At 40.1% G+C, this 50916-nt stretch overlaps 6 protein-coding genes and 1 pseudogene across 10 annotated transcripts; 5 read left to right on the top strand and 2 right to left on the bottom strand.

Moving 5' to 3' along the window:
* Positions 1 to 11088: 11088 nt before the first annotated feature.
* Positions 11089 to 14036, bottom strand: ATAB2 (RNA binding protein). Its single transcript, XM_008233041.2, has 5 exons — positions 13418 to 14036; positions 13237 to 13306; positions 12112 to 12283; positions 11835 to 11978; positions 11089 to 11479 (listed from the first exon to the last, which is right to left on the bottom strand). The coding sequence occupies exons 1-5, from the start codon at positions 13915 to 13917 to the stop codon at positions 11220 to 11222; spliced, it is 1146 nt and encodes a 381-aa protein (XP_008231263.1). The 5' UTR covers positions 13918 to 14036; the 3' UTR covers positions 11089 to 11219.
* A 501-nt stretch (positions 14037 to 14537) lies between these two features.
* Positions 14538 to 21564, top strand: LOC103330450 (uncharacterized). Of its 2 annotated transcripts, XM_008233037.2 has the most exons (13): positions 14538 to 14695; positions 14824 to 14966; positions 15114 to 15240; positions 16248 to 16375; positions 16477 to 16546; positions 16673 to 16775; positions 17379 to 17496; positions 17695 to 17776; positions 18235 to 18296; positions 18993 to 19065; positions 19157 to 19237; positions 19931 to 20011; positions 21129 to 21564. In XM_008233037.2, exons 2-13 carry the CDS (start codon positions 14911 to 14913, stop codon positions 21291 to 21293), a joined length of 1146 nt encoding a protein of 381 aa, XP_008231259.1. In that variant the 5' UTR covers positions 14538 to 14695; positions 14824 to 14910; the 3' UTR covers positions 21294 to 21564. The 2 variants fall into 2 exon arrangements, with proteins under 2 accessions (XP_008231259.1, XP_008231258.1); XM_008233036.2 differs by having other exon boundaries at positions 14576 to 14966.
* Positions 21565 to 22988: 1424 nt separating this feature from the next.
* On the top strand, positions 22989 to 27349 carry LOC103330449 (leucine--tRNA ligase, cytoplasmic pseudogene; annotated as a pseudogene). The gene is made up of 3 exons (XR_016126888.1): positions 22989 to 23303; positions 23390 to 23492; positions 24011 to 27349. The product of XR_016126888.1 is annotated as a leucine--tRNA ligase, cytoplasmic pseudogene (transcript).
* Positions 27320 to 30759, top strand: LOC148916641 (uncharacterized). The gene is made up of 5 exons (XM_089051969.1): positions 27320 to 27459; positions 27616 to 27738; positions 27838 to 27907; positions 28040 to 28142; positions 30587 to 30759. Exons 1-5 carry the CDS (start codon positions 27413 to 27415, stop codon positions 30589 to 30591), a joined length of 348 nt encoding a protein of 115 aa, XP_088908095.1. The 5' UTR covers positions 27320 to 27412; the 3' UTR covers positions 30592 to 30759.
* An 850-nt stretch (positions 30760 to 31609) lies between these two features.
* LOC103330448 (40S ribosomal protein S27) lies at positions 31610 to 36278 on the top strand. Its single transcript, XM_008233034.2, has 3 exons — positions 31610 to 31906; positions 33235 to 33578; positions 34116 to 36278. The coding sequence occupies exons 1-3, from the start codon at positions 31693 to 31695 to the stop codon at positions 36075 to 36077; spliced, it is 2520 nt and encodes an 839-aa protein (XP_008231256.2). The 5' UTR covers positions 31610 to 31692; the 3' UTR covers positions 36078 to 36278.
* A 1824-nt stretch (positions 36279 to 38102) lies between these two features.
* On the top strand, positions 38103 to 44129 carry ARP7 (actin-related protein 7). 3 transcript variants are annotated; one of them, XM_008233033.2, is made up of 8 exons: positions 38105 to 38353; positions 39308 to 39523; positions 40137 to 40278; positions 40861 to 41105; positions 41620 to 41803; positions 42197 to 42264; positions 42908 to 43079; positions 43625 to 44129. In XM_008233033.2, the coding sequence occupies exons 1-7, from the start codon at positions 38276 to 38278 to the stop codon at positions 43058 to 43060; spliced, it is 1086 nt and encodes a 361-aa protein (XP_008231255.2). In that variant the 5' UTR covers positions 38105 to 38275; the 3' UTR covers positions 43061 to 43079; positions 43625 to 44129. The 3 variants fall into 3 exon arrangements, with proteins under 3 accessions (XP_008231254.2, XP_008231255.2, XP_016650325.2); XM_016794839.2 differs by having other exon boundaries at positions 43634 to 44101; XM_008233032.2 differs by lacking the exon at positions 43625 to 44129 and having other exon boundaries at positions 38103 to 38353; positions 42908 to 43245.
* QRT2 (Pectin lyase-like superfamily protein) lies at positions 44026 to 47453 on the bottom strand. Its single transcript, XM_008233049.2, has 9 exons — positions 46835 to 47453; positions 46449 to 46577; positions 45723 to 45890; positions 45565 to 45585; positions 45215 to 45422; positions 45000 to 45081; positions 44790 to 44898; positions 44552 to 44668; positions 44026 to 44387 (listed from the first exon to the last, which is right to left on the bottom strand). The coding sequence occupies exons 1-9, from the start codon at positions 47168 to 47170 to the stop codon at positions 44160 to 44162; spliced, it is 1398 nt and encodes a 465-aa protein (XP_008231271.2). The 5' UTR covers positions 47171 to 47453; the 3' UTR covers positions 44026 to 44159.
* Between the last annotated feature and the right edge of the window lie 3463 nt (positions 47454 to 50916).

Genomic DNA, 50916 nt, shown 5'->3' with positions numbered 1-50916 from the left:
GAGTAACAAACCCCCACCCCAAAATTCTTAAAATTACTAACTTTTCCCGTTATCTTATCGATTCCTCACAGACCTCAAACCGTCTCTCTCCTTCACCACCTCGTCTAATTGCTTCGGAATCTCATCCCTCTACTACAAAGCCTCCGCGGAGATTTCATCTGGCGATGGAGCCTTAATCGTGACAGGCACTGGATTGTCGCCCTCGGTGTCACTGAGCACCGCATCGTTGTTGTTGACGCAGAAAAATGGTTTAGTACTTTCCCGCGTAACTTAGTGATTAGATCTCTTCGGTATCTGATGTCCTCGGTAGGGTGTGCGATCTGTAAGATAGCAAACACACGGTAATCCTAGGGCACCGGTGTGGTACCGGCCAAAGGCTCTCCGATGCTTAAGTAAGTACGGATTAAGTAAGTTTGAACTACAGATCAATAGGCAGTATGCCGTAAGTTCTGATTGATTACCTCCAAGCTGGGATGATTATCCTCCTTTATAGGCCTTGGGAGGCGTGCGACTTGTTTAGAATTTCGATGTGGGACTCTGGACATCAATCGTGGGACTGCCACGCTTCCAGAGGGGCGAGGTTGCCCTAATCTTGCGATCGGTAGGTCTTCTACCGAAGGTATGTGCCGAAGGCGCTAAATGGCCATGGTTTAGCCACGTGTCTGTCGTTCATTGGCTGTTCATTTTGGTATAAGCAGAGTCCCTAAGTCCCCTTGTGAGAGTCTTGGAAGGGATTTGAAGTCGTCTTCGGAAGAAACCACGGCCCTACCGTTCGGTAACCCCACCGGGAAGGGCCAAATTTTGTCCCTTCCGGCATGACCAGCTCGAGGTCGACGTTGGTGAAGTCGAAGGTCGCGTCGATCCGACGGCGAAGGGCGTCGGCGCCGACTCGCGCCTCGCGTCCGTCGCTCCCATAGGGTGAGCGACACGTGGCGAAGGTAATGATAGCGCGGCGCATTAATCGCCGTTTGGTTTCGAGTACCATTGCCAGCAAACCCCTATAAATAGAGACGACCGGAGGCGAACTCACTCTGCATCTAGAGAAGTGAGAGCTGCATGCGAGGCGATTTCCGACGAGTGTAAGCGGTAAAGAAGCGATTTCCGGCATTTCAAACGGTAGAGAAGGCGATTTTGGCAGTGTAAACGGTAACGAGCGATTTCCGGCATTTCGAGCGGTAGAAAGGCGATTTCGGCGAGTGTAAACGGTAACGAGCGATTCGGCATTTGAACGGTAGAAAGCGTTCGAGCCGATCGCCCTCGATTTCGAATCGCACTAAGGTACCGTTCGGCATTCTTCCCTTTTATCTCCCGCGTATTTTAAGATTTACGTCCTTCCTTGGTTCGGACTAGACTGACCATAGGGTTCCATTCGGTAGTCTAGTCGTCATAGGTAGCGATATAGGGATCGGTAGGGTAGCCTCCGGCATGGGCCTTAGTTTCCTTCTTTCCTGTTTTTGTAGATGTCTGATAGCAAGTCATTCTCCGAGCGCGAGCCCAATGCGTTCGATGAGGAGTCATCGGACGGTCTCTTTGACTCCGGCGAAGCGGCAGGGCCCGGTGCGGGGCGAGTGATACCGGCGTCGAGATACTCGGCGAAGGGCGATTCCATTCCAACACGGAGTCGGAAAGGGTTAATGACCACTCCGTCCGTTGTCCATCGTCTATAGTGGCGGCCGCCACGTGGGCCTCGGTATGCCGAGAGAGCGTCGGTAGCGTCAATCGAGACCTCCACCTCCGGTCGTGGAGAGTCGGCAACCACTCCACCGTCCGGTCGGGTATCGGTAGTGTACCCGGTAACCCTAGGGTGCCCATGGGGTGCCGAAGGAAAATTTGTTCGGCGTGGACTATCTCGGGCCGAACAAGATTACCGATCGGGAGATTGCCAAATTCGGTGAATCAGTATCCCGAATCGACGGATGAGGATCCCCACTCCGAATCCCTTTAGTACGCCGAAGGGCGGCGAGGTAGTCTTCTTTACCGACGCGTCCTTATGCGGGCGTTCGGTGTCGTTGCGGCGGCAGAGGATCCTAGCCAGTTAGCTACGCCGGGGCAATTCAACCCCAACCGGGTGGCCCTCATGGGAGTGATAATGGCCTTCGGCATGGCGGTGAAGGAGCCCTCTTATGAGCAGGTTCTCCTACCTCTCACGTCACCAAGTCCAAGTGTGCCGATCACGGCGGATGGGTGCAGCGAACCGCATCGGGGCTACCGATTGTAGCCACTTCGTCGGTACCGACCTCGCAGTCGTGGAGGAATCGGCGGTGCTCCTCTCGGCGATCGGAATCGCCGGGACAGCTGTCCGATTCCACATTCCCACGACCTTCCAAATAGCTGGTAGGACCACGTGCACTGTTCGGTACCCTCTGCAGGTTCCCGTTGACCGTAAGTAACCCTTTCGCTCGTTCTTTCTGCAGGTAAGTTGAAGCGGCCGATCGCGACGCGCCGAGATCCAGCAGGTGGAAAGAGTGAGGAGGAAAGTCACCGCCGAGGAGAGGGTGTATCATGATTCCTCTTCACCGCCAACCCGATTCAGCCCGGTGGTCGATCCCGCCGAGAGTAAGTACACGTATCTTGTAAATCGTTTCTTTTCTTACTTTGTGGGTCTTACCGAACCCTTTTCTCGTAGTGACGGAAGACAGGAGAGCTGCCGAGGCTAAGAGGATGAGAACGAGTCCTCCAAGCGCCGTCTCATGATGGGCTTCGGGAAGAAGAAGAAGGCCCACCGCGAGGTTCGGCATCGGTAGACCCCGAGGACCGACGTTGGGTGACCGTCTCCGTGAGCTCACGCCGAATCGGCCAGCCGGCGGCGGCCCTTCTCCCGCCGAGGCGCCACTACCAAGGGACTTCCTCCGAGCCGCCGCAAACGGCCCTTCACCGTCGACTGGATGCCGAGCCGGCCTCAAACGCGGACGGCGGCCGAGCCAACTCGGGCTATCTTCGGCTGCGATAATGACGAGGCACGCCGATCCGTCACCCCGGCTCGTCCGCGAAGGAGGTTGGTTTGCGAACCATATGATCATCGGCTCGCAAATGGAGCCGAACGAGATCGAGGAGTTGCCGAAGCTCCTTCGAGAGGAGGCGGTCGCACCTTCCGTCTTGCGTCGGTAAGTCGAGCGTTTCAGGCCCGGTTACAGACCATTCTTTATACCTTTGCCGACATGCTCGTTATTGCGAGCTTCGATGGACATGTGGCTTTGCATGAAGAGGGCCATCAATGCCGCCGAGGCGAAGAAGGCCTATGAAGACGGTAGGGCGAGGGTTGCCGAGGTGGCAAGGCTATCCAGGGACCATGCGAACCGGTGAAGGATTTGCGGTGCCGAACGGCAGTCAAGGTATACTGAGTCCAAGTTTGCGGACACCGTCCGACCCGAGTCAGCGCATCTATCGGCAAAAAGGCTATGGAGGCGAAGGATGCCGTTTAGGTGGCTCTGGAGGAGTCGGAGCGGGCCAAAGCGTCGGAGATTGAGGCTGCCGTCCAGAGGCCATTCGAAGTATCGCCACTCCACCGATTTCGCTACCTTGCTCGACAAGGAGGTGGGCTCGGAGATGGTGGATCTCATCTACCGATTCAAGCGGTACAATCCTGGGACGAAGCTCAACTTGAACTTCATCGCCGATCCTCCTCCTCTCCCGGGCGTTCACGGAAGAAATGATCGAAGAGTACGAGGGAGAAGACGCTCCGAGGAGGGCCGCTCGGTGCCGAAGGCGAATGCCGAGGGCCCTTCATCCTGATCACCTGCCTTTATTAATGTAATTTTGATGCCGAGGATATTCTTGTAATTTCATTATAACTCTGATGCCGTTGGCATCGTTTGTTTGGATAATTAATGCCGTGGGCATGTTTTTATTAAAGTTATGTTTTCACTTTAAATTACTTGCATCTTGCTTCCGAATCGGTAGCGTACTTAGGAGATTTTTCATTTTTCTATTTAATGCCGAAGGCTATTAAACAAAGGTCACTGGCCGTTGGTCAATAACGTTTCCTTTCAAGCAAAGGTCCTTAGCGTTTAGGATTTGAAACCATTAGGCGTGCTTGCCGATGGCAAAGCAACAGCTCGTAATTACCGAAAGATAATAAAGGTCAATAAAGTCTTCCGTTGTCCCTTAATCGGTAGGATAATGGCGATGCGATGCCAAAGTGTGGAGTTTATTGCGACGAGTGGTCCCTACCGACTCCTTTTTGAACAAAAATGGAGAGATTGAAAGGTACAACAAAGGTTCTGAATGCATGAAAAACCCGCCGTTGTGTGCGCTTTACAATTTAAAATTTAAAAACCCGACGTTGGCTAGAAACGCTATCGCGAAGAAGGCTGTGCTTGTAGAGGTGCCGAAGGCTATTGTGACTCCTCGTGACACTGCCGTAGGCAGGGTGACTTCATTTGAAATAGTACTTCAAATGCTCTACGTTCCAGGGATGACCGAGGGTCTTTCCGTTGGAGTCTCTAAGTCGATAAGTCCTTGATCATGGATACCGATGATTTCATAGGGTCCCTCCCGGAAGGTCCGAGGGTTCCTTCCGTGGGATTCTTGGTTGCCGAGAGACTTTCCGCATGACCCAATCTCCGATTCGGAAAGAACGGGATCTGACCCTAGAGTCATAGTACGAGAGACGCGTTGCTTGTAAGCTTCGTTCCGAAGGTTTGCTTGTGCTCGGCGTTCTTCGAGCAGATCGAGGCTCGAGCAAGCGCTTCCTCGTTAGCCTTGGTGCGAAGGTTTCCGTTCGTAGGAAGGCTCTCCAATTTCCACCGGGACTCGCCTCTGAACCGAAAGCCATAGAGAATGGTGTTTCCCGATTGCCGTTCGGTAGGATGTCCGGATGGCCCATAGCGCTTCGAAGCTTTTCCGCCATGCTCCTTTGGCTTTGTCAAGCTGCCGTTCAGCAGCTTCTTGACAATTTTGTTCATGGCCTCGACCTGTCCGCTCGATTGGGGTGTCTTTGGCGAGGCGAAGAACGAGTTGATCTTGAGTCGGTGCAGAATTCAAGACTTCGAATCAAACCGCTACCGTTATCCGTGATGATGGCGTAGGGATGCCAAATCGGCAAATATTCGCCCGCAAATCCTCGACTCGGCTGCCGTTATTGTTGCTAGTGCTTTGGCTTCTACCCATTTGGTAAAGTAGTCTCACGGCAACAACAGCGTGACCGACCCTTGCCTTCGGCATCGGACCAATTAGATCTAGTCCCCATCGGGCGACGGCCACGGGCTCACGATCGGTGACGGTGGCTCGGCGGGAATATGAGGGATACTACCGAACCGCTGGCATTTGTCACACCTCTTGACTAGCGTGTTCGCATCCTGGTGCGAGGTTGGCCGAAATAACCCCGGAAGACCTTGTGTGCGAGCGATCGGAACGAGTGGTCACCGCATATTCCGCTGTGGACCTCCGAAGAACGTAGTCCCCGCTCCTCGGTCGGGCACTTTAGATCTGACGTCGTGTAGCCTCGTTTGTACTGAACATCGTCGATGATCGCGTACCTTGCCGAACGGTAACGAGTTTCGAGCCTCGCCTTATCGGCGGAAGGGTTCGGTGGTCGGAAGGCGAGATTGGAGACATCCATGTGTCTTCGCATGCGAACGGTGCATACCTCGGGCGGTTGTACTTGGCGGGATAATATCTCCACCGGTACCTTCCTTCCGATCTTGTCGTTTATCGCCGAAGCCAATCGGGAGAGCGCGTCGGCGTGGCTGTTTTCGACCGGGATCTGCCAATCTCGTAGGCCCGGAATTTCGTAGTAGTTGGTGAGCTGCCGAGAGGTAGGTGACATGGAGGCATCCTCGCTGCGAAGTCCGCCGTTATCCGATTTACTATGAGTGGGAGTCACTGTGAATGCTGATCCGCCTTGCGCTCATGCTCTTGGCTAGCCGAAGGCCCGCCAGAGAGCCTCATATTCCGCCTCGTTATTGGAAGTCCGGAAGTTGAATCGGAGGGCATACTCAATTTTGCTACCGTCCGGAGTGGTTAATACCAGCCCGGCGCCACAACCTTGCTGGTTTGCCGAGCCATCCACATGCAGGACCCAGAGAGGGACGGAAGTGTCGAAACTTTCGGTATGCGTCCTATCTGGTGCAAGAGAAATGGCGCTTGGTGATGATGGCTCCAATGGCGCAGGAGGTGTGAGCTCGGAGATGAAGTCGGCAACGGCCTGGCCTTTTTCTGCAGGCCTTGGTTTGAACTGTATGTCAAATTCTCCCAACTCGATTGCCCATTTGACCAATCGGCCGGATGTTTCGGCTTTGCGATACACCAAGAGGTCGGTTCGTCGAACAGTAATTTCGTGGGCCGAAGTAGGGGCGAAGTTTTCGTGCCGAGACGACCAGGGCGGTGCTAGTTGCTCCAAGGGTGGGTACGAAGCTCTGCGCTCTGGGCGCCTTGTCGACATAAAGATCGATAGCTCCGCCTTCTCGGCTTCCTTATCAATACCGAGCTAGCGGCGGTGTTGGATACCGAAAGGTATAGGAGTAGTACCTCGCCTGGCAACGGTTTCGATAACATTGGTGCCTGGCTCATGTAGTTCTTCAAGTTTTGAAATGCCTGGTCGCATTCGGGTGTCCATGCGATATGATGTTTGCCCCCTTTCAAAGCTTTGAAGAACGGTACACATTTGTCGGTAGCCTTGGAGATGAAGCGTGTCGAGCGCGACACGTCCGGTGAGGCTCAATGTCCTTCTGCGTCTTGGCGTCTCCATGTCGATTATCGCTTTTATTTTTTGGGATTGGCCTCGATTCCCCTTTGGTGATTATGAACCCGAGAAATTTACGGAAGATACACGAAGGCACACCGGGTTGGCCGCATTCGGTAGTCCTTTAGAATACCGAACATGAGGGCCAAGTTTTCCAGGTGATCCCCTGCCGTTCGGCTTTTTACCAACATGTCGTCGACATATACCTCCATGATGCCGCCGATGTATTTAGCAAAAATCCGGTTGACGAGCCGTTGGTAAGTTGCCCCCGCGTTCTTCAGGCCGAAGGGCATGACATTGTAACAGTACAAACCGCGATCCGTGATGAATGCCATATGTTCTCTATCGGCAGGGTCCATGAAGATCTGGTTGTATCCTGAATACGCGTCCATGAAGCCGGCTCGTGCCGGCGGTGGCATCGACGAGCCGGTCGATCCTGGTAGTGGGAAGCATCGCCGGACAAGCCTTATTCAAGTCGGTATAGTCGACACATTCGCCATCCTCCTCGGCCTTAGAACCATGACCGAGTTGGCAAGCCAAGCGGTGCGTAGCTTCCCGATAAAGCCGATAGCTTTGAGCTTGTCAACCTCGCACGCACGCCTCATACCGTTCGGCATCGCACGATCGGCGCTTTGCTCGATCGGTTTGTGGCGGGAGATCCGAGCTTATGGTCGATGACATCGGGTGATATGCCGGGCATATCGTCATAAGACCAGCGAAGACCTCCGCATGCGCCGTAAGAAGTCGATGAACGCCTTCGGAGGTCGGGGTCCAGATTGGTGCCGATCTTCACCCACCGATCGGGAATTCCTTGTTCGGATTATGGTCTCGAGCTCCTCGGCGGGCTGTGCCATCGGCGTTGGGTTTTCCTCCCGGGTCGTCAATGAGTTCGTTACCGTTCGGTAGTCCCCAAGGTCATGGCTTCCATTGGCGGTTTGCTGGCTACCGACTTGAGGGCCGTGGCATAGCACGTCCCGTGTCGGTGATCGCCGGATGGCTCCGTCGCTTGCGTGTTGGGAATTTCATCGCAACATGTGGGGCGACAAGTGGACTTTGACCTTGGTGAGTGCCGTTCGTCCGATGATGACGTTGTATGTCTTTGTCGGGAATCGACAATGAGGAATTGATCGTAGGTCATTGTTTTCTGGGCGACGCCAAGGCGATGGCGGTGATGCTACCGACCGTTGGACCAGTCTCGAAAAGCCGAGTAGAGGTGTGATTTGCCGATTGACCATGCCGCGGCAATCCCCAATCCCTTGAACGCATCGGCAAAGATTACGCTTCACCGAGCTCGGTATCAATCAGACCACCCACATCGTAATCGGCGATCTCGGCACGAATGATCATCGGGTCGTCGTGAGGGTAGATGATCCCCTCCTCCTCTTCTTCACAAAATGTGATGGGCTCCCATCCCACCTTCTGCAACTTACGGCTCCGATCGTCGTCTATGCCGAAGACACGAGGGCGATGGGCGGCACGCACATACCGCTTACGAACGGTTTGAGGGTCTGCCGAGTGGGACCGCCGCGATCATGTGGATCATGTTGATCCGCCGATTCGCATTCGGCGGGCCTATGGTGGCTGGCGAGGTCCGATCCAACTTTCCTTCACGAATCAGCGCTCGACAATTTTTCTCGACCGATGCAGTCTTGGTATTGTGGTCGCTGGTGGTATCGCGAATTTGCGATATCCGATTATCCCGCCGACCGTGCTTTCGGTTGGTTGGCTTTGGAATCTGGTCGTGCTCGTTCATTAGAACGGTCTCGTAGGTTGTGTTCAGCAGGTGAAGACTTCCGAGCACGATCGTGATTCGTAGGGAGCCCGCTTGGTCTTTACGACCGCATTTCCGCGTCCCTTCTTTGAGTTCCCTTGACGGCCGTCACGGCCGCCCTTCCGTTTGTGTCTTGCCATCAAGTCGTCGGTCCGGTCCGGATAACTTTGGTTGCCGACTCCTCCTTCCGAGCCGAAGGCCCGGTTTGGAATTGAAGTATTCGGCTTCGCATGGACCGCCGCCGCTTCATCAACTTGTCATCGTCGCCATTGCTACCGTGCACAAGGTACCGGAAGTGAGAGGACCGTAAGCCACTCTTGAAGGCGCCGTAGGCAGCCCTATCGTCCGCTTTCGAGACACCTCGAGTACTGTGGCGCGCTGCGTATTCGTGTAAGGGTTCGTCCTCCCTTTGAATCGTACAGATCATCGCGAATACAAACGGTCCGTCTGGATCATGAAATGGTTGAGGAAGATTTGCTTGATTCGTCAAAGGTGTGTACCGTCCGCTCGAGACGGTAGAACCGGGCCAGCTCCGTAAGGGACGAGGAAACAGCAGACATTGTCCTCGTCGCCGAGGCCCTTACACCCAATCGCCGATTGGAAGGAGTGAAGGTGCGTCAATGGGTCTTCCACACCAAGATAGAAAGGAATGCGCAACGGCTGTACCTCCTGTCCGATCTGGACCTCTTGATGCGATCGTAAACGGTCCCGGCCGAAGTTTTCCCCAATCGTGGACACAGGGTGGGTTTGGTCATCCTCCATCTTTTGCATTCTTTGAAAGAGTAGGCGGATGGCGGGTCTCTACTGGGACTCTTCGGAACTAAAGTCTTCGGAAGTTCTCCTCGGACTTGGTGTTCGCGCTTTTGAGTACTCCGGAGGAGCTTCCGAACGGTAGCTTGATTCGTTGCCCCTGCCGGGACGTACTCATCATCGGACTCGGTCGAATCCAAACCTGAACCCTCCGGATGGGTGACTTATCCCCGGACCCTCATCCGAGTCCGCCAAACGGGCGTTTATTCGGATTGGGGACCTATGCCGTTCGGCATCCTTCTTGTCGTTGATCCGATGACGACAATCGGTGTAGACCTTCTTCGCACGTGAGGTTGGTTCGGGGTGCCGGGACCACCACCGCTTGAGGGCGCGGCGTTGCCTTTGCCTCGCTTTCCCTTCCCGCCGACCGGGGTCTGCGACTGGGAAGATTCGGTGGTCCGAATGTTTTGTGTTTCCTGCTGATTAAGCAACCGTTGGGTTTCATCCACTTTGGACGAAAGGAGATTGTTACGTTCTTGGAGTTTAGCCATCTCCTTCCGGAGGGAGGTCATTTGAGCCAAGAGCTCCGCCGACCGTGGTGCAGGCGTCGGAGGATTACCGAAAGGGGTGCTAGGGTGCAGCCACGGGGCTTGCTCCGCTTGGCATACCGTCTGATAATCCGTCCCCGAAAGGAATCGTGGTCTGAAGTGGTTCCCATTTGTTTTTAGGAATTGTAGGTTGATTTTATCGATTTCCACAGACGGCGCCAAAGCTGACTTGAAAAATGGTTTAGTACTTTCCGCGTAACTTAGTGATTAGATCTCTTCGATCCGATGTCCTCGGTAGGGTGTGCGATCCAGTAAGATAGCAAACACACGGTAATCCTAGGGCACCGGTGTGATACCGCCAAAGGCTCTCCGATGCTTAAGTAAGTACGGATTAAGTAAGTTTGAACTACGATCAATAGGCGGTATGCCGTAAGTTCGATTGATTACCTCCAAGCCGGGATGATTATCCTCCTTTATAGGCCTTGGGAGGCGTGCGACTTGTTTAGAATTTCGATGTGGGACTCGGACATTAATCGGGATCGCCACGCGTCCCGAGGGGCGAGGTTGCCCTAATCTTGCGATCGGTAGGTCTTCTACCGAAGGTATGTGCCGAAGGCGCTAAATGGCCATGGTTTAGCCACGTGTCATGCGTTCATTGGCTGTTCATTTTGGTATAAACATTGTATTGGGCGCTCGCGCTTCTAGTTATGTTCCCGCTTCCGAAGTCATTGCGTGACACCCGGTCGGATAACGGACGGATCGTCTTCGTCATCGCCGATTCGCGTTGAGATCTGGTGTAGAGGGTGGGTGGGATGGGGTTGATGGAGGGACCAAAAAAATTTGACATAATTGAGGATTCTTCGAATTGAAACGCGAAATTGACCAAATTGAAATTAACCAAATTAAAACGACGGAAACAGAAGAGTGAAAGTGGTAAACTACATGAATCAAAAGCAGCTTTTTGACTCTTTTTTAATCAATTACAGGTAACTCAATGCTAAAACAAACCTCACTTCTCTCTCTCTCCCCCCAGGCCCTACTCTCCGCTGACCACCCCTCCCTCCCACCACCTTCATCCCTCCCGCAACAACACCAAACCCATCGCCTAAAAGCTGCAGCTCCGCACCCTTACCAGATCCATGTTTTGTTTTTTCATAGCTTTTGAGGGGTCAACATCATACATTGAATTAAATTTAAGAGCCCCGAACCTCATACCCACCACCACATACGGACCCCGGATAATGAGCTTGATTTCCCGTTTTCAGCTTTTCTAAGAAATAGAATGATGCATATGTGATCTGAGACCAAGTCATAAAAATCAAGAAGGGCAAAAAACCTTAATGAGAAAACTCAGCTCTAAAGGAATATTTGCAATCATTTCTGCAACTAGAAAGCATGAAGCTATATAATTGAGAAATTAATGTGTAAAAGTAACTTCTTTTTAAAATTTATCTGGACTGATTACACTCTATACAGGTGGAGGTGGCAAGTCCAGTAGAAGCCAAAATCCAACACAATCATCCGAATCCAAGTCCCCCTGGATTGCAAGGAAGTGCAAACCTCCACATTCCTTCTTTGCTGCTTCCCAAGCTTCAGCTTCACTTGTTGTTTCAGGAGTTTTGTTGTAGGTAGCATAAATATATCGCCCGGAAATTCCAACAGAAAGAATCAAGCGAGCCCGTGACAAATCGGCTTCAATTGAACAAACTTCCAACCCATTCATCCAAGCTGCAACAGTTTATAGAAAGATGTGATTATGATCTCTTATGGTTACAGGAACACCAGAAAATTGTATAAGACACAACAGGAATAAGAGAGCAGATTCAAGGAGAACGTATCACAATATCCCTTGAAGGATAGTGTTATCTAGTCAAAGAACCTGACATGGTATACATTAACATTCTGGACCACATGTTCAAATTAGAATCCACTCGATCAACGGTTTAGCTATTAGCATGTGATGCTTTCTGTACCCAGAACAGAACATCTATATAGATATTCGCAGTTTATTGAATAATCGTAAGGAGAAAGAAATTGCCATGTTATAAACAGACCAGAAGATGGTATTGGAGAGAATATACACCTGCTAGTGGTTTAGCACGTGAAGATGCAACAGCCAATCCTGGAATCAACGTCTTGTCATCAATTTCAATCCCCAATAAATCCAAATCTAGACTTGCCCCAAACACGAGGTTTGTGTCCAAGGATGAGATTTCCTCTTGAACAGCTGAAAACAGGAGTTAGAATTAGTGTGGGAACAGGAGATGTTAAAAAGAAATATTGGGTGGTTAAGGCAGGTGACAGGATGTGAGTTGTTACATCTGTCAAGACTCAGAAATCTTCATTAGCAAGTCCTTTACCTGAAAAGGGCAATTGGACAAAGGCCCATTTCTCCCCAACAAGATTTTCTGGAAGTTCCATTGGGAATGGGTTATCTACTGCAAGGAGTGGCTTAGATCCTTTCTGGAAACCAGGATGGCGTGTGTATACAGTCTCGTAGCGTTCTTCCAACCATAAAAGCAACGAGAGACACTGAAAGAAGCAAAGTTCCAAGACAATAAGTAGACAGAGCATAGCAGTTTTACCAGAAAACCAAAGCAAGCTCCATTACTATACTCATGTACACTAGTTCTGCAGACATGCAAGTTCTGCATCTGTGTTGTAGTATCACCACATTTGAAAGTTACATATGATTTGAACGTCCGTTGTAGTGTCTTGTTAACATAGGTTCCAAAAAAGGTGTGAACAATCATCGTAATAATCTGTGCTTTATATCATTAAGTAGAACAAAATACTTGGATTAAGGAATTTCAACTACTTGGGATTGGATTAAAAATCCATGTCAACAAGTGATGCAAAACGGAAGAGAAACTAGAAGAATAGAGCCTCCACAAGGAGAATGGACACTCTCAGTGAGACAAACATATACTAAATTTATCTAATGCTTACTACATTTAACCTCATCCCCCATTCTCATGCTCCATCATTATAGAGCCTACATTAGAGTTCACGATAATATCTACTTAGACCGCTGAGCAAGAGTGTTAAGCACAGGTAAGTCTTACCACTAATGTAGTCCAACATACATCAACACAATACAAGGGCATTTCTTTCTGGTGATAGTTTTTAAACAAAAGAAAACAATCAACATAAATTTTTCCAAAGGAGAGAGCTGGCTAAATGCCAATAGATGATTATGTTACGTACCAATCACCAGATAAAATTCATGCAAATCTTCATTATCTTTCTCTAGCGGAGAAGGAAATAACAAGTGTATTTGAGCATTTCAAAACAAAACAAAAGAATAAAGAAGAACCTTCAACTCTGTACCCCTTTAAATTCTCTAGGCTATTATCAGCTGAACTTTCTTAAGTAACTTGATTAGTAAAAATGTCCTCAGACTTAGTTGTGTGATTGAAAAAATGATTTCGCTATCCATACAAGTTCCGAAAATTATACAATTGATAAGGAAAAAACATACTAACCCGTTTACTGGGAATGGGTTTTATACCAAGTTCGTTGCACGCTTTTGTTATAATTGTCTGCATCTGTGACCTATAATCCATTGAACAAAACGCAATCATACGAATTGAACCATTCCCAAGTGACATGGTTTCAAGTATGCACAATCCAAGAAAGCATACATAATGCAAAAACAAATTTTACCTGAAGTAGCGGATTTTATCTGGGAGAGGGACCCCTAATTCTTCACTAACGGTCACAATAGCATCCTTCAAAGTAATGCTGTTGATGACATTGTTGGGGAAGTACTTGGTGTGCTGCAGAGAAAGAGATTCATCACAAACTACAAGTTCCCAAACCTTCTTTCCCCTGATATCCAAAATGGGTCTGGAGCAGAAATCGAGCTCCCACTCCGAAATGCTCTCCGGGTCGGTTTCCGGGTCAAGATAGCTCATTTCAGCAGTTGGGTCATCGTCTTCTTCATCAATTGCTTCGTCTACTTGATCTTGTGTTGTTGAAACTGAGCTTTCTGATGACACAGAATTTGCACGAAGACAGAGCAGCTTTGGTCGGTTTTTTGAAGGATTGGTGGAGAGATTACATGAGATTTTGATGGGTTTAGTGCGAGAGATGAACTTGGAGATGGGTTTGTGAGATTGAAGCGTAGGGGTTCTGATTCTGGTGGTGAAGCTGAAGCTCGCCATGGAAGTATAGTAGCAGAGCAGTTCGATGGAGTTCGCAAGAAACTGTTATTAGCAGTTATTTCTCCACCACTCATATCTGTCTGAGGAGCTGGATGGCATGCAAAGCATGGGCCACCAGATGCTTTGGGTTCTGATCCTTTCAACAATGGATTCTATAGACACCCTAACACTTGTCTTGGACACCCATGGTTATTGTTTTTTGTTTTGTTTTGTTAATGAGAATTGTATTCCTTTCCAAAATGGCTGAAAATTCCTAAAGCAGACCTCATTCATTTATAACCAGTAAATATCTATCATGTTATGTGTCACATTAATGAATGCCTATAAACTGTTCATTATAAAATATACAGCAAAGTGAATGTGATTAATCAGATTGCGTGAAGATCAAAATGGGACATGAGTCTAGGATATAAACCTTGATGTTTTTGTCACATGACGAGAGAGATGAGATATAAACCGGAACATGCAAGTTTTTCTCTTCACTCTACTGCCCAAAAAAAAAAAAAGAGCTGCTAGAATTATCGGGTTTTTGGATTGGGCCTTGAAAGAACACCCTTTTCATAAGTCCATTGAAGACTGGGCTGGGCTACTTTTGCCATGACAATCAATATCCTCCACGCCAAGTCCAACAGATACCAACCTCTCCTTTTCCTTTGGTCCTTGTTGTCTTCCTCAACCAGAAGTGCCCTATCAAGCTATCAGCCTCCCGCCCGAGTTCATGGAAGCCAGAGTGTAAACTCAACTAGGTCAAGCAGGAGGAGGCTGTGGTTCTGTGAACGTGAGTTAATTAATAGAGCGAAAAAAATGAAGTTAGCAACTTCATCATATTCATATTCCTCAGTTACTCCTATTCATTCTGTTTTTCTTCACAAAAACCGTCGCAAATTGTCATTTAATATATTTCAGGGTACTTCTTCTTCAACAACCGCATCCAATTCCACATCCACTTCTTCTTCCACTCAAACCCATCAACTACTAAGCACACCCGCCGCAATGGTTTCTTCCCTCCGGACCCACCGCCATGCCCACTATCCTCCTCCGTGGTTTAGGTTATTCTCTCTCTCTCTCTCTCTCTCTCTCTCTCTCTCTCTCTCTACTTTTTAGTTTATTTGAATTTATTATCTTTATTATTGCATTCAATTTGTAATTGCTGCTGATTTCTGTGGACTTGGGTTGTTTGGTTTTCAAATTTGCAGTGTTGCTCCCATGATGGAATGGACTGATAATCACTACAGGACTCTGGCCAGGCTCATTTCAAAGAACGCATGGCTCTACACTGAGATGCTTGCTGCTGAAACAATTGTCTATCAAAAGGACAATCTGGTAAGCCATATTTATCTAACCGTATTTTCTGTTCAAGTCTAACTTGGGGGCAGGACCAGGAGGCTTATTGTTTTATGTACTGTGTATGTAGTAGGCTTCTCTTTTTTCTGTTTGCTCTTTTCCCTAGGAAAATACACTGCTAGAATTGCTTTTGGTAGCCGCAAGTGAGATATTGGACTTCATTTTGTATCAAACTAGAAAGAATTGTGAAATGTCACCTCAGAATCGAAAAGCTTTCAAATAGTTACAACCAATAACATAATTAGGTGGAAAATGTGAAGTTTATTTTCACAAGATACCATTTGGCGTCTTTTTGATTGATCGTCATCCAATAGAAGGAAAAGTTTGACAAATATCTTCCATGTGTTTAGTTGAAATAAATCCCTTTAATTTTTTCAAACCACTTGTGTACTGACTGACGCTGGGATAGGAAGAAAAGAGAGATAGAGTAGGCCAGGAGACTAAAAAGGGAACTCTTAATTAGTGAGCCTACCACCTTAGATAGGTAATTATGGCTGGAAAATTTTTGGTTGTGGCGGTTTCAAGTTTTCAACAATTTCAGACAAAATGGACAAACTAGAGAAACTTTGTGAGTTTCAAAGTTCAAAATTGGAGTTGAGTGGGGCTAAATGTCCCAAGTAGAATTCTTAAAATGTTTTTTTTGTAGGTACGGGTTGATGTTGAGTGGCCTGGGTGGTAATGTATACACAATGATGGAACTGTTTGGAATTTCAATTTTAATGCTTTTGTCCCTTGAGCGTACACATATCACAAAAGAATGTATAGATTTTTATATATTCTTTCCTTTGTATTTCCATCTTCTTCAATTTAGTATATGTTTTATTTTCTGAAGGGTAGCTGGCTGGAATGCGAATTAAAGTTCTGTTTGTTTTTTATTTATTTATTTAAATCTCTGAACTGCCATTAACAGTTACTGTCATTTCTTGAATCTTTTGTGCATCTGATTAGTTGGGATTGAGACAACTGATAGTGTGACTCTTTATCAGGACAGATTCTTGGAATATTCTCCAGAACAACATCCTATTGTTCTTCAAATTGGCGGGAATAATTTGGAAAACCTGGCCAAAGCGACTGAGCTTGCTGAACCTTACAAATACGATGAGATCAATTTTAAGTTTGTGCACTTACTATTACCTATCTTTTTATTCACCAAATTCCCTTCACTTTCTTTTTCTTTTTCCTTGACCCCTTACGTGGCCTTCTATGTTTTACCAGTTGTGGATGTCCGAGTCCAAGAGTAGCTGGACATGGGTGCTTTGGTGCTCGCCTTATGCTTGATCCAAAGGTTTGATAACATTTCTCATTATATTGTTAATTGCAATATATATATATATATATATATATATATATATATATGTTTGTTTTCTGTGCTCTGTGTTCTGATAAAGACATTTGGTCTTTACAAGGAAAGTTTGTTGCTGAGGCTATGTCAGTGATTGCTGCGCACACAGATGCCCCTGTCAGTGTTAAGTGTCGAATTGGTGTTGATGATCACGATTCATATAATGAGCTCTGTAAGGTCCTTTTGTCCAAATATTTTATCTATATAGTCAACAAACTTTTCAATATTTCTTATGATAGAAAAGAAAAGGAAATTGGAAGAGCCAGTGAATGATAAACTATGGACAAATAGGTTTTTGCATCTTACAAATATATTATGCTTTAATTTTGGATGGATAAAAAGAATGTTAAACACAAATTTAACAGTCAAATGTAGTGTAGGTGGATGGATAGTTAGCAAACTGAAAAGTGAGTATGAAAATTAGAGAGATAAGGTAAATGCAAGAGCTTTTTAGATTTTCCTATATAGGGAAGCATTGTATTACTATTTTGGAGCAGTCAGAAACAGAAGCAGGAAAGAAAATATAGCTTTGTAGTAAAAGTTAACAGGAACTGCATATTGCAATATTTTGTTGCGTACACTCTTTCCACACTTTTGTTTTATATGCCTGTTGAATGATAACTGTAGAACATTATTTATTGGTTTAATGCTTGTTGCTGAGCAAATCTAATTCTATATTGTTGCTTATCTGAATTTGAAAGACTGTAGCTATGGTTATGTTAGTTTCAGGAGTTGCATCCTTATTTTATTGTGCCACCACCTGTCTGCTTTTCAGGTGACTTTATTTACAAGGTTTCTTCTCAATCACCAACTAGGCATTTCATAATACATTCACGGAAGGCACTACTCAATGGAATTAGCCCAGCTGAAAATCGAAGTATTCCACCTCTTAAGTATGTATTGTGTGATTTCATATTTTGTCAACTTATAATTAAATCAGCTGACCTATGTTTATTAGAGAAATGTTATACTGGTATGCTTATCCCAAAATTGCTATCCTAAAAATGCTTAGATATTTGTATACATATGTAGATCACATTCACAGCTAACATGCTGCTTCTTATTATTAACCGCATCTTACTTTTTTGCAGATACGAGTACTTTTATGGCCTTTTGCGTGACTTTCCAGACTTAAGATTTACGATAAATGGGGGCATAAACACTGTTGATGAGGTGAACCTTGTCGATTGAACTGTTATTTTGGCCTTCAGAGGATATCATTTTTCTAGCTATATTTTGTTCAATTCTTTGTTGTATTTTTTCTTTTTTATGAAAATTTCCCGCAGTCCAATGGTACATCAGTTGGAACTTGGACTTTTGTGTCTGTGCTAACATTTCCTTATTGTTGAGAAAGGTTATCCCAAAATTGTATTTTCTGAACCTTTCTGTCATTATATTTGCTGAATTTTAAAGTTACTATCTTGATGCTTATATATGACAATTTTTGCATATTTTAATTTTGTGATTATATATGAACTGAGTAGTTGTTTAGCATTTCATTCTGGTTTCCAACATGACTTGGGAATGCATACAACAAAGCTGTAGCTTGTCCTTTATGTTAATTGATACAGGTACTTTATGTTGATTCCATTCGCCTATTTCTCATGTCTTTTTACTCCCTCTGATTTTAGGTCAATGCAGCTAGAAGGGCAGGAGCTCATGGTGTAATGGTTGGACGTGCTGCATTTCAAAAGTATGTAAATACTCACAATTTGGATTTTCTTTTCCTTTTCGGTATGCTTATTGTTGCAAGAACCTTTAAGTTGGTTATATGTAGTTCGAGTCTTAGTCTTATCCTCTCGGATGATTATCTGCTTCTGTTTCATTTTTTGTGTCTGGGTGCACATGTAAATCTAGCTTTTCAAATGAAACTAGAATTCTTTCAATATAGTTTTTGTTTCCTATCAAAGAACAAAAATTTGAAAGAACCAAATGCACTTCATGTGCAAGGGATTAAGTAGACAGGGTACAACTTTAAAGAATGAAATTTGAGTATGGAGTGTCAGAAGGTAGGGAGAATGAAACCTCTTCAGTTAAGCTTTCTGCTTGAAGAGTGTTGTCCAAGATAAGAAGACATGTTTTCCACACAATATTAAAAGCTCATAACTTCTTGCTTCACATGTAAGTCTGTACACTACCTTAGAACCAAATGTGAGTCTAGCATGTGCGAAAGAGGAAAGTTACTGGAAAAAAGGTCAAAACTGGTATAAGACTAACTAACGACTAGCTTTAATAATTACACCATATTAAAATGTCCCCATAAGTTTAGTTTGGATATTCTATTTAACTTTAATTTCTAAATATTTGGATTTCTGATAATCCTCTCTATTGTAATGCTACTACTTTGTGACTCAAAAGTTAACTGACAACTGTTGTACATTTTCCTCAGGCCCTGGCATACTTTGGGACATGTTGATACTGCCATTTATGGTGCACCAAGCAGTGGTGTAACACGGCGTCAGGTTCAGTTGCAAACTTGGCTGTGAAATGGGTGTATTTTTTGTTTTACCTACAGCTCATATTTTCTTTCCTCTTTTTTTTCTCCACTTTTAGATACTTGAGAAGTTTCAAGTGTATGGTGATTCTGCTGTGGGAAAATATGGACGCAAACCAACCGTGCGAGATGTGGCAAGGGTGAGGTTACACTATCATCCTCATGATATTATGTTGCAGTCTGGAAAATGTGCCACATACCCTTATATATTACAAGTCATAGAAGAAGGAATAGAGTATGCCAAGAACCGTTTTTTCTGCAAACTCTAAAACGTGGAGCTGACAATTTTATGCTATTGTTTGCCATATTTTCATGAGTCATAAATGACTTCTTTCTAAAGAAAAAATAGGAAGAACAAAAATTGGGAAGCTGTCAACTGATTTTTTGTTGACGTCATTTTGCATTCAATAACATGGGTCTCTTTTCATGTGTCACTCTCCCCATATCTGAAGGCTATGTTGCATTGATCCTGTCATGCCGGAAGCGCATCATGGATTATGAATTTTGACATGAGTTGGTCATCTGACTCATTCTGACAGCCTTGTTCAATGTAGTTGTTTACATGAGTTGGTCATCTGACTCATTCTGGGTTCAATACCTTATGGGTCTACTCTGGGATATGTGATTATGAAAATAGGTCTAAATACTTTTGCAATATGGATCAATCCATGAAATGCCAAGTTATCCTGTTGTCTCTATCTTTCCGTCTTTCACCACTTATTTTTTTGGTTGACTGGGGTACAATATCTTAAGCTAGTCTGTTATGACCTCAGTTTCTCCTACCATAATTACTATTGGTTCAGTTACATTATCCCCGTTTTGTTCTGCTGCAGCCTTTGCTTGGTCTCTTCCATTCAGAACCTGGGAATGGTGTGTGGAAGCGCAAAGCTGATGCTGCTTTCCTGCATTGCACGGTATTATTATCATCATTTTACACCTATATAGTTCCATTCTTAGTATTTAATCTATTATCAAAATTTAAGGGAAGTTTCCCAAACACAGGACCTTAAAGTTCTAATCACACACACACACACACAAAAAACGGGGAAAAACCCAATATTCATTAACATAATTTGCTTTCACTTTCCACCCCATGTAAACTATCAACCATTTTCATTAGTTCTGGTCAAGGCAGCAATCGTCTTCATTATTTGCTTCCACTTTCATGCCTAAGTTTTTATGAATAATGCTTCTCAGCTTGAAATGTTTTTAAAGTTAATGTCAATCAAAGAAACAGCACACTACATTTTTCTTATTAAAAAATACATATGTAAGCAGCCAACATCATCAGAATTCGGTTTGGATAAATATTTATTGCAGAGGTTTGATTGGCATGAGTGTGTGGAGGAAATAACGAGTCCCCATAAACACAACATTACGTCATTAATGTGTCTTTATGCTGCATTCTTTGAGAATCTTTTTAAGGGGAGCAGTCTATGTTATACTATTATACATGATACATGTCTCTAACTCTCTAATTGAAGCTCTGCTAGGATAAAAACCCAGCCTTTCTCCAAACCCTCCTAGCTATTCAATGCTGCGTCATTGGCAATGTATATTGATAAAGTGTTTTAAGAATATTTTAAAAGCAATCTCCAAACCCGATCATATTGCCGTTGTGATATGTAGGTTGTACTCAATAATAATCAATAAAAGTGCAGCACAAATGAAATGTCATCTAGTATATAATATATTGATTTTACCTAACAAGATCAGTATTGGTGTTTTTGGTTGACATTTGTCAACATGTCATAATGAAGTATAGAAGAGATCCTCTTTTCTATTTTGAGAAGGAGCTGTATAGAGAGCAATCTTTTTACAGCAAGCATAACAAACACGATGAAGGTTATGAGAAGAAAGGATAATACAGTAATTCCACAATAACTTAAGTTGTCTTGATTGTACCTCAATGGCATTCATTACTGTCATTCATTCTTTTCTGGTAGCTTTTTCCTCTGATCTTCCCGGACTCGTCTTATTTTCTCTTTTCGAAATTGCTCAAGTTTCTGAGACAGCTCTTGAACCTTGCAGACTATGAAATCATTTTTTGATGAAACGCTTGTGGCAATTCCTGACCATGTTCTAGATTCACCTATTGGAGAGCCATCATCAGGAGGTGAAGATCCTTTTGCCAATATTCATACTTTGCTGCCTCCAGCGTACGAATCAAGGGAGCAAGAACTACTATATGCCTAGTCTGTATCTGTTCAAAATATCAAGTTTAGGCTATTCTTTACATTTTTGGAATTTAACCTGATTGATCCCATGTAGCAATATGTACTAATATATGTCAGTGCACAGTCAGAAATTTTTTGTTGTGAAGCAGTCAGTCCATCTTAAAAATCTTCTGGATGGTGACTAGCAATTTTTATTTTGGGTGCTACATGTCCTCTATAATGAGAACCTCTTAACTTCACAAATCTGTTACACTGATTTTTTAAATATATGATATGTGCTATTTTTGCAATCATTGTAAACGCGATCTTGGTTGAGCCCTTGGAATTTTGTCATGTATAACTTGATCTTTTATCTGAATTCTATAGTTCTAAATACTGCCAATTTGATATCCACTTCAATAGCTCTTAGTTAAATGGTGGATCTCTCTTTTCTTTTCTTTTTCCCTTCTAATGGCTTTGCTAGGTGTGAAATGGGAAATTAGAACTGAAATTGTTGCGCCTGCCTCTTGGATAAGAGATAATGTGTGTGCTCATTATACCCTTTCCCTCCAATCTTGTATTGTTGCGTTGTATTGTATTGCTCCTCTTCTTTAACTTGTTTCAATTCAACCTTAAGAAAACAAACTACTATAGGCAATTCAAGGCCCCGTCCGACGTTTGTTGGCCAAGGCTGCAGGAGCAGCTGAAGAGCAAAAGGTGAAGAGAAACAGTGACACCGAGAAAGAGGACAAGAATGGGAGTTGCTCTGCTGCTGGGATTGCATTGGCCGATGGGCCAAAACCGGGTACCCCCCCTGAGAAGCTAGGAAAGCATTTGCTTCAGTTTGTGTTACCATGCCCACAGCTAAGATCTGTCGCAGATGAAGCTCTATCATTTGTTGTGTTTTAAGCTGAATTAGTTTGAGCCAAATGTAATGGTGCCCTACTTATGTGCTAGTCATATTCTCTTGGGGAGAAACTTTGTTTGCTCTAATGCTTCTGTGAGATGTTAATCTGAGCATTCTAGTTGTCTTTGATGATTTTTGTAAGCAAGAACGTGCTCTATGAAGTTCATCAAAAAGCAATTATGGGCCACCAAATGGAGCTAACACTACCCCTTTCAATTCTCTGCATAACCACCTCTGCTTTAATCGAATACCTCTTCTTATTAAGATGAAACATGACATTTTCAGAGTTGGAATATTTTCTAACTCCCAAGTTCGAATTTCCCATCCACATTAGTCAAATAAAGAATAACAAGTGCTAATTCTAAGGCATGACCCAATTAGATAATAGATTGACAACAACATTATGCCACGAAAATCAAAAGATACAGTTTAAGGGAGAAAAAAAAGGGTAATTTGTGCAACCTGTATAGATGAGTTAAGCTAGTTAATCAATGCATTGCCTCAGTCCTCTTACACCTGAGTTTGATCCATATTCCCGTGATGTAGTAGTTTAGAATATCATCTTGTCAAAATCAAAAAAAACAAAAAAAAAGAAAGAAAAAAAAAACGGCAATTTGTCCAACCCCACTTCCCTATATATAAAAAAATATTTGTTTTTAAACGAGATCAGAAATTCCCGTTCATGTTCCCGCACCATATTTCCCTTTATATTTGCAGATATAAAAAAATAAAAAAATAAAAAGTTATATGCACATATATTTTTCTAATTAATTCACAATTTTAAATTTAAATTAGTGTATATATTGACAACTCTCTTTCGTAAATTCTCCGAACATATGATGTTTCCCTTTTTTCCCGGGCAACCCGAACCGTACCAAAACTCTAACGGCCGAATTTGAGCAGTCTAAAACCCTAAACCCTACGCCCCTGATCGAACCTCCAAAATAAAAAAGGAAAAAAAACCGAAATTTTTTTTTTTTGGGAAAACCCAAAAAGAGCAAGTAGAGAAAAGAAAACGCCGAAATTACAATTACACAGCAAAAGAAGAGGAGACGAGTTTAGCAGAAGAGAAAGCTCTTTCCCGTTGTAATCAATCTTCACAGAGCACACAAAGCAGAGATTCCTAGCTGCTTCCGATTCCAGGTATCCCTATTCTAGTCTTCCATCCCCAATCCCTAACCCTGAAATCTCTTTTGTTTCAATTTCTCAACCTTTGATTTCAAATCCAGGTTTTGAAAAGGGAGAGAACTCTGTTAACTCGACTGGTGTGGCCTCTTCAACCAACCCTTCACCAGGCCTGCTTCGTTGCTTCCTCCGCCTTCGCCTTTAGCGGTATCTCTATCTACCTTCTTTATTGAATTCATATTGAGATTCACTACTATATCCTTCATTCATTAATTTTTGTAGTTAAATATTAGTTTCTGTCATGCTGGTTTAGCTTGGCAAAATCACAGCATCTTCTTTTCTATTCTCCCCCAATTTTTTATTGTTTAATGAAACAAGGAAAATATTGAAACCAACCATGTTTATCACATACATCTATGGAGTTCGTATAAAAACTAGTTTTTGTTTTATTTATATAAATATATGCTGCGCTTAGCCGGATTGATTTTACTTTATTAGTATTTGATGTAATTAAATAAATAAATAGTCAGAGTTGTTATGCTGCGGATTGTGTGAACCAACCATACAAAAACTTGTTTAATTTGATTAGAACATGGCTGTAGTAAATCTTTATGACTTGAGGGCTGTTTATATGTTCATATAATTTTTTATGTTTTAAAATTTTGATAATAATCTCATGGAATAGCTGGTTTGCTCATGGAAATCATTGCTTTTTATTTTTTCAGTTCCTGTAAGATCACTGACATGGAAGCTGAAGCTGAGAAGAGCTTAGTTAAGAGAAATTTTCTCAGAGACAATGAAGTAAAGATTCAAATGTTGTGGAAAGAGCATGATGTTTACAGGGCTGAATCTTGTGAAAAGCCTCCTGAACTGGGGGAGAAGTTCTTTGGAAACTTCCCATTCCCTTACATGAATGGTTCTTTGCATCTTGGACATGCATTCTCACTCTCAAAGCTAGAGTTTTCTGCACGTTATCATAGGTTAAGAGGTGCCAATGTTCTCTTGCCTTTTGCTTTTCACGGCACTGGCATGCCCATCAAAGCCTCAGCTGATAAGCTTGCAAGAGAGATCAAACAGTTTGGGAACCCGCCAGTGTTTCCCCAAAGTGATGAAGAGGAGCAAGGGAACCAGCAGGAAGCAGAAGATGAAAAAGCAGGTGCACCTTCAGATAATAAGTTCAAGGGAAAGAAGTCCAAGGCTGCATCAAAATCAAGTGGACAAGCATACCAATGGCAAATTATGCGTAGTCTTGGACTCTCTGACAGTGAGATACCTGAATTCCAAGAACCGTCTAAGTGGTTGAACTATTTCCCTCCATTGGCAGTGGAAGACCTAAAGGCTTTTGGCTTGGGATGTGACTGGAGCCGCTCCTTTGTTACTACAGACTTGAATCCATATTTTGATAAGTTTGTGAGGTGGCAGATGTGGAAATTGAAAGAAATAGGTAAGATTGTGAAAGATAAACGTTACACAATCTACTCTCCATTGGATGGACAGCCATGTGCAGATCATGATAGGGCAACTGGTGAAGGAGTTCAGCCCCAAGAATACACAATCATCAAAATGGAGGTAGTGGCACCTTTTCCTGCTAAGTTGGGAGTATTGGAAGGGAGGAAAGTTTTCCTTGCTGCAGCAACAGTGAGACCAGAAACCATGTATGGACAAACAAATGCATGGGTTTTGCCCGATGGAAAGTATGGAGCCTTTGAAATCAACGACACTGATGTATTTGTTCTTACTCAGAGAGCAGCACTTAACCTCGCCTATCAGGAGTATTCTAGAGTCCCTGAGAAGCCTACTTGCTTGGTTGATCTCACTGGTTATGATTTGATTGGTCTTCCATTGAAATCGCCACTTGCACTCAATCAGATCATTTACGCCCTTCCAATGTTGACAATCCTAACAGACAAAGGTACTGGGATTGTGACCAGTGTCCCTTCTGATGCTCCTGATGATTTTATGGCCTTGCATGATTTAAAATCGAAGCCAGCTTTCAGGTCAAAATATGGTGTGAGGGATGAATGGGTCATGCCTTTTGATATTATCCCAATCATTGACATTCCCGAATTTGGAGATAAGGCTGCAGAAAAGGTGTGTGTAGATCTCAAAATCAAAAGCCAGAATGACAGAGAGAAGCTAGCAGAAGCCAAGAGGTTGACCTATTTGAAAGGATTTACAGAAGGAACAATGCTTGTGGGAGAATTCAACGGAAGGAAAGTTCAGGAGGCGAAAGCACTGTTAAGGAGCAAGCTGATAGAGGCAGGTGATGCAATTATGTATAGTGAACCTGAGAAGCGCGTAGTGTCAAGGTCGGGTGATGAATGTGTTGTGGCATGTACAGAGCAATGGTACATCACATATGGTGAAGCAGAATGGAAAAAACAGGCTCAGGAGTGCTTATCCAGCATGAACTTTTATTCTGACATGACACGGCATGGATTTGAACATACATTGACTTGGTTGAATCAGTGGGCTTGTTCACGATCATTTGGGCTTGGGACGCGCATTCCCCTGGGATGAAAAATACTTGGTTGAATCGTTGTCTGATTCCACCATTTACATGGCTTATTACACCATTGCTCACTTGTTGCACAATGAAGACATGTATGGGGGTTCCAGCACATCTGGGGTTACACCTAAGCAAATGACCAATGAAGTTTGGGATTTTATTTTCTGTGATGGTCCATTTCCAAAATCATCTGAGGTGTCACAATTAATTCTGAATAAGATGAAGCAGGAGTTTGAGTACTGGTATCCTTTTGATCTTCGAGTGTCTGGTAAGGATCTAATCCAAAATCATTTAACCTTTTGCATTTACAACCACACAGCGATAATGTCCAAGAAGCACTGGCCTCGTGGATTTAGATGCAATGGGCACCTCATGCTCGATTCAATGAAGATGTCCAAGTCCACAGGGAACTTTATGACATTGCGTGAGGCAATTGCAGAATATTCTGCTGATGCCACACGGTTCTCTTTGGCTGATGCTGGTGATGGTGTTGATGATGCAAATTTTGTTTCTAGTACTGCGAATAAGGCCATCCTAGATCTCAGTAAAGAGATCTCCTGGATGGAAGAACAATTGGGTGCAGACAAGTTGAGAATAGGTCCCCCTTCTACTTTTGCTGACATGGTCTTTGCAAATGAGATGAATATTGCTGTGAAGATGACTGAACAGAATTACCAGACTTGCAAGTTCCGAGAGGCCCTTATTACTGGCTTTGTTGGTCTTCAAGCTGCCAGGAAGTGGTACTGGATTTCATGTGGCTCTCAAGAAATGAACCGTGATTTGGTGTGGCGCTTTATGGATGTACAGACACTTTTGATTGCTCCAATCTGTCCACATTATGCAGAATATGTCTGGAGGGAGCTTTTGAAGAAGGATGGGTTTGTGGTAAATGCAGGCTGGCCTGCAGCTGATGCTCCAGACTTAACCCTCCAGAGTGCCAAAAAGTATGTGGAAGACTTGATTGGTTCAATGATCAAGCTGTACAACAAGCAAAAGGCAAATTTGACCAATAAGAAGGTGATAGGCTTGATATATGTTAAGGAACAATTTGATGAATGGAAGGTAGAGTGCTTGAGGATACTCCAGAATAACTTCAACAGAGAGACTCGTTGTTTTGCTGCAGACAGTGTCATATTGGAGGCATTGCAAAGTAGTTCTCTCAATCAGGGTAAAGATTTTAGACAAACCCAAAAGCTTTGTATGCCTTTCTTGAAGTCAAAGAAGAAGGATGCAGTTGAACTTGGGGCTCAGGCCTTAGACTTAAAGCTACCATTTGGAGAGATTGAGGTCCTTCAACAGAACTTAGACTTGGTTAAGAGACAAGTCAAACTTGAAAAGGTGGAAGTTTTGTCTGCTACCAACCCAGATGATCGTGCTAAAGCGGGCTCTCATGCGAAACAGATAGAGCAAAATCCTCCATCCCCTGGAAGTCCAACGACCATCTTCTTGACCTGTTAATTAGCTATAATCTTTTTGGTTGATATCTACAATTTACGTACAGAACTCTCTTTGTCAGATTAGTTTGCTCACTTAAATTGTGTGGGTTTTTCTTTTATTTATTATTTATTTTTATTAAAGTTCAAGCGTGGTTGCTTCTGTTTTCAACAATTTCAGTCAAATGAAGAAACTAGATCAACTTTGTGAGTTCCAAAGTTCAAAATTGGAGTTGAGTGGGGCTAACAATCAAAGTAACAGTTCAAAATTGTCTTTTTATTTATTTATTTAAATTTCTGAACTGCCATTAATGGTTACTGTCAATATTTTGTGCATCTGATTAGTTGGGATTGAGACAACTGATAGCTTGACTTTTTATCAGGACAGATCCTGGAATATTCTCCAGAACAACATCATATTGTTCTTCAAATTGGTGAAAATAATTTGGAAAACCTGGCCAAAGCTACCTGAGCTCGCTGAACCTTACAAATATGATGAGATCAATTTTAAGTTTGTGCACTTGCTATTACCTATCTTTTTATTCACAAAATTTACTTAACTTTCATTTTTTTCCCTTGACCCCTTATTTGACCTTCTATGTTTTACCAGTTGTGGATGTCCAAGTCCAAGAGTGGCTGGACATGGGTGCTTTGGTGCTCGCCTTATGCTTGATCCAAAGGTTTGATCACATTTCTCATTATATTGTTAATTGCAATAAATATATATATATATATATATATATATATATATATATATGATTGTTTTCTGTATACTGTGTTCTGATAAAGGCATTTGGTCTTTACAAGGAAAGTTTGTTGCTGAGTTTATGTCAGTGATTGCCGCATACACAGATGCCCCTGTCGGTGTGAAATGTCAAATTGGTGTTGATGTTCATGATTCGTATAGTGAGCTCTGTATGGTCCCTCTGTCTGAATACCGTCTATATAGTCAATAAACTAGTCAATATTTCTATGATAGAACAAAAAAGGACGTTGGAAGAGCCAGTGAATGATAAACTATGGACAAATAGTTTTTTGCATTCTACAAAAATATTATGCTTTAATTTTGCATTCCGTGATTGAGTTTACCTTTCTAAATATTTTCTTTGTTTGGTTCTTTATGATTGTGCTGTTATACCATGGAAATATGAAGGCATTCAGTTCTACAGAATCTATAAATTATTGTGAGTCTGTTTTGGCTTCTCTTTGGGCATTGGTTTCTGAGCAGTTCAAGGATTATGACTACTGTATCATCATGAGAGATAGGGCAGCAGTCTTAAGATGATTTTACATAAGTTGTTTTCTAGTTACAGATACATTTTCAGGTGCAGTAGGTTAGTTTTTTTATTAGGTATTCTGGTGCTTAATGAGTCTGTTTTCCTTTTGTTGTATGATCAAGGAATAATTTTTCCTCTTGATTATCAATACAAATGTTTCTATTAAAAAAAAAAATTATTGTGAGTTTAGAACTACTCACAGTCTGGTGCTTCTTCTTAGTTTTCTTATCATAGAATCCAAATTATCTGAGTTATTCGAAAATTAAATTAAAAAGAATAGGTCCAAAAAGAAAAAGAGGACATGGTTTTACAGTACAAAACTTCATCAGTCGGATAAAAGAATATTAAACACAAATTTAACTGTCAAATGTAATGTAGGCAGATGGATGGTTAGCAAGCTGAAAAGAGAGTATAAAAAATAAGAGCGATAAGGTAAATGCAAGAGCTTTCTAGATTTTCCTATATTGGGAAAAGCATTTTATTACTAATTTGGAGCAGTCTCATAAATAGAAGCAGGAAAGAAAATGTAGCTTTGTGGTAAAAGTTAAACAGGAACCACATATTGCAATATTTTGTTGCGCACACTCTTTCCACATATTACAATATGGTTTGCTTCTGTTTTCTGTTTGCTTCTGCATGAATATGTTCTAAGGCATCAGACTTAACAGGTTATATAATACTCCCCCCACCCCCCCAAAAAAAAAAGAGAGAGAGAAGGAAGAACAGGTGTTTTGTTTCTACTTTGATTAATTCTCCTCCTTGCCGTGTTTTCTTTCGTTTTGTGTTCTCCTGTTTAATTTGGTTAGTTTCATTTTTGCATATGCATTAGTTGAGGTTTTGTTCTTTTTTAGGTTTCTATTGTCAGTCTTTTTTGTTTATTCAAAGCTTCTTTCATTTTAGTTTTTGCTGTTTTGTTGGTGCTACTTTTGCATTAATTGTTCTACGTTTCTTTGCGGTTTTGAGTACTTTGATCTATGTTCATTGGCCATTTTTTGTAGGTTTTCTGATCTATTGTTTGTGTTTAAGTTTTATAATTTTATTTGCTGTTTTGCAACAACAACAACAACAACAAAAATTGTGCATTTTATTATTTTATTTTGCAGGCCTTTCTTGGTTCCTGGTTTACACATTTTTATTTGTCAAAGTTTTTTTTTTATTGTGTTTGTTTTGTGTGCTACAAAGCTTCTGGAGTCTTTGTTATTCCCTCTTGCTGGTTTTCTGGGATAGGAAAGTGTTGTTTTTTCAGTTGGTACTGGTCCTTATGTTAGTTTTTTTGTTTCAAGTTCTTTGGTCCTCAAGCTGAGTTGTGTTAGGTTTTAGATTGCATCAGGTTTTTTAGTTTTCCTTTTTTGTCTTCGTACTTTTGTTGTGGTCTGTCTTCTTTCTGGTTCTTTGGCCAAGTTTTTCCATTGATTTTCCATTTGGCTAAGTTCTTTTAATTGGTTAGTTGTTTTGCTTTAGAACTTTTCGTAGGGATTTTGACTTTGGGTTGCCGAGGGAAGTTTTCACTAATAGCTTCTGTTGCAATCTTCAGCTTTTGTTTTTTCGGTTTTCTTACATGTGCTTAAAGTTTGTTCCAATTTGTATTTGGTTTCTTCTTGCCACTTTGATAAGTTTTGCCTTTTTTGTTTTTTTATACAAGCAATATTCTACTTTAATGTAATCTAAACTATGGAAAGGGGAATTCAAACTCGGGTGTAGAGTGGGGAGCACAACCACTCTAGCCAACTTGGCTAAGCCCGTGTCTTGCAGTTTGCTTTCTTTGTTGTAGTTTTTTAACTTTCTCTTGTTTAGATGTTGAGCAGGTTATCAACAGGTTTCCTTTTCTGCTGTTCTTCGTTGACACCGAATCTAGCCCATTTGATTAATGCATTTTGGTGCATTTATCTTATTTACTTTAAAGTCTAGTTCGATGCTTTTGATTTGATTCATGGTGCATTTATCCGGTGCCATTCATTGTTGTCTATTTTGAGAGTATCTTCGAAAGGCCTAACGTCAATTTGTTTTTCTTCTCACTTTTTGTTGTTTATGTTTTATTTTTCTGTTTTGCTTTTAATTTTTCATGATAATTTTCTGTTGTAGGGTGATGATTTCTGCTGCTGGCATGGCCATTTTGGTGTGTAGATTGAAGAGGTGTCCAAGCTTTCTCTTCTTTCATTTTTGTTTTTTCGTTTTCCCGTGATTGTAAGCCACAAATCTTTTTTGAAGATTACGCTTTTTGATTCTTAGTGAGAGTTTAGGATGGTTCATTGTTATCCTTTGTATTCTCTTAAAGGTGCTTCTATTGTTTTGAATATAACATCTCTTTTCAAACCAAAAAAAGTTCACCCAGTGTGTTTGGAGTGAGAAAATAACAACGTAAGTTGAACAAGACTCAGAAATTTCTGAACATGTGCCAATTTTCTTGTTTGACTTAATAAATAAAGAAATTTATCATTTGTAAGTGGAAAAGAACTATCAAATTCCACATAAATGGATGTTATTTCTAAAATCTCAAAACTGAGCTTTAGAACCAATAAAAGAAACTACAACCATGTCATTAACGCCACCCTATCCTCACCATCGTCTCTACTACGATCACTTTTGCGATAGTCTAAATTAGAGGGGAGGGGAATTTCTCACATACACACAAATGATTTTGTGAGGGTTCGAACATGAACCTCTATTTTGCAAGTCAAAACCCTTTTCCACTCGGCTAGATTCTGTTGATACCATCACTATTAATTATCTAAAAGTTGATACATTCACCAATATCAGTTGTAAACTCCGTACTTCATCTTGTTTATAGGTTAATACCTCAATCAAAATTAACTGTACATAGTGTGCAAATCTGATGAACAGATTTTTAAATCCCAATAATTTTGATTTTTTTTTTTTTAAGGGTTGTTGTAAACTTTCTTAAAACCCAAGTCTTATAACAAATATTATAAAACTAATATATTTTTTATTTTTTATTTTTTTGGAAATGACCAAAAATAATTCATTTTGATAAACGAGTTACAAACTTCGAACGTCCAACAAACGCCACACACGTGCATTTGAGAATGTGATTCAATTTGATAAAATGCCATTAAAAGTCCAAAATTTACGATTCTACCTCACACTTCTTCTCTCTCCATAAGCAGCTCTCTGTAACCAATAAGATCACACAGAAGAGAACGAACCCAAAACCAAAATCAAACAAAGCCATGGAAACGCAAGACAACGAGATCGAAAACCTCAACAGCACCTCTTCATGGAGTTCTGCCGCAAACTGGACCATCTCCGGTGGCTCTCTCGTAAACTGCGTCTCTTTCGAGTCGTCTTTTTCTCCGATCGACGACGAGACTCTAAAGTCCACCTCTGAATCCTCTCTTATTCTGCACCCTCCATCACCCGATTCTGCCCCTTGCGAGATCACCAGTATGTTCCGGAACTTATTTTTCTCTGAAAATTTTACATTTTCGTCAGATATTTTATGCGTTAATTTCTTTGTTGAAATGTTGTGATTAAAACAATTATGTGCATTGTTTTACTTTTTCAGTTTATGATAAAAAATGTGAGGTTTAGCTCTCTGTTTGGGGTGCGAGAAAATGAAGGAAAACAATATTATATCAATTGCGGTCCTTTACATCCTTATTGTAGGTTAAGAATTTGAAATAGTAACATTAAGATCTTGATTAACAGTTTGGTAACATAGTCTGTAGGCACCTATTTTCAACTTTTGGAGCAAGTGTATTAGAGAAACCGTATGTGTATTCGTCTGGTTTTCTTTTTTAGGATTAAGATTTTATGTTAATGACATTTGATGCTAAAGTAGATTTCAATTAGGATGCGGATTGCCTAGTTATTAAAATAGCGAATATGTAGATGGAGCTGAAAGTAGGAGCTGCATCTGGTATGTTGAAAACAGAGGATAAACCGGAACTCTGCGGAATAGTGCCTAAGATGAGTTCAACAAGAACATTTTAGTAGCTTAAAGTAGAAAGAACATTTGTTGGAGCACATGATGTTATTAGGGTTGTGCAAAATGCATGAAGAATGTCTGACTCAACTGTTTCGACAGAGTAATTAGTTAAAAAACCTTCGATGATGTAGTCAGACGTTTTTTTTTTCTCCACACAACTATTGATTTTATTAAGGAAGGATTTCTCGGTTCATATGACTAGTGATATTTGAAGACGCTATATAGCTCAATCTAATTCAAATTTGTTGATTCTTGGAAAAGATCCTAGAGTGTTAAGCCAAGGTAAATATGGCATGGTCAATTCACCTAGCTATGAAAAAGAAGAAGGATAATAGAAATATTGTACATGCAACAATGCACTTGAACCTTCTGGTTTAAGTTTTGGAATGGCTTAGATATATCTAAACCTATAAGGTAGAGTTGTGAATGCAGCGTTTTGTTTTGTTAAGATTGTTGTCCTCTGATGTAAACAGTTCATCACTTAGTACATGCTACAAGCATTTTAATCATAAAACAGTCTGCCTTACTGTTGAAAATATATATTTTTCTCCCTTTTCCCCCTATTGGTCAGTTTTTGGGGCTATTTTCTTGGTTTTCTTATAATAGTGTTTATTCTTCTTTTGCACAAAAACTTCTCAACACCTTTATTTCTTTCTGTACATTATGCATCAATGTCCTTTTGGGAAAAAGAAAAAGAAAAAAGAAGAATCAAAATGGTCAAAGTTCAAGTGACTCGACTTACTTTTATAGTCTCCTTGCAAATGACCAACAAATTTTGCTGCAGTTAATTTCACGCAGAAACATGAGGTCCAGCAGGTTTATGTTCGGAGTACTGCCCGAGTCTATGAGATATACTATGCACCTGATTTGCAGAGTGGCAATGAGTATCTCTGTACAGTTCGCTGTGGAATTGCTGACAGAGATGAAGAAGTGCTTCATACAGGTGATAATGAAGAAGTACGTTCTACAAATTCAAATGGGTCTCTTAAGGACCCATCTGAAGAAAACTCAAGAAATGGAAATGGTCTGAATACCAGTGAAGATGACTGGATTGAAGTGAAAGTCCCAGATACTCATGTGCTTGATAATAAAATCAAATCCTTGCCATTAAAGTTGGGTTCTGCACAGGTATGTTGCTTAGCTGTCCATTTTTATTAATCCCAGTGAACCCCCTCCCACTTTTTTTGTTCTTCTGTTTCTTTTTTCCCCCGTCTAGTCAATTTCGTCAAATGGTACCCCTCATGCTTGTGGCCACTTGTATTGATGTGTTTGTCCATCCTCCCTTTTCAAAGAAAAACTAAGAAACAGGTTTGGAAATTCTGAAGAAGCCTGTGATCTGGACTCTGTGCCGTTCCAGCTGAGAGGATAAAACTAATTTGTATTTATGAGTGCAGACTATCTAAGTTTCAAATCAGCTTATTGGTGTGTTCTTTGGCCAATTTCTATTGCACTTTTCCAAGTTTAGGGTATATTATTACTGGTTCAAGGCCTTTTTAGGCACTTCTTGCCACTGGTAGTGCCCCTTTAGTGCTTGTGTTTGGAGGGAGAGTGGGGGAGGGGAAGGAGTGAGAGGTTTTGTGATAATGGGCTGGGTATGAGTGACCAAACATCAGAGTCCTAATCTATATTGATTATTATCTTTGCTGATCAAGGTAATTTTTTCAGGCTTTTTATGAAGCTACAGCACAGATTAGTGATGCAAGTCCTTGTGTATCGCTCACACTTCGTCTACTGTCGCTTGAGAGGAAAGATTGTGTTTGTATTGATGAGGTCTACGTGTTTGCTGACCCTGTTGATTCAGCTGATTCAGAAAATCAAGTGAGTACAGTGGAAAGCTCAGCTGGGAGTTCTCTCATGGCCATGCTTGTGCCTACTCTTTTACAATTTTCTAAAACAAGCGGTGCTCACCGAACACAAGACAGGCGCAATTCTGATACATGGGAAAAACAGAACTCCCTAGAGATTGGGTCACAAACAGTTGGTTCTACCAGTGCTGCAACTAAGATTCAGGAGGAAGGAAAGGCCAGCATACCTGATCACCAAGAAGTAAAGGTTCAGGATGTGAATAGGGCTACTGTGGGTACAGCCCAATTACAGATCCCGCCACTAGTTCCTTTTAGAGAAAGCAAACCTGATTCCCCCCCATATAGTCATGTAGAAAGAGCTGTGGACCAGCTTTGTTCTCGAATGGGTAGAATAGAGGATCTATTTTTGAGGTTTGAAGAAAATATGCTAAAACCAATAAGCAGTATTGAGGCAAGGCTTGAAAGGGTAGAGCAGCAGCTTGAAGTACTCACAAGAAAATCACAGAATTCCGGGTTGCCAACATGCTCAAGATTCTGTGCACCTTCTTTCTCATGCATTGAGTCTGAATCCAACTCTTTCTGCAATAGTGGAAATGATTATCGCCATTGGGAGGCTTTTGAATCAGGTAAGAATGACGTTCAATTGGATGCACTCCCGACCACACCTTATGACATGTCTGGTTCAGTAAATTCCCCTCGTTTGTTCCCAAGTCTAGTAGTAACTGCTCCTGAATTTTCAAATGGTGATGATGAGGAGGAGGAAGAAGAAGAAGATCATGAATCAGATGTAGTGGTAACTCCTTCAGAAAATAAACCGAGGCCTGCTTTGACAATTGATGACGCTTTAGCATCTGCACTAGCTGGATTCATGTCTTTGACTTCAACCCAGCCTGAGAAATATACCCAAACCCTTTCGGTTAAAGCTCCTGATTTTTCAAATGAGGAAGATGGTAGTGTTGACAGAAAATCTCCAGCAAGTGTTGAAAATGATGTAGGCGCAGATCCTTCCATGTGCTCTGGTGCAATTAATGAGACAAAGAGCGTAAAAGATTCAGTTGCTGATTCAGCGAAAAGTTCTTCAGAGAGTGAGGGGAATGTGATAAGATCTCCTAATGATGAGCACACTGATAAAACACTCGGAGTTGATGGACTGCACCAGCGTTATGAGGATGGAGAAGAAGGCAAACTTGTTGATGGCAAGAGCATTGGGAATTCAGTTGATCTAGCCAATCGTGGCCTGATGTCTAGAACTGATTTTTGTGAGATAACAGAAGAGATTGAAAATGGAGAAGTCAGCACGGAGATAAGCAACATCCTGGATCTTGATAAAACTGATATACCAAACTCGTTGCCTCAAGATCAGACTGATGATGGACTCAGTAACACCCAGGAAGATACTTATACAGAGTCTGATTTAACTACTCCAAAGGAAGTGACAGAAGAGAATCCTGACAAAGATATTCTTCAGAATATCCTTGAACTTTCACGCGCAGCTTCCGTGGTGGATTTTGGGACTCCAGTTCTGGATGTGAAATTCACTTCTCAGGATAGTTATGATAGCCCCTATTTTTCTCTTGAAGCTCTTTTAGCTGAGTTGCCAGAATCAAAGACTGAAGCTCCTTCCGTCAAGGAAACTGATGATGCGGCCCCGGTTGGTGAGGGTTGTAAGTTGATTTTGGTGGGGGATGAGGAGCCAGTTGGTCCTGCCCCTGATGGTAAATTCTCTGTGGATATGGATTTCTATAGTGTAGGAGAACCTTTGAGCATGTGGGATGACGATACATGCAATAGCCATGAGACATTTGCAGCAAGTCTCATTTGATGACAGTGTCTCTTCACAATCTTCTGTACATAAATCTGGGCTAGACACTGCGTAATACTGATTGTGGTCTGTTTCTTCTCTTCGTCATTACTCGTATAAACCAATTCGTATTGAGGTATTTTGAATCCTCAATTGTGAATCGTAGATGTGCGAACCCTGATATTAATATATAAAATAGGAATTCTAGAGTTTATATGACAAGCTGAGAGAGTCAACAGTAAACAACGTTGAATTGAAGAAAGTGTGAATGAGTTGATTTGGAAATGAGCCATAAGAACTGACTAGCTATTTGTGTGAATCAGTTAGGCAATTGTTATTGCTACTTTAAGGTCATCTACTCTTACAAGTGCTTAACGTGATAACTTTTCTAGAATGCCAATGACAGCTTCTAAGTTACTGTTGACTTATCTAATATAATTAGCAATAAATTAATTAAATGGAAAATTAGTGTTGACTCTAGTTAGTAAATTTGCGTATAGAACAACTAGTATACAAGTATGTACATATATATTTTTTTAACTTCCTTTTTAGAACAATTGTTTATTATACGGAGAAATACGCATTTTTAAAACCGAACGTATTATACATGCATGCATGTTTTTTCACGTATTTTCAAATAAATAGGGTATATATTTGAAGTATAGCCCCGCGGCTATGCGCGTTAAACAAATCTGAATACATTCCAGGTGTATAGCCGAGCGGCTATACTATTAAATATTCGAATATATTCAAAGAGTATAGCCGCGCGGCTGTACTATTTAAATATTCGGCTATACGAATATATTCAAACAGTACAGCCGAGTGGCAATACTATTTAAATATTCGAATATTATTCAAAGGGTATAGCCGCTCGCTATACTAATTGAATATTCTAATATATTCAACGATTATAGCCGCACGGCTATACTATTTAACATATTTTTATATGTGAAAAACGAAGGGCGCCTCAGGAGCAGTGAGAGATTATTGCAAGTCATCATCAACCACGATAAAATTGGGTTACTCAACAAAGTCCTCACGATGATGAAATAAAGGGTTACTCACATCGCATGTTGAAAAATGTAGCACAAGCATTCCGGAAGGAATCTGACATTGGCTGCTTCACCCCAGATCAGGAAGTACACTGAAATATGTAGTAACTAACTTTTTTCCTTGCTAACTACCTCCAAACTGCACAAAATTGAGTTATTCAATAAGTCTCCATCATCAAACTCCATTTTGTATGAATGCTAAAATCATGGAACACCCAGGTCTAGAATTCCGTACTTGCTCCAAATTGGCTGAATGCATAAGTAGTCACACCATTTAATATAGTTGTCAAGCGACTATATGTTAATGAACAAAAGGTTAATATTATCGCAAAACAGAATATAAATATAAAAAAATTAATTATTAGAATATATTTAATAAGTATAGCCGCGCGACTTTACTACTAAACATTCATCAAATAACCCTTTTTTTAAAGACTTTAAAATTGACCCTTATAAATGTATCGTATTGCTCACGTATTACCTTTTTATCACTTTTTTTTTTCTTTCTCTTGATCGCATAAATTCGTCTTCCTTATTCACTTCTTCTTCTTCTTCTCTGCTCTCTTTGGAATTTCAGAAAGGAGGATGAGTTCTCTATCACGCAATCTGGCTCGCTCTATCTATGACTCTCTGTCTGACTCGCTCTCTCCCAGCCTCCCTTCCTCGTTTCCCTAGTCATCACTGTTAACCTACCCCTTACACAAAAAATTAGTTAAAAGTGATAAAAACCTTTAATAATAAGCATATGGTAAAAAGATTTTGAAAAATACGCATATGCATATACATGTACATAATTTTCACGTATAATATTTTAGTGTCCCGTATCAATGAGGATCCACCACCTGACGCTGGGACTTCTGTGTCATTTGCTAACTTTTAGTAACACGTGTCAATATCCTAAAGACCCAATCGACGTAGGTCCTACATACAGCGTTTTTCCTTCCGTCGATCCCAAAAAAGGAAAAAAAAAAAGAAAAAGAAAATAAAAGGAGAGAGCAGATATTTGAATTTTCTTTAATCTTGTGAAATTTGAAAAGACAGACCCCGCTTGTGGTTTAGTGCTGTGTGTAGAACATATTTACTCCTCAAATGCTCAGCTGAATCCTTTGCCCATTGAACATTGCAGAAACTGAAATCTAGGGTTAGGGTTTTGTGGTAAAGAGCAAGATGGAGGCTGCGGTGGTCGACCCCGGCTCGAAGCTCCTCAAAGCAGGACCTGCTATTCCCGATCAAGCTCCTTCCATGGTAAATTTTCCATCTTTTTGCTTTCACTTTCTATTCTCCGCTTTGTTGCTCAGAAATTTTTTTGGTTTTTTGGGAAATGGAAAACTCCAACTGCGATAAGCTATGGTTGTTGGTGTCGGGGAAATAAAAATGAAAATCCAATTTATCTTAGCAGGGTAATCTAGGCTTTCTTTTGATTTCTTAAAGTGGGAACTTTAAAGGGACAAGTCAACCTGTTGTTTGAGGTCAGTTTAGTGGCAAATATTTCACGGTAGAGTGTGCTTGGTTTCTGGGGACGTTGTGGAAAAGAAAAGGAAAAATATGGTTTGTTGTGGGCCCAGTGAAAATTTTAGCAAAATAATGGCCGAATTATGAGGGTTTCTTTTTTGTTTACCCCTGTGGCATGGATATCTTCTTGTCGGTCGTCAATTGTGAGGAAACACAGAATGATTCTCTCAGTATGTTGAGTGGATGATTTTTTGCCTCAAATTTTCACTTTCAATTGGTTCTTGTTCTTACTTCCATTTTCCTTCTTCCAACCAATCTTCTCTTATCACATATATCTCACTCCTCCCATCCTGCTATAATTCTTATCAAGTAACACTTGCATTGCTTTGTGATCCTTTTAGTTCTTAGAAACTAAACAAACAATTGACTGTTTCTGTCATAGATGATGACTTTGTAAAACATTTTGAGAAAGTATAAAAATATTATTTTCAAAATGTGCATATAATATTCGGAAAAGAAATATTTTTTTTGTTCTCAATGAACCCAAATTTGTGTGTTTCCATTTCTAGAAATTGCGTATTAGGAAAAGAAGATTTTCATTTATAGTGAAGGTTATCATGGCCTTGCATTCAACATAATGACAATTCAATTCGACTAATCTAAGCTGATGAGATAGCTGTGGTCTAAACCTCATTTTTCTTTTTTAGTTTTTCCTCTTAACTTTTATTTTCTGTCCATATGTTTCAGATAATTCCTAACCAAATGAAGTGCATTCTTGATGATGGATCAATTAATGATAATTCATCATCTGAAGATACCATTGTTGATCCAGTTGTGCGAGGTCTTATTAGAGATTGGGATGCCATGGAAGATCTGTTGCATCATGTTCTATATACTGGCCTTGGATGGGAAATGGGCAACGAAGGGCAGATATTATTTACTGATCCACTATGTACCCCCAAGGTTAGCTAATCTGCTTTTTGTTGAACACATTAAATGAATATGGAATAGAATGGTGTCATTGTGCAAGTCTTTGCTGAAAACCTGAGTATTGTGGTTATTTTTGCTGTTTTATCGTTCTTATATAGTTTAACTTAGAAAAGCAATGGATTATGTTGAAAGACTGTGATCTAGACTGGTAACATTGTGCAAACTCTCTTAGTGTCAGTATCATGATTATAATCATTACTATTCTTGTTTAAGTAAATTTAAAGAAGAAATTCTGTGGCCTCAAGTTTTTATGCTTTGAATCAGTTTGTTGTCAGTGCATAGTGGTGAGAGTTGCCTTTCTAACATTATCTCACTGTTTGTTGCTTCTTGCTTGTCTTTGTGCATGAATGCAAGCATGCTACCTTATTTTGTGGGTATAAAAACTCTTGTACAGGAGGGATAGGGAAGGCTTGTGTGGTTTTGAAGTGCCGTAAAGTGATTGGTGACCCTAGAAGTTGCCAATCTATCTGTCTAGAAAGAAAAAGCCTAGGAATAGAACTTTCTGCTGCTACATAATTCCATTTTTTGTCAGTGTAGTTAATATATTTCCTTTTAAAAAAAATATGAAATACAATTTTTCTACCAGGCTGTCAGAGAGCAGTTGGTGCAACTGATGTTTGAAACGTTTAACATTTCGGGCTTCTATGCATCAGAGCAAGCAGTATTGTCACTTTACGCTGTAGGGCGTATCTCCGGATGCACTGTTGATATTGGCCATGGAAAGATAGGTATATATATACCTTGCAGAAGGGAACCTATGAAATCTTATTTATTGAATACATAGTGATGTTTGAGCTATTCTTACGTCTTCCTTACTGCAGGCTAAGTTATATGTATTTTAAATATAATAAATCTATCTCATCAAAATTCAATTTATCCTGTCTAGCATACAATCAATCAATTCATTTGCACTTCAAAATTTGTATTTATTTTAATTCACAAATCTAGGAATAGAAGGTATTGTGTTGCTATGCCAAGCTATAAATCTATGTCATCCAAATTTGTGTTTTAAGTATATTATTGATAGTTGATATTGTGTTGCTATGCCAAGCCATAACAATCCATTAAGCAATTCAGTGCATTAGGTGACCCTACAACAATATTAGTCATAAAGATGTATTGGTGACTGAACTAATGCTGGCGAGTTTTGGTTCACCAGCATGACCTGTGAATGTCATTTGATTCATCTTTATGTGCCAGCTAGTGGTCAATATTATTATTCAATGGAATGTTACTCTGGATTATGTAAAAGGAACAAAACCGATTGTCTTTTAACTGTGCCTTTTTGTATCTTTGGCCATTTTTCACAGATATTGCACCAGTAATTGAAGGTGCTGTTCAGCACATTGCCTCAAGAAGGTTTGAAATTGGAGGTATGGATTTGACGAAGTTACTTGCTGAAGAGCTTGGGAAATCCAATCCTTTGGTGAATATCAAGATGTCTGATATTGAGAAAATAAAAGAGCAATATTCATGTTGTGCTGAAGATGAACTTGCTTATGAGAAGACCAAAAATGCATGCCAGACGGAGCAACATACTCTTCCTGATGGACAGGTCTGGTTAATTTTATGAAATTTTGATCTAGATAGATGGAAAAGATACATATGTAGACATGTAGCTTATTTGGGTTAAGGATATGTTAACCTGAGTACGTCATAGTATGCCTATAAGTCACCATTATATATGTTGTAACTGGCTTGCACTTGTCATAATTAGCTGGTTTTGTTTAATTTGTATCCAGGATCTGTTCATTATGTTTTACATGGATAAAGAGTTTTAACACAAAATTATCCACACTGAGATCTTCTCTAATATTGTTGTACCCTAAAGAAAGATCTAATGAATGATGTTTAAAGTTCAAAACACTTCTTTCTTTATCTACTTAAAAGAGGTGGAATTTTTGCTTTGTTTAGACACAACAATGATAGTGATCCCATCTCAAGATAGGTCATGGTTAAGTTGACTCCAAGCATAACCATCTATGTCTCTTCCCCAAATCCTCTTTTTCCCCATTTTCATTACTCTGCTTTTTGACAACGTTCTGAATGTAATACTGGTTATTATTTAGGTCATTACGATTGGAAGAGAAAAATATACTGTTGGTGAGGCTTTATTCCAACCATCTATATTGGGGTTAGAGGCTCATGGGATTGTTGAGCAGCTTGTTCGTTGTATTTCAACAGTGTCGTCTGATAATCACCGTCAATTGCTGGAAAATACTGTACTCTGTGGTGGCACTTCTTCTATGACTGGTGAGTTTTATAGTCACTGATGCTTGTGCGTTTCAGATGCAGTAATTAGTATGATATATTTTCTTTATCTTTTATCCTTTTTTTCTTTCCCTGAATAATTGGTTCTTGTTAGAATACGTTGGACTTTTTTATATTTAGATATCTGCAATGCAAGGCCCTTTCTTTGGACGCTTTCATTATCCTTATCATCTATATCAATTTAATAAATGGATTCATGAAGTTGTAGGGATCCGTGGTTTTAGAGTTCCTTTTACATTTTTCTTGTTTGACATATTTTACAATACAATTATTATAAGGGCATTACCAAATTTGAGTTTGACTTTCTTGTTTCAGAAGAAATAGAAACTTGGCTCTGTCATTGCTGATTGGCAGTTTGGTTGCTTTTTATTCCAGGTTTTGAAGAAAGGTTTCAGAAAGAAGCTGGTCTATGCTCATCTGCTGTCCGTCCTGCTTTAATTAAGGTAATTTATTTTATTAATAAAATCTGCAATTTGGTTTTAGCTTGAGATAGGGTGGGGTAGATTTAAAGTTCAAATGTGGCCGGGCACATCTGAAAATTGATCAGCTAAACATTGTCAACATTCTTCCACATGATGTCATCTTCATGGGTCATGACATCGCACCTATTGTTTACTGTCACTAGGACCCTGTCTAAAAACCACAAATTCTTGATAATTATGATGAAATAACCTTTTGAATTTCAAATTTGAGGTCCACATACTAAAAATGTAAGTATGGCTAGTTTTCATTTTTGTTTCTGAGGCCATCTATATTTCACAGCCCACACTGATGGTTGTGACAGTTTCTGTTGTATGTTATTTCCCTATCTTTTTTGTTACATGTTAATAAGCGATGATGCTATATATTTCATAATTCTTTACAGACAGTTGGCAGTTTGGTGTTTCTGATATTTCCGATAGAATGTATGCCTAATATCTTGTTTAAAAAAATAAACATGTTCATTGATTTGGAAGTGGTTTTTGACATGAAGGGTTTATGCGAGAAGAATATTTAATGGTTACACATAACATTTTCCCAACACTGTTTTCTTTGTACTAGCTGCATTGCCAAATTCTTTTTCTAATCCTTTGGTGTGGGTTACAGCCTCCAGAATATATGCCGGAGAATTTGTCAATGTATTCAGCATGGGTGGGAGGTGCCATACTAGCCAAAGTTGTGTTCCCACAAAATCAGCATGTAACCAAAGCTGACTATGATGAAACTGGACCTTCCGTTGTTCATCGGAAATGCTTCTGAGGATTCTTTGTCGTTATGAGTGAGTCCTTGGAAGCCTAGTTTAATTTGACTAATATACTTGTATTATAATGCATGATAATGGTAGCGGAAAATTATTGGCTAGGATTCTAATTTCAGAATTATAGTGCTTTGGTGGCTCCGTCAATTAGTTTCATTATCTACTCCAGCTTTAGCCTTTTTGGTCATGAATTGAAAGGTTCAATCAACTTTTGGGTCGAAACATAATTAACGGACTCATGCAACCTGCATGTGCTCTTTTATATGTGCGCCCGTTATTTCATCTGCATTTGATTTGTAGAACGTAATTTCAGTAACACTGTGACATCTCTTCAATTGTAGGGAAAAGTGTTTCTTCATATCCAAACATTTGACCACTATATATATATATATATACATACATATATATATATATATATGTATATATATGCAATCCCCAAATACTTCCACCAACTAGTTTCTGAGGGAATTGGGGATGCTGCTGGGGGTTTTCCTTTGTTTGTTTGTTTGTTTTTTTTAATTTTAAATTTAATGTTATAGGTGTTTTTTTTCCTTTTTAAATGTTAGGGTCTATAGAGAGATTGCAGAATTCTGGTCATTTCTTCCGTCTCTTCATCTCCATTTGCTGAAGATATTTCGTAGTGTGTTTCACCCTTAGAGGGCTCATGTCTTTAAGCCTTAGATCACCACCAATTCCTGACCTTATTGGAGAGCAAGGAGGAGAGATTTGCATCAAGGAAACTATAGGAGCTTATGAAGCGAGGATAGGGTGGAAAACTAGGAGCTTGAGGTTTACTTCATATGCACGGAGGTTTTGGAAACCTTTCAAGCACATTATATTACTTCTGAAATTATTGCATTTACCCCTCCACTGAAGTCCTAGATTCGATTTCCCCCACCCCCAATATCGTTTGTATTAGAAAGTTATTGCCATGCTTGGCTTTATGTTTCTTCGTAACAAATTAAAGTTAAACACAAAGAATTCTGCATAGCATAGATTTATTTTTCTTTGCTATTTACAGTAAAAGCTACAATTTGGCTTCATTTATATTGTGACTGAGAAATCAAAGTATAATGAATGTGTAAATAATAAAGAAACTTTTTAAATTGTTGAAGAACACTTTGGAGAAACCCTCCCCCTATGGATTAGACTAACATTCTCACAGGAAGCTTCGGCCGTTCCTTCGCCAAGAGGTTTTATGTAAACGTTCCGTAACAAGATTCCTTGGCATCCGAAGCGCTTGCTGCAGTCGAATTTCACTGCCACTTTTGAAGCACTCGTGCCTTTTACATTGTCATACACCACATTGCTTATTTTCACAGCTGAAGTCTGCATGCATGTGAAGACACCTCAAATGATCAATATTATATATTTATAAATGCTCAACTTTTACATCGTGTACATAGCTGCAAATATAAAAACAGCCTAGTATGTTATGTTGTCAGACTGTAAACTCTGCATTTTGACGAAAGTGAGTCTAAACTCAACCGTACCTGTTCTTGGCATGGCTCGTCCTGATCACAGTAATATTGGTTTATGATTATTGGATTGCTCACGTTGTGCATCATAATATTTTTGAATACGATGTTGCTGGCATATCCAGAACCGCCCTATATGCATGAAGCAAAATAGACAGGTTTGTGTCATTGAAGTGATCTATGAACGTGAAATTAAATGACAAAGTTGGAGATGCCCAAAATTACACATGTATATTTGAAAATGAAGTCTTACCTGCCAAGTCTTTATTCTCAATCCATTGGTGGTGCCCATCATTTTCGCTCTAGAAACCATCACATCTGAAACCTCTGCTTCTGAATTCCCAGCACCTAAGCTTCCAATGCTGCAATTAAATCACCAGAATATGTATCAAAATTAGTACAATAAATTTATAATTAAAATAATTTAAAAAAGTTGTCGTGTAGAATGTGTCTAATGGAAGACCTGATTCCATGGCCTGGTCCGCAGATTATATCCGTAGCTCGAACATTTCGTGACCCACTTACTATTGAAATACAATCATCCCCTTCAATAGATTAAAAAAGAAAAAAAAAACATTAGCTCTTTATTAATAGTAAGTATGTTTTTAATTACGCCCTAATTGAGAGCCGAACATGTTATGTTATTAGATTATTATTTAAAAACATATTGACCCGTACCTGTCCTAATAAGACAGTTCATTATCTTAATATTTTGTGTTCCTGTGACATGGATTCCATCTGTGTTGGGGCTATCCTCTGGTGCAGTTACTATGAGATTCGAAGCTTTCACATTCACACATTCGTGAAACGAAAGATGCATTTTCTGGGGATTTCGGAACCTTATATTGTCAACTTGCAAGTTGATGCACCCGAAGAAAGTCATGGCCTTTGAACAAGAAAAAGAAAAAAGCTAAGTAAACAAATTTCAGTAATTAAATAATAGAGTGCTCTTTTAAAATAATAATCTAATCTCAGTGCTGTAGGTATGATGATTAGTTCTTGGAAATAAATAGGACCCATAAACTTACATTTGGTGCGATCGTGCAAGGCTGTGACATAATGAAAGGTTGTTCCACAAAAGAAAATAAACTGTAGTTAGTCTCTGCACCTAGAATTGGGTTATAAAAAAATCAACATCAAAATTAAAGTATGCACAAGAACTTGGTTAGTCTATCGAATTACTTACAAGGGCTTCGTTAACCTTGCAAGAGTTTTGCCACCATATCCTTCCATTTCCATCGATGGTGCCACCACCTTCGACTCTAAAGTTTGTCACATTTTCAAACACGATCCAATGCCGTGTGTCATCACTGTAATCTGATCGGTTGGGAGAGGCTTTGATTGTTCCATAGATCTGGTAAAATGGATCCAATTAAGAGTATATTATTTTACCATGTAAAACGTATGGATAATTTATTTATTTTAATATAAACGATAGTCTAAATTATAAGGGGAAAGAAATTTCTCACACATATACTACTAAGATATCATGGGTCAATGAGGTCTAGCTCAGTAGGAAAATGCATTGACTTAACACCTTGATAATTTAGTTGACTATCAATTGTATTTAAAAAAAATTTCAAAATATGAGATTAAACTACGTACCATCTCTATAAGAGATGTGGTAAAGCAATCATATTAGTTGAAAGTCGACAAGTATATTAGACAAAGATCCCCACGCCACTCGAACAACGCTTCTTTTTTCTATTTTTTATTTCATCTTCGAAACGAAGAGTGTGGGTCCCACATGAAGAACTTAGGGGGTAAATAAATTTACTTGTGGATGCGTAGTCTAAATTTATACAAGCATGTGCATCATGCATTTTATGAGTGTTGTGTTGTACAATATGTAATGTATATATAACTAATAATGTAGGCATATGTATGTGCTTCAATTAATTTATGAACTCACCTTGAGGGTGATAGGAGAATTGCAAGGACCAGAGAAATTGATTGGTTTCAGGTGATAGTTCCTGTTAGGAACCACGAGATCAACTCCCCTTTGAGAAGAACAAGCCTTCTTCCAAGCTTTTCTAAACGCCTAATAAAACACAAAAATAAAATATATAATCGCCAACCTTTCAACAAACCCCATGCTACTCATTAATCTCTCATATAATTTAAAACAAGACCATCCAAAATACCTGATCCCTTAAACAAGTAAAAAAGAATGAATAAGGACATTTTTAAAAAATATATATATATATATATATTAAATAATTAAAGAGAAAATATTAACTTTTGCCAACAAAAATAATAAAAAAAGAGAAAAATAAATAAATAATTTAGATGGGTTACCTGGGTATCATCCCCGCCATCTCCTTTAGCTCCAAAACTATCCACATTAACAACAATATTATTTGCTGAAGCTGAATGATAAGCAGCACTTGCCCAGCTGAGAATAGCTAGCCTGCTTGTCCTTGATATTGTAGGGGAGGGTTTTATATATTCATCATGATCACCACTAGAATTAGTTTGATGGTGATGATGATCAAGTACAAGTGGGTCCTCTGGGACGTTACTGCTAAAAGAGAAGGAAAAAGAGGCTAAGAAAGCTATCAGAAGTATGGAGAGAAAATGGCTTTGTGAATTCATCTGAGCTTTCAAAAGTTTTGGATACAAAAACAATTGCATGTCCAAATTCAAAAACGTTCAAGACAGACGCTTGGAGGATATGGGATGTGATCATGAAAGACCTAATACATATTTATAGAAGAGAAGTCAAAGTTTCTAGAGAGAGAGAGAGAGAGAGAGAGATTGTGAATTAGAAGCAAAGAGTGCTTGAGTCAGAGAAGTATGGAGATTGAGAAGCAGGAAATTGAGACGAAAGAATTACTTTGGCTGGCTGTTAGCCGACTCTCTGGTCTCACATTAGTTTTCTCTCCACTGAAGAAAATGTGAACGTAATATATTAATTGGATGCATTGATTTTAGTTTGGTTACTGGTGTTTGTGCTTGTTTACCAACACACAAACATACATATGAATACAAATTACCCGCGTGACTCTTGTTCCCCTCACAAATTTGTGAGGAAATCAAAAACTTTGCTAAAGAACCATACTCAATATAGGAATATTGCAAAAACCAAAATAAGAAATGAATCAATCCCATATAGAAGAATTTGATATATATTTTAATAATAAATTCTAAATGAACGCTTTATAATTTGAGTAGATTTGTACCACCACGTCAGCATGTCATTGAGTTTTTTTTTTGTCATTCTACCATTTGACACATATACCAACTTTCATATATTAACTAAAATTTTCCAACATAAAGATACGAATGCAAGTGCATAAATACGTTTTAAAAACCATATATTGTTTTCTTTACGTTATTACAAGTCATGAAATGTAATTTTATATTCTTACGGTTTTTTTAGTAGAAGCGATAATCTAAACTATAGGGGATATGATTTTTATATCGTGATTGCGAATCAAAGAAGTCATCTAAACTTACTACCACGTTGGAACATTTTCTATCTAAAAAATCGGAATTTATACTTATTTCCCTTCTAAAAAGTTAATTAAATAGATACGAATGATAGATTTACCAAAGTTTCTCTTCTCTTCCTTTCCTTTTAGTTGGTAGTTATGCTGATGACGTTTCACAAGAATGGACAGAACTATTCTGAATCAAGAGAAAGTTTGTCTGTTCATTGGTGTCACATGCTGTTGAGGGTACTTTGTTGATTTTGCTCTCTGTTAGGTATAATTTGACATTTGTTGAATGCTAATAGGTATTTTTCCACTGTTAAGGTTTTTTGAAATTCCCGTTGACATGCATTCAACTAATTATGATTCTGACTTGGAAATCTAATTTTCCACTTTTAGCGCCGAAATATGAGCCGTTGGTTGGCAAGTCTCTGAAAATGTTGTCAACTCATTTACCCGTATCATGCGTTATGCGAGGGACTATAGAATACTATATGGTTGTACGGTTATGTAATACATTTTCACTACTAGAAAAGCCGTTTATAAACTACAGCTTAATTTACTTTTGGCCACGGCAAACAGTGTTCGTGGCCTATAAATGGTGGATCCCACCATGCCTTCTCACTCTTGCAAATATTAAATTGTTTGTGATCCACTACTTTAAAACTGTGGCGGACTACTACTTTTTTAAGTAGTGTTCTCACACGTGTTATAATATAAGTGAATAGTTATTGATATTATTTCTTAAAATGGAAGAAAATAAATCATGTTATCCACTCATATTATAACACGTGTACAAAATGTATCATGTGACTATATGAACGGAGAGCTTTTCCCTCTTTTCCACCCAACTCTTTGGTCTTAAGAATACTGATTTTAGGAATGAGTGATTGCCATTCTCCGACTCAATTTCATATTATTTAGATATTTCGATTAGGAAAAAGTAAGATATTAGAAACTTCAAAAACAAACATTGGGTTGCGCCATACATATGAAAACGTATACAATAATGATGTATTTGGCGAATCAAATACCACGGTCTAATAAAGAATCGTTTATGCTAGACCAACATATTTTTCTAGGGAAACCGGTAAATACTTCTGCTACGAAAAAAGGTTGTGATAAGAAACACTAAATTTCTACCGTGTAGAAAACACAAGACCAACATATTTTCTTAGGGAAACCAGTAAATACTTCTGCTATGAAAAAAGGTTGTGATAAGAAACGCTAAATTTCTACCGTGTAGAAAACACAAACATATATTTGAGCTCATCACAAATAAAACATAATATTTTTTAGAATACTTTAGATCTTGTCTGGACCTTGAAGTTTGATTGATAATTTTTAAAAATATACTAAAATCCTTTATTTGTTCAATCTTCTCTCTCTTCCTCTTCTTCTGTTAAATTTCCTCTTGATCCTACATATTTATCTATATAGACTCACAATTCCACTTTTGGACCAAATGAAGTATTCTTCATTCAGTCAGTCATCCACTTTGGAACCCGTTCAGCCTTCTTGATCTTCAGTCATAATACCCTTCACAACCCACTCAAACCTATATAATAATTAATATTAAAATTCCCGTTTTTACAAATAACTTTTCTATAATATTAGATACACACACACACACACAAAAAAAAAATTATACAATTTAGTCAACAAACAATGTAATAGATGATTTCGCAGTGTTTCATTTGTTTTTTTGTTTTTTGGGTTGAAAATTTAGCCATCATATACTATTGAAAGGGGTAGAAAAAGAAGACAGAGATCAAGAGGTGGGTTAGAAAAAGAAGACAGAGATCAAGAAGATTAGGCGAGTCTATCTGCCCATAGGTTTCTTTTATTTGTTTTGAGGTGTCGTACTCGTTATTCTTTGGGGCGTCCTCGTAGATGACGTTGTCATTGACTTCAGGTTGCTATCCCCAGCGCTATGTTTTTGCTTTTATCAATAAAAAAATTCTCTTAAAGTCGTGACTCTGAAAAAATGATACATAACTTTTTACCATCCATATAAAGAGAGTAGTTAGCTGATTAGATTAGTTTGTTATTAGTTACTCTTGTAAGCAATTAGTTAGAGCTGTTGTGAAACAGCAATTAGTTTCCCCATGCACAGAAATATGCATGATTTCATCACTCCGGCGTCATGAAATAGGAGAGAGAAACCTAAGTTCATGTATTACGTTTCAAAAAAGTTCCACTAAGGCACAGTGGTTGGTCGTGGGTTGAAAATCTTAGCTAAAGCAAATACGTGTCATTAACCACCATAGAAAACACCTTCACCACGATGATCATTATTAATACATCATCATGTTGTGTAAGTCCCTCTGAATATGATTGTGGGCATACAAGCATTGAAGGGGCATACGCATGATGTCAAAGAGAGGAGAGGCAAAGAGCAAAGAAAGTTAGGGAAGTTAGCAGGCGATTAGGTAAATTAGGTATTTGGGTAAGAAAACTGAAAAAGGTGAGAGAAAGTAAGATGGGTTGTGGTAAGAGATGGGATTTGCGTGTAGTTACATAGGTTTTTTTGGGGATGAATATATAACAAGTAAGAGTGCTTGTATTGTAATTGGCATCACCTAAGAATTGGCGTGGTGTGTTTGGGGAGAAGTAGAGGGATGGGGAGGTTGGAGTGAAATAGATGGTGAAATATTGCGTTATTAGTTGTTGTTGCCATTCCAACAAGGCTTTTTGTCTCTATGGATCTTATCTCTATGACATAATCAGAAGCCACAAAGTTCTCCTTATGTCACAATTGCATTTCTTTGTGGCCTAAGTGTGTAGTAATTTAGTTGCCATAATAACACCCTTATATCATAGATTTATTTTATCGGCTTAAAATCACAAATGGTCCTTGTTGGTTTATCTCATATGTCAAGATTAGTCATCTGATTTTAATTTTGTGAAGAATATCCTTGTGGATGTTGTCTTCATTTGCTAGCT

Source organism: Prunus mume, linkage group LG5 (genome assembly GCF_029339155.1).
Source record: "Prunus mume cultivar Tortuosa linkage group LG5, ASM2933915v1, whole genome shotgun sequence".
Classification (NCBI taxonomy): Eukaryota; Viridiplantae; Streptophyta; class Magnoliopsida; order Rosales; family Rosaceae; genus Prunus; species Prunus mume.
The sequence above is the reverse complement of the archived record's forward strand: the minus strand, read 5'-3'. Positions and strand labels throughout refer to the sequence as shown.

Bases quoted from the DNA above. Each gene is read 5' to 3' on its own strand.
- ATAB2 (XM_008233041.2), bottom strand. From the start codon at position 13,917: ATGGCGAGCTTCAGCTTCACCACCAGAATCAGAACCCCTACGCTTCAA. The intron at 13,307-13,417 runs GTAAAATTTGTT...AATGGATTATAG, and splicing joins GATAAAATCCGCTACTTCAG to GTCACAGATGCAGACAATTA. The intron at 11,979-12,111 runs GTAAAGGACTTG...TCCTGTTTTCAG, and splicing joins TGTCCAATTGCCCTTTTCAG to CTGTTCAAGAGGAAATCTCA.
- ARP7 (XM_008233033.2), top strand. From the start codon at position 38,276: ATGGAGGCTGCGGTGGTCGACCCCGGCTCGAAGCTCCTCAAAGCAGGA. The intron at 39,524-40,136 runs GTTAGCTAATCT...TTTTTCTACCAG, and splicing joins ATCCACTATGTACCCCCAAG to GCTGTCAGAGAGCAGTTGGT. The intron at 42,265-42,907 runs GTAATTTATTTT...TGTGGGTTACAG, and splicing joins TCCGTCCTGCTTTAATTAAG to CCTCCAGAATATATGCCGGA.
- QRT2 (XM_008233049.2), bottom strand. From the start codon at position 47,170: ATGCAATTGTTTTTGTATCCAAAACTTTTGAAAGCTCAGATGAATTCA. The intron at 45,891-46,448 runs GTGAGTTCATAA...CCATTTTACCAG, and splicing joins ATTCTCCTATCACCCTCAAG to ATCTATGGAACAATCAAAGC. The intron at 45,586-45,722 runs GTAAGTAATTCG...ATTATGTCACAG, and splicing joins GCAAGGTTAACGAAGCCCTT to CCTTGCACGATCGCACCAAA.
- LOC103330448 (XM_008233034.2), top strand. From the start codon at position 31,693: ATGGAAACGCAAGACAACGAGATCGAAAACCTCAACAGCACCTCTTCA. The intron at 31,907-33,234 runs GTATGTTCCGGA...ATTTTGCTGCAG, and splicing joins TGCCCCTTGCGAGATCACCA to TTAATTTCACGCAGAAACAT. The intron at 33,579-34,115 runs GTATGTTGCTTA...TAATTTTTTCAG, and splicing joins TAAAGTTGGGTTCTGCACAG to GCTTTTTATGAAGCTACAGC.
- LOC103330450 (XM_008233036.2), top strand. From the start codon at position 14,722: ATGAAGTTAGCAACTTCATCATATTCATATTCCTCAGTTACTCCTATT. The intron at 14,967-15,113 runs GTTATTCTCTCT...TCAAATTTGCAG, and splicing joins TATCCTCCTCCGTGGTTTAG to TGTTGCTCCCATGATGGAAT. The intron at 17,497-17,694 runs GTATGTATTGTG...ACTTTTTTGCAG, and splicing joins CGAAGTATTCCACCTCTTAA to ATACGAGTACTTTTATGGCC.
- LOC148916641 (XM_089051969.1), top strand. From the start codon at position 27,413: ATGAAGAAACTAGATCAACTTTGTGAGTTCCAAAGTTCAAAATTGGA. The intron at 27,460-27,615 runs GTTGAGTGGGGC...TTATCAGGACAG, and splicing joins TTCCAAAGTTCAAAATTGGA to ATCCTGGAATATTCTCCAGA. The intron at 27,739-27,837 runs GTTTGTGCACTT...ATGTTTTACCAG, and splicing joins TATGATGAGATCAATTTTAA to TTGTGGATGTCCAAGTCCAA.